At 36.9% G+C, this 72089-nt stretch overlaps 2 protein-coding genes, 1 long non-coding RNA gene and 2 pseudogenes across 4 annotated transcripts; all 5 read right to left on the minus strand.

Annotated features, from left to right (window-relative positions):
* LOC130222953 (sialic acid-binding Ig-like lectin 7) overlaps window positions 1–3032 on the minus strand; it is an 8165-nt pseudogene extending 5133 nt beyond the window's left edge.
* LOC130222955 (uncharacterized) lies at window positions 338–1231 on the minus strand. 2 transcript variants are annotated; one of them, XR_008836554.1, is made up of 4 exons: window positions 1172–1231; window positions 846–874; window positions 552–634; window positions 338–418 (listed from the first exon to the last, which is right to left on the minus strand). It is a non-coding gene; the product is annotated as an uncharacterized LOC130222955 (long non-coding RNA). The 2 variants fall into 2 exon arrangements; XR_008836553.1 differs by having other exon boundaries at window positions 345–415.
* Window positions 3033–11024: 7992 nt separating the features above from the next.
* On the minus strand, window positions 11025–38762 carry LOC130222954 (sialic acid-binding Ig-like lectin 13; annotated as a pseudogene).
* Window positions 38763–50169: 11407 nt separating this feature from the next.
* On the minus strand, window positions 50170–55284 carry LOC130222470 (Schwann cell myelin protein-like). Its single transcript, XM_056455034.1, has 7 exons — window positions 55239–55284; window positions 54046–54414; window positions 53520–53840; window positions 53136–53426; window positions 51381–51456; window positions 50618–50690; window positions 50170–50379 (listed from the first exon to the last, which is right to left on the minus strand). The coding sequence occupies exons 1-7, from the start codon at window positions 55282–55284 to the stop codon at window positions 50170–50172; spliced, it is 1386 nt and encodes a 461-aa protein (XP_056311009.1).
* A 7005-nt stretch (window positions 55285–62289) lies between these two features.
* LOC130222471 (Schwann cell myelin protein-like) lies at window positions 62290–67396 on the minus strand. The gene is made up of 8 exons (XM_056455035.1): window positions 67326–67396; window positions 67104–67173; window positions 65817–66185; window positions 65287–65607; window positions 64909–65199; window positions 63429–63510; window positions 62522–62540; window positions 62290–62431 (listed from the first exon to the last, which is right to left on the minus strand). The coding sequence occupies exons 2-8, from the start codon at window positions 67147–67149 to the stop codon at window positions 62330–62332; spliced, it is 1230 nt and encodes a 409-aa protein (XP_056311010.1). The 5' UTR covers window positions 67150–67173; window positions 67326–67396; the 3' UTR covers window positions 62290–62329.
* Between the last annotated feature and the right edge of the window lie 4693 nt (window positions 67397–72089).

Raw genomic sequence — 72089 nt, forward strand, 5'->3', positions numbered from 1 at the left:
ATCTTTTCTCTTCTGTGGATCTCCGCAATTGTGATTAGTGGAGCAGTCTTTAAGCAAGTCTCTCGACATCCTGTCAAATACACAAAAAAGTGCAGAGTGATTAAAATACTGTACAGCGAGCTGCAATGTTATCATTGTTATCTCTTGCTTTATGATATAATAGACTGTATTGATGTTAAGACCTGTGCTCTATTGCATAAAGTGATTCAAGTTTTTAAAAGTTAGCCAAAACTTACAATTTTGGGGGATAAAAATACTAATATGTCTTTAACACTTAAAGAACCTTACATATTTACATACATGAAAAGTAATTAATATATTTTTTATGTACCTAGTAGTCCTCATTGAGCTCCTGAGATGATTCTCCCAGGTCGGAAAGCAGGCAGCGGATCACAGCATCTAACTTGTCTTCAATCTGCTGATTAAAACAAAAGTTAATTTCTGTACTCATTAACCAGTAACAGTGTAAATCTCCATCTACATACAGTATAACTGCTTATCTAATAAGTTAGGAAACAGCTAGAAATTGGGGGTGCAATATACACATTAACCTGGTGGAGTGAAAGTAGTCCAGTTTGTGCAGAAAGGTTGGCTACAGGGGGGTTGTGGTTATGTTTCTGTTCTCATCATTGATCTAAGATAAATGAAGTAAAATGTAACACATTTGCAATTTAGTTGTCAAATCAACACTTTTTTTGCCACACACACACACACGCACGCACACACACGCACGCACACACACACACGCGCGCGCGCACGCACGCACGCACACACACACACACGCACACACACACACACACGTTGAATACATTAGTATATTTATATAAATGTGTAATCCAACTTACCTTACATGAGCTTGAATGGTGAGAGCAATCTGTTGAACATATTACAAATGTTATTACTGATTTAAAATTTGATCAGTTAAATTATTTTGAACTCTTCAATTATCAGTAATAAATGTTCTCTTCTCTGTAGATTATTTTTAGAATGCAACACAGTTGTTTTAGACACAGATGTCATTTGCTAATATGCTTATGCTAATCGGATCTTTAGCAAACTCACGCAAATAACACTTCATGCATTCTCTTTAACCAACAACATTTCATACAGGAGCTTTATACCTTTCTGCAAATGAAACCAAATTGATCAATAAACAAATAATGTGACTTACCTTGTATATATCACATCAGTCTGTGTGAGGAAATCTTCGGTTGCTCTTATCTGCTCCCCCCGCCAGGTTTTAAGCATGCGCATAAACTTTCTGACTTTGTGGAGTAATTTTTTCTCACGTATGTCTTTTTTTGCATTAGCTCAATATATTACGAAACACTAAGTAAATATTACTTCGGTATATTCATTTGAATTTACTATTGTAATTTAAGCACAATAAATAAATAAAAAATATTAAGTACCTTATTGATTAAAACATAACATTTTGAAGTAAAAAGACAAAATATGATTTTAAAATATACTTTTTATGCTACGGATTATGCTATCTTTATTTACAAGCCCCAAAAATAATTTTTTACAGTTTCACAAGATACATTCAAGTTTAGACAAAAATAAATAAAGTACCAAAAAAAATAAATAAATAAATAAATAAAAATCTATGTCATATGAGCACAATTGACACAATATGACAATGTTCTCTACATGCAAATTAATAAACACACAAAGAGTTGAATTAGCAACAATTTAAGTTTGAAGGGACAGTTTGTAAAGATATTCCTTAATATCAATAAAGTTTTAAACAACTGTTTCCCAAAAACTAGAATATGAAAATAATTCTTATTGAAGGATTCTCACTGTTCACTGTTCACGTCAGTAGTTTGGTTTACTCTGCTGTCACATAATTCTTACATCAAGATACATTTATTTGGCCAGCCAATTTTGATGACCTAAAACCTCTCGATTAAACATTTGATTAAATTATTCAAAATGAAATGAGCTGACAAATCAGATTTTCTTTCGTGTTCAATGTTAAAATGATTTAAACAAATGACAAATCCTCTCACTCTTGCACACTCTTCTCTCCTCTTCTTCCTACTCCTCCAATAATTATAACATCCGATGACTTTGCTACATTTTGAGGCTGCATTTAAAGGAGCCTTAGTTTTGAAATGAGACAGCCTATGTCGCGCCGTGATAAAACAGCACCTTTCGAATGCATCCTTCGGAGGATGAAGCCTCTGAAATGAGACACAGCTAATGGCTGCACTTTTCAAAATATCTTCTTTAGTGTTCAACAGAAAAAAGAATCTCAAATAGGTTTTGAACATGTTAAAGGGTGATTAAATGAAGGCAGAGTTTTGGTTTTTGAGTGAAATATATACTTTTAAAGATTATTTAATGTTATAATTCCAAGTCTTATGAGCCTTATACCTAAAATCAGGGGTGTTGCTAGATATAAAGCTCTACTGGGGCACGCCACCCTTTCTCAAAAAAAAAAAAAAAGGAAAAAATTAATAAATAATAATAATAAAAAAGTATATATATATATATATATATATATATATATATATATATATATATATATATATATATATATATATTTGTTTTTTTAATACAAAAAATATTATAAATAAATAAAAGTATTATTGGTTTTATACAATTATTATTCTAAATAAATAACAGAAATTAATCCTAAATGTAACTGGAAAACAACGTAAAGATACAACTGGAGTGATGCTAAGACCAGGTAAGAAATCTTTTACATGAATATTAATTTCAGTTGAATAAAATTCTTTAGACAATTCTATAGAATACAAAAAAATATATTTTATAGAATCATCTGTTATCTTAGACTTGACACATGGCAGTGAATTAGGTTTTAATAATTACGTTTTACTGTACCTCCCTGACTCATCATCCCTCCTTTTTACTCGATACAAAAAATCTATCAGTTTAACATTGAAAGTAGTTAACTGAAACAAAATCGCACTGAATGGGCTACATTTCACTAGCAGAATCAGGAAGAAAAACATACCTTGCAAGAGAAAACACAGGATAATGATTTTCTCAGTAGTGCCCATCTCTTCATTAACAGACATTCAATCCTGTGGAGAAAATCACACTTGTGATTTCACATGTATAGGTATAACAACACAGTTGTTTAAGATAATGTTAATGCATTAGTTAACATGATATAACGATGAAAAACCAATTTGTTAAGCATTATTTAATTTTTGTGAATATTAACTAAACATGTTAATGTATGTGCTACTGCATTAGTTAACATGAATTAATAGTGAACAATGACTTCATTGTACATACAGTAATCTTTGTTAATGATCGATTACTTATCATAACCTAACAATGAACTAAACTTTTATTCAAATTAAATATTTGTTAATGTAAACTTGCAAATATCAGCACCACAGTCTTTGTTCATTTTAACTTACTCACATACTAATGCATACTAATTGGTAAAGCTTAGGAGACATTTACAGTATATACATTTAAGATTTCTGATCAAAGTTGCGACAAAGAAGTTTTAAATGAACACTGTTTTGGAATGTTAAAGTAGAAACTTCAGATTCAACTTGCATGTTATTTCAGTTTTCTGGACTCTTTACTAACATGATTTATCATTAACATAGCATTTGTGAAGGGAATTATAAACCTTACTATTTCAACATTATCCAATGTCTTACTAAGACTACTTGTAGACACTTTACAAAAATAACTTACCACAATTGCAATATTAACTGTTGTATTACCAGCATCTATGGGTTCATTACAAAGCAGCGCTTACAAAAATACACATAGCTTAAACTTTTGGAATATTTATTATGTTACATAACAATGCTAAATTCACCAGTCTTTACCATCTTGAAATGTAAAAAAAAGAAACCAAAAGATAAAAAGAAAAGATAAAAACAAGCTCTATTAGTGATCATGTTAGTAAAGAGTTTAAAACAATAGATAATGTTGGAGTAGTGTACACTTGGTTCCTAATTCCGTTAATAAAAATTGTTTCAGGTTAGTAAAGAGTGCACAAAGAATAATAAGATGCATTTTATTCTGTATGAATCTGCAGTTGTTTATTGTTTGTTTGTGTTAAGTAACACATTTATTACCAGATTACTCTATTAGTAAGTTTAAATTAACATAGATTTAGTAGGCGGTAAAGTGGCTCAGTGGATAGCACTGCCATCTCACAGCAAGAAAGTCATTGGTTTGAGTCTCGGCTGGGCTAGTTGGCATTTCTGTGTGGAGTTTGCATGTTTTCCTCGTATTCGTGTGGGTTTTCTCCAGGTGCTCCAGTTTTCCCCAGTCCAAAAACATGCAGTAAATTGGGTAAATAAAAATTGGCCTCAGTGTATGAGTACGTGTGTGATTGTATGGGTACTTCCCAGTACTGGGTTGTGGCTGGAAGGGCATCTGATAAGTAAAACATGTGCTGGAATAGTTAACGATCATTCCACTGTGGTGCCCATTGATAAATAAGAAATTAAGCTGAAGGAAAATGAATGAATGACAGATTTAGTATTCCTGAATAAATGTGTTGTTCATTCATTCAGTCATGTTCATCCATTAGCATATACTGTACATTAGTGTATGTGTAGGTAAACATTAACTAATTAAGCTGTTCAGAGATGCATTAGAACATAAGTTAGCATTAACAAAGATTAAGTAATGCTTAACAGATAGTGTTCATCGTTAATTCATGTTAAATAACACACACTAAAGTTTCACCCATGCACTGTCCCAACACAAATTAAGTTAACTTTTTACAAATTTAAAGTGATTAACAAAACAATTATGTTATCCCCCCAAAACTCTCAAGAATTGTGTTGATTTTGCTCATTATAAAAAAAATGTTTTAAACCAGCAGCAAAAATATTTTTGAGTGTGTATAAACTACATGAGAATCATATATTGAGTTTAATATGCCAAATTTATGAGTTCATTAAAAATAGCCAACATACTGAATATTCTTACTTACCAGAAATGATAAAACAGTCAAACCAGGTTAGTTGCCAAGATCTTTTCAGAAATAACAAGAAAAATGTGCATGTTTTAAAGCAATAATTGTGAATGATAAGAACTGCCCTGCTGCTGATGTGAGGCTGAGCAGGAGTGTGATGTGAAGAGTCACAAATACTAAAAACTGACTGAACTTCCTGTGTCGACATCAACAATGTTTAGAAAGCAAAATGCAAAAATGTGTGTCCAATAATTTATACATTACATTCAGAAAATATAATATATATTATATATATATATATATATATATATATATAATATAGGAAACAAAAAGTTTAATTTCATATCTCCCCTTTATTCTCCCATTAAATAATCTAAAGAAGTGATATTGTTTATGAATCAGCTTGAAGTGGTTTTGGAATTTGGATAGAAAAGAAATTGTAATTTTGTTTCTGTCAGCACTACTGCTATCGAAGACTGACAAAAAGCACACAGTGTAGACTGATGATAACATATGCCTCTGTTCTGGGCAAGAACTCTTTGAAGGGATTAATTAAGGGAATTAAAGGAAAGAAATGCTGACTGTGAACTAGAGTATGAGAATGGAAGAAACTGTGGGAAGGCTGTGAATGGTATTGTTTTCTTGATGTGGATCAGATGAGCTTGACTAACATGACCTGCCAGAACTGATGCTAAAAACATTATTTACATACAAAATGACAAACCTGCAAACAAAAGATAAGAGTTTTTCTCAGCACTGACTTCTCTGTTCTGTGGATTAGTTTTTTGCGAAACTTGTGTAGGTTAAAGTGGTTACAATTGTGTAAAGATTGGTAAAGTTAGTTCCCCCCTTATTCACACACACACACGTGCACACGCACGCACGCACGCATGCATGCACGCACGCACACATACACACACACACACACACACACACACGCACGCACACACGCCTTTTTAGCACTTGAAAAGCATGATGACAATATAGTTTTTGTCAATATACAGTTGAAGTCATAAGTCAGAATTATTAGCCCCCTCTTTTTTAAATATTTCCCAAATAATGTTTAACAGAGCAAGGAAATTTTCACAGTATGTCTGATATAATTTTTTCTTCTGGAGAGAGTCTTATTTGTTTTATTTCGGCTAGAATAAAAGTAGTTCTGTAATTTTTTAAAACCCATTTTAAGGTCAAAATTATTAGCCCCTTCAAGCTGTATTTTTTTCGATAGTCTACAGAACAAACCATCGTTATACAATAACTTGCCTAACAACCAAAACCTGCCTAGTTAACCCTAATTAACCTAATTAAGACTTTAAATGTCACTTTACGCTGTATAGAAGTGTCTTAATATCTAGTCAAATATTATTTACTGTCATCATAAAATAAATCAGTTATTAGAAATGAGTTATTAAAACTATTATGTTTAGAAATGTGTTAAAAAATTCTTCTCTCCATTAAACAGAAATTGAAAATAATTTGAAAAAAAATAAATTGAAAATAAATTGAAAAAAAATAATAAACAGGGGGGCTAATAATTAAGAGGGGCTAATAATTCTTCAATTGTAGTTTATTTTGAATAATATATTTGTTGTTGCTTTTTCTATTATTACTTTGTCATTGCTTGAACAAACAAAAAAAAAAAAAAAAAAAAAAAAAAGTAATGCAAATGCTTCCGAGCTTCCAAAAACGGTTTTAAAATTCATGGGGTCGCCACAGTGGAATGAACCACCAATTTATCCAGCATATGTTTTACGAAGCAGATGCCCTTCCAGCCACAACCCAACACTGGAAAACTCCCATACACTCTTGTAATTACACATACACTATACGGCCAATTTAGCTTGTTCAATTCACCTATAGCGCATGCCTTTGGACTGTGGGGGAAGCCACACGAACTTGCAAACTCCACACAGAAATGGCAACTGATCCAGCCAGGGCTTGAACCAGTGACCTTCTTGCTGTGAGGTGATCGTGCTACCCACTGTGCCACTGTGACGCCATTTATAAAATTATAGTTATTAAGTGGGAAGTGTTTTGTGTGGGAATTACTCATCAGTAATAGACATCATATAAACAGATCTGTTTTAGTGATAAAAGTAGACGAGAAAGAAAAACTCACCGTGAAGAGGAAACAGAGGATTATTTTCTATACCGTTGCCCTTTCTTTATCCACATCAGCTCAGTCCTGCGTGAAAACACACATGTATTTACATCCATAAATTGCTACAGTATTTACTGATTTTAATCAAGTGCAAGTTTAACCATCAACAAACAGAACAGTCACTCTAAAGAAATGAGAACAGGAAAATAAAAAGATTGTAAGACTTACCAGAAGTGAAAAGGGTAAAAAAATGTGGCCAATAAACTTCCCAATGAAGATTGCTCAATTTTTGTTGTCAAAAATTGAATGTATCTGTCAGCAATGAGCATATACAGTGTGCTTAAACTAAATGTTCAATGGCTAAAGGTTTTTCTAGCCACTCATGTTCACTGTCAGAAAACAAAATGTGCAATTAAGATGTGGATTTTCGACATACAAGTCTAAGTTGTACTGTACAATGTACAAGTGAAATTTAAACATTGAGACTTTAGACATTTACATTTATAAAACTTTATTCTCAGCTTTATGTGCAAAGGCCTTAGACAGCAGGTCATATTTATGATTATACCATTATCTATATTTCCATCCACCTGTTTTACGCACATTTCGGTTATCCACATTAAAAAAATGCATTATTGAAATGCCAAGAAGCACAAACGTTTTTAAAATTCACATAAAAATGTGCACAACTGAGTAGGATAAACTTTTTATTAGACAAGAGACTATGAAAACTACGATCAAAACTCATTTACCGAATAATTTCAATTATGCACATCAAACAGATCATGTGATACCAAAATTGAGCACAACGTGAAAGCATTGATGGACAAACCAGCTTACAGACCACATTGTAAAATATTTGAAATGTTATTTTGGTCATTCTAAAATGAGCCTTGAGCAGCTGCGCTCACAAAGAGCGTCTCATGCCTCCAAAAGCCACTGCGATTTGTAAAAGTCATTTATTATATAAGAAAAAAAGGCCCACGGTGTATTCTACAACTGCAGAAAATTACGTTTTTTTATTTTTATTTTGATATTTGGCACCAGTTTATCAGGAAGTGACAATTTTGTTCTCTTTAATGGAATCGTGTCTTTATTCGCAAATGTTTTATTTGATATTCTAGTTTGGCATATAAATGTAATTTGCATCTTTGGATTGAAACATATAGTTATTGTTTTAGTCCTGTGTAACAAGTATAACATCAGTTATCAAGTTGTCATCAGTGTAATTACTGTAAATTATTTATATTCATTATGATTTGTTGTGCTATACTGATTATAGGAGGCATAAAACAGGTTTTTATAATTTTTTTACAGTCTTAAGTACCTAATATTATTAAACCTGCAAATATGAGCAATCTTGATTATTACATTTTGCTCATGTTCTCAGTCTAAAAAGATTTAGTTCCAAATAAAGGAAAAACAGACTGTATAGCTTGCAGTGAGGTGTAACAAAGTAAAATGACATTTTTGTTCCAGGGTTATTTTTGGGCAAGTGTGGTTTTCTTTTTGGAAATGGCATAATTATTCATCTGATTATTGTGTTGAGAAAATAGTTAACTGTGTCTAATAATTACTCTACTGTTAGCTACTGAAAGGTGATCTTTCATGTATGTGCTTTTCATGAAAATTAATTCACTTTCCTTTGGCTTAGTCCCTCATTTATCAGGGGTCATCACAATGGAATGAACCATCAACTATTTTAGCATATGTTATGCAACAGATGCCCTTCCAGCCACAACCCAGTACTGGAAAACACCCATAGACTCTGGCATTCACACACACACTCATGCAGCCAATTTAGATCAACGCATGTCTTTGGACTGTGGGGGAAACCGGAGCACCCGGAAGAAACCTAAATATTGTCCTGACATGTCTTTCTTCATGCTTGAAAAAAAAAAAAACTAGTTCCTTTGCAGAATGATAAACTTCAGATGCAGTTGACCCTGATGAGAGCAACGTTTTGATAAATATGTAAATGTGGTGCAAATTTTCCTCACAATCACAAACTTTAAACTAAAATAGCACCGAGATCACTGCAGTTGAGAAAGAATTTGATCATATTGAACTGAAAATGTTTGCAAAAGCTACACAATACATTAGCATAATGCAATGAAAAAATTGATATAACAAAAAGTCATGACAACAAATGTTTTATGTTATTTTAATAAGTTAATCGGGTTTCAACTAAATCTTTAAGCTATTCATAGTCTATGTTAGACTAAAGATTAAAATAATGCATTTCTTTGCATGACATGTTGACTTTACAGTGCAGAATATCTCTTCCATACATGTAAACACTACATCCTTTTCATTTATTATAAAATTATGAGATCTTTTCATAAAAATCAGTTGAAATGCTTTACAATGACAAACTAAGTTGGGGTTAGTCAGTCGCTTCTGCAATAAAAAGAGCAAATAATGCATAAAATGTATATACAGGTCCTTCTCAAAAAATTTGCATATTGTGATAAAGTTCATTATTTTCTGTAATGTACTGATAAACATTAGACTTTCATATATTTTAGATTCATTACACACAACTAAAGTAGTTTCAAGCCTTTTATTGTATTAATATTGATGATTTTGGCATACAGCTCATAAAAACCCAAAATTCCTATCTCAAAAAATTTGCATATCATGAAAAGGTTTTTTAAACCAGCTATTAACCTAATTATCTGAATCAACTAATTAACTCTAAACACCTGCAAAACATTCCTGAGGCTTTTAAAAACTTTTAAAAACTTACATGGGTAAGACTGCCGACCTGACTGCTGTCCAGAAGACCATCATTGACACCCTCAAGCAAGAGGGTAAGACACAGAATAAAATTTCTGAACGAATAAGCTGTTCCCAGAGTGCTGTATCAAGGCACCTCAGTGGGAAGTCTGTGGGAAGGAAAAAGTGTGGCAGAAAACGCTGCACAACGAGAAGAGGTGACCGAACCCTAAGGAAGATTGTGGAGAGGGACCGATTCCAGACCTCAGGGGACTTGCGGAAGCAGTGGAATGAGTAGAAACATCCAGAGCCTCCGTGTACAGGCGTGTGCTGGAAATGGGCTACAGGTGCCGCATTTAAGCCACTTTTGAACCAGAAACAGCAGCAGAAGTGCCTAACTTGGGCTACAGATAAGCAGCACTGGACTGTAGCTCAGAGGTCTAAAGTTTTTTTTTCGGACGAAAGCAAATTTTGCATGTCATTCGGAAATCACGGCGCCAGAGTCTGGAGGAAGACTGGGGAGAGGGAAATGCCAAAATGCCTGAAGTCCAGTGTCAAGTACAAACAGTCAGTGATGGTCTGGGATGCCATGTCAGCTGCTGGTGTTGGTCCACTTTGTTTTATCAAGGGTAGGGTCAATGCAGATAGCTATCAGGAGATTTTGAAGCACTTCATGCTTCCATCTGCTGAAAAGCTTTATAGAGATGAAGATTTCCTTTTTCAGCACAACCTGGCACCTGCTCACAGTGCCAAAACTACTGGTAAATGGTTTACTGACCATGGTATTACTGTGCTCGATTGGCCTGTCAACTCTCCTGACCTGAACCCTATAGAGAATCTGTGGGATATTGGGAAGAGAAAGTTGAGTGACGCAAGACCTAACACTCTGCATAAGGCCGCTATCAAAGCATCCTGGGCCTCCATAATACCTCAGCAGTGCCACAGGCTGATTGTCTCCATGCCACGCCACATAGAAGCAGTCATTTCTGCAAAAGGATTCCCGACCAAGTATTGAGTTCATAACTGAACATAATTATTTGAAGGTTGACTTTTTTTTTGTATAAAAACACTTTTCTTTTATTGGTCGGATGAAATATGCAAATTTTTTGAGATAGGAATTTTGGGTTTTCATGAGCTGTATGCCAAAATCATCAATATTAAAACAATAAAAGGCTTGAAACTACTTCAGTTGTGTGTAATGAATCTAAAATATATGAAAGTCTAATGTTTATCAGTACATTACAGAAAATAGTGAACTTTATCGCAATATGCTAATTTTTTTAGAAGGACCTGTATAATACCAAGAATAAATTCATTGTGTCATATATAAAGATCCCTGAAGGAAGAAAAATAGCCTGAATTTTTTTTTATATTCAAGGTCGACACTCTAAAGCACTTAATCCAATATCATTGTTTTCCTGCTCAAACACAGTCATGCTGATGTTCTCTATGGACTATGATGTTTAATCTTTGCATAAAGCTGAGAGTCTTCTTCAAACAGCTCTTCCTCTGATTGCTTTGACTCTGTTTGTTTAGTAAGCTCATCTGCTCTCACAATCACCTGTGCTTCTGTTGATCTTGAAGACTCTCTCACTAAACTCTCTGCATCTGCTACTCCAGAAACGCGCTGGACCACTGCATAGTCAGCATGAAGACAAGAGATGCTCTCCACCTCCTGTGACCTTAATTTAGAATTTGAGAGGTCAATGGAGGAATAAATGATAGACTCTTGATTTGCTGTAGTGGCTCCAGCAGATGACATCATGACGTTATTTGATTAAACAGAGTCGTCTTGATTCTCCTATGGAAGAGCAGAAGGGATTGACAGGGTTGAATCAATGCTTCAAAGCTTTAGTGTGTCTATTAAAAATTGTTCAGTAATCATGTAGCATTTACAGCTAGTCTGGTTGGTAACCAACCTTCTTTGGCTCTCGGCGAAGGCGGTCGCACTTTTTCCCTCTCCGTCCCATATCTCTCCTCGCTAGCTCCTCTTGTCTTTGTCTTATTCTATCTCTGAGACTCTCCGTGCCCTGCTATCCAAACAAATAAGGAATTATGGATTTGATCAACTGGTCTCTGAATGCGATTGACACCATCTTCTCGACGAGAAGTTTGGGCTCGGGAGAGCCCACATGTCCTGCGGGGACGTTTGCAGCTGGATACGTGATGGACGGGTGGGAGAAGTGGCGCGTCCTGTGCCTGGCTGCTCTGTCTCTGGAGGATATTGAAGACATTTACCTATTCGGAACTTTGATAACAGGGTTTCTGCTGATGGGCTTATGCGGGGCCCTGGCGTATCGACGAATGATGAAAGCGGTCAGTGCTGCTCAAAACCCCACCAGGCTGGCCGGCTTGATTGAAGCGCTGATGGGCAGGCTTGCTAATAATCAGACTGCAATATTAGATCGCAAACTGGAAAACATCGGGGTGAAGTTAGCAGCTTTGCAACAAAATTTGGCCAGATCTGGAGACATGTGATGGACATTAAATATCTGTGAAATTGGCAGGTATTGACCTAAAGTTGAAGTATCTTTCCACTCTTTCGGCTTCCCTGTGTTTTCTTTTCTCCTGCCAGACGGCCTCGGCTGGAGGAAAACAACTTCTCCCGGATAGCAAGATAAGGAGACGCTCTGAAATTCCTGCTCCCCGTCAAGGACACCTGTTGGACTATACAGGCTTACGCACACACACACACAGATACATAGCACGACACTTCCTGGCCCCAATCCAACGCCTTCGTATGCTTTCACCCACTGGAGGGGGTGAGCAGGTCTGCGACCAGCGCCTCCATGGCTGCAGGACCTGATGGCTGCCCGCCCTTACCGGACTATTTCCACACCCCCTGTTCCCATCCCCTGTGGCAATGTTATGTCTTGTCGGTGTGTTTTTGTGCTAGATTGCTGGGGCTTTTTCTTATCCCTGATCTCACGGTGCTCTAACTTAAGAGCAAGGTGAGAGGGACTTTTTTTTTGCCTCTTTTTCCTGACTATTTTATTTCCTGTTCCACCTCCCGTGACCTGTCTTCCCTGGAGTTGTGATGTCTGTGCACGGTCGGGGGGTTCCATTTACCTGCATTTCGTTGCCTTGTACTTGTACATGTGTGATGACAATAAATTGAATCTAATCTAATCTAATCTAAAAAAGTGTATTTATGTTTATTTGCAACGATAAATTTCACGATTTTTAAAATTAGTTGTGTTTATGTATTTGTTATTATGTTTGTGTGTTTTTGGTTTTTATGTGTCTGTTGTAACTCACTTCATCTGTATTTTCACCACTTTCCTTAGCACCTTCGTCTTGGACAGTTGGCTGAAGTTTCCCATTGTTTTTTCTGATGACAAAATACATACACGATAAAATATTTCACATTTTATTTGAGTAAAACCAATGAGGCAAAAACGTCACTCATAAAAATACACGACCAATTGATGTCTTTGTATCTGATGGATATTACAAAACAACTGGCAACTGCTTTTCATGCACAAGGTTTTCTCAGACTTGTAAATGAGATTTCAAAATGTTTTTTAGTGTTAAAAAGTGTGAGGTCTTTTCCCTTCAAGGTCACACTCTAAAACAGCTACATGTCAGCTATGTCATATATATCTGTTAGAAATATCTATTAGCAGTGACAGTTGCTGGGGGATTTTTTGAAGAAGTACATTAGAGGTATGAAGTGAAATACATCATCAGCTATAAAAATCTAAGCAGGAATCGAAGGAATAAGTTTACAGTTTTAATTGATTATTAAAATATCCATTCTCGTCGAACAATTTACTAACAAGTGGATCGATTACGATGTGTAATAATATAGTCATAATTATCCTACTTACGAGATTTTCAATGTAATGTAAATAGATGCAGCAGGTTTTCCACTTTAATAATTGTAAGAGAAATATAAAACAGCTGCAGTTTACTTTCATTCTTGCTCATTTTACATTAAGTTATGAATACACCAATTTGATGACCAATGCGTGATTGTTCGCATAAGCAAAGACATTGTGTATAATATTCCTATTGACATTAATGCACTTACTGGACACATGTATATGTAACAGCACAACACATCACAATCGCCAAAGCCCCAGCAGCAGCTCCAATCAGAATAAAGACTGGATTCAAGACTAGAACAAAGAAAAAATAGTGTTAGCAAAACTGCTGATAATTCACTGATTCATTTACTCAAGTGCTGAACAGTCATAAAGACAAACATAGTTTACCAAAATATTAATATTCTATCATCATTTACACACTGAAAAAAACTGAAACTGAAAAAAGAGTTTTAATCTTATATAAAGCCAAAAAACTACTTACATACTTACATACTACTTACATACTTACAACTCCAAATACATAATTAGATACTTACATTTTTAATTTTTTTACAGAAACATAATTTAAGAGCAGTCTTGAATTTTTATTTTAGTTCTTTCACACTTATTCTTATTTCAGCTGAAGTAACTTGTTTAAAGTTTGCTCATTTAAAATGCTCAATCACACTTATACTTGTTCTTTAGTGACAAAATACATCCTTTTAAGTTTTGCTGCAGTAATCTTCAGTATATTTTAAAAAGCAGCATGCAATCATTTTGCATTGTAACTACTGTTGTGTCTTAATTTAAATAAAATAATTGTGGACAATATGCTGGTATGTGTGATGTAAGGGATAATCAACGGTTGACGTGGAGGTGAAGGACCACACGGCATGCCAGCGGAGTGTGGTCGCCTCTGCAATGTTCATTAAAATCCTTTAACGCATAGCAAACCGTTGATTATCCTGCTTATTCTATGCTGATTCAGAGCCCCCCTCTGAGAAAATCTAGAAAATCTAACATGTCAAAACTGACAAAAATTCTGACAAATACTGTGCTGCAAAGAGCAAAACTAGTTTGTCCTTGTTATATGGGCCTACCTTAGCAAATGACCATGAAATAAGCGGGATAATCAACGGCTTGCCGTGCGTTAAAGGATTTTAATGCACTTTAATGCAACACATGACAAACCGTTGATTATCCCTTACTTAATGCGTACAATAATCTTGTTTTAAGTTGAAATGTTTGAGCTCATTTTAATACAGAATATATAATTACAATTGTTAAACTAACTCTCCTGTTTAGTAACTCTAAATTTAAGAAATTTCCTCACAAAATAAGGAAATCATACAGTTTAAAAAACTAGTAACTTATTATTATAATGTTTTTACTAAAGCTTATACATTTTCTTACTTCAAGAAATCCTTGCAAGTATAATTCTCTCACTGCACTGGCAGATAATTTCATTTCTTTCTAGTCTGTATCTGTTATATCATTCATTTGTTTCTCATATTTATTTATTTTGCAGTGCAGCCTGATCATTTTTAGGTTTGTACAGGTTTCTTTCCTCTGTTAAATAAAAAAACATAACCATTTTGAGAGATGTTGGAAAACAGACAGTAGCCATTGACTCAAAAAAACAAAAAACTCCACCACCAACATTCTGATTACCAACATTACTATTTTTGTGTTTGTAATTTAAGAAAGAAACTCAGGAAGGCTTTTAAAAAGTGGAGGGTGAGTAGATGATGACAATTGTCATTTTGTGTGATCTAACATTTTAACAACTAAATAATCATGACTGAAAAGTGGAAAAATATTAATATTAGCATTAGCATTGCAACTTAAGTCAAAGATGCATGCTTTATAATATTTCCAGATTTTTTCATTTCCTTCTTATAATAATAGATTATTGACAGATTTTATAGAATGAATCTCAGATCAGAAAATCATGTGCAAAGCAGTTGAAGCTGTTGACTTGTCATATAATAACCATATTCATCAACTGAATCTATTTTATCTAAACAGAAAAATGAAGAAAACTAAAAACTGAAACTTACATTCTTTTTGAGTAACGAAGACCAGATGAAACAGTTGAGTTGCATTGCCACCAGTGTTTTTACTGACACACAGCAGAGTGTTTGTGTGTGAGAGAGACTGATGTAGAGAGATGAAGCTCCTCAAGCTTGTGTTGCTCAATCGCTCTTCACTGATGAAGGTGTTTGAAGAGTTTGAGACAGGACGTCCAGACAGATGCCACTCCACTACAGGAGAGGGATTCCCATCAACCTCACAGAAACACACAGTTACATTAGTACTGGAACAGCTGGAGTTTGAGATCTGAGGAACATCTGAAAAAAGAGAGAGAATTCTGTACTCAATTCTGTAAATTTCAGATAATGAGACAATTTACACCAATATTAACCAGTCATGATGTCACTCACCGATCACATCCACTGAAACACTGTTTTTTGTAAAGGTCCATTTCAATCCACCTTCTCCCTCAATCCTGAAAAAATACTGACCACTGTGTTTTGATCTGACATTATAAAAGACAGTGGTACAGTCCTTGTCTTTTATTTGTCCAGTTAGATTCCCTTTAATAAAAGAGTTCTGCATTGATGCACTGGAGTTAAACACTGGGCTGCTGCTCTTATCATGCTTGTCTTTATACCAGAATCCAGCAGCTCTCTCAGTGAGGTCTTTATTATGTTCTTCTTTAATGTCAAATCTGCACTTTATAATCACACAGGATCCACTGAGAGCTTGAATCTTCTCTGGCAAACTGATGTTGAAATCTCTACAGCAAACACCTACAACACACATGATGAAAGGATTTCAAATACAAGCAGAAATAAACACTGAAGCCTTAAGATACACAACCACATTTCCGATGGTTAAAACAAGTTAATAAAGTAATTAATTACATAACCTGATGGACATTTTAACATATGAGCAGAAAATCTACAACAGTGAAATCTTGCCCAAGTACAACTTTAACACATTTTGTGTATAAATCACTTTACGAGAAATTAGTTAATAGTCCCTACATTTGTATGGACTAAACAGTTTACCATTTAACTATGCCCCTCACTGCTGGAATCAGCTTCCAGAAATGATCAGATGTGCTCCAACATTAGGCACATTCAAATAAAGACTGAAAACACATCTGTTTAGCTGTGCCTTTACTGAATGAGCACTGTGCTACTGTAACGAGGAGACTGACACGGAGGGATCCATTATGCAGTATTTATTAGTCACAGTCAAACACAAACATCCAATACGCACTAAAGTGTGAACACACATCAACAGTAATCAATAATGGCCTTGGGGCTGGCGGCTGAGTTTAGATGGATGATGTAATGCTTAAAAGTCCGGGGATGGGGACCTCTGCTGGCCAGTGAGGGGAATGACTGGGACCGAGTCGGTAACAGCTACGTCCGACAGATCGCACTATTATGTTTTTCTCTTCTTTTTCATTTTTTTTATAACACATTTTATCTGTTTTTATGCTTATTTATTTTATTTTTTAACCATTTTTATTATTTGTTTTTATTTTTCTTATACTTGTTTCTTTTAGTTTGTGTAAAGCACTTTGAATTGCCACTGTGTATGAAATGTGCTATATAAATAAACTTGCCTTGCCTTAAACTAGTTAATTTACTAGTTATTTCACAGAATTTCTGAAGGTAAATGTACATTATGACTTTTATCTGACTGTATCTAAAGAGAAAAGAAATAAATAGCTTTGTACTTTCTTACCACAATATAAATATCTAATGTAGTATAAAAAACAGTGAAGCAAGTTGAAGATTACCAAGAACAATTATCTGCCAATGATCTAAGAGAAATTAATTCAAATGTAAAAGTATTTTCAAACAGCACTGACAGAGCTTCGTTTCTTATAAAAAAAAATAAATAAAATCACTTTCTAAATCTGTAAGTCTATCAATATTTAGCATTTAAGTTCATCTTTCTTGACTTAAAGACATTTAAAAATTTGTATTGGAGATTTTTTTTTTTTTTTTTGTACTTCGTGGAACATTTAACTTTATGACTTTATGCTGTGATTTGAGCCTTAAAGTGTGTTAGAAAGAATTAGAAACTTTGAAGGCTCAAAGAAACCCTAAATGAGCACTTAAACTAGCTGATTTACACTCAACACACTTATACGAGAAAGGAAAAGAAGGAAAATCAAACCTTGCAGGAGAAAACAAACAAAAATGATTTTCTCAGCAGTGTTCATCTTGTCATTAACAGACACCCAGTCCTGTGGAAAAATTAGAAAATAACTCAATGAAATAATATACAGTATTACGCCTCACATATTAAAGCAAACTGAAATTCTGAAATCTTTGAAATGCAAAACTAGAGTTGTCAGCATTGATATGAACCGACTTACCAGAAATGAGAAAACAGTCCAACCAGTGCAGCTGCAAAGGTTTCTTAAAAACAATACAAATTAAAAGAAAAGGGATAAAGGATTGTTACAGTGTCAAATATCTGAATGATAAGAACTGCACTGCTGCTGATGTGAGGCTGAGCAGGAGTGTGACGTGAAGAGAGTCGCACACACTAAATACTTACTGAACTTCCTGTGTCAACAACCACTTGTAACCTGTTTTAGCTTAAAAAGCAAGAGAGGTTATCCAGTCATTTACATATTCATGAGCTTTAAGCTGTTTTGTAGATTGTAGTTTATTTAGAGAATAATTTCTTTAATTTCTTAACTCTCCTTCATTCTCTTGCATGATCTACAATACTTACAGGATTTAGTCCTGTCAAACATCAGGATGGAAAACATGAGTCTCTGTTTCAACTGTTTTTGTAAGTGTTGGTTGGTAAAAATTATAAATTTTCACATTCCTGTCAGAAACACTGCCATTAAACACTCTCAAACAGCATACAGTCTTTATTGGTGGTAATGTATTTTTCCGTTCAGAGCAAAAAACCTCTGCACACAGCTTTGCATAAATAAAAGAAGGTAAATGGCAGAAAACTTCAAATGAGACAGGACTAATGTACTTAAATTTATTACTTTTCAACACTTTTGTCATACTTGTCTTAGAGTCAAAACAGCATCTGTGAACAAATCATACAAGAGCTTTTCAGAGAACTGATGCTGTTCTGTGGTTTTTTTTTTTCTAGTCTAATCTATATTAAAGTAGCTTGTAGTGGACGTGTGAAGTCAGTTTCCTGCTAGTTAACAAAAGAAATAAAAATCCAAACAGCACATCTCATTAGCACTTGACAAACACAAAGTGTGAAATAAATATCTGGAGCACACTTTTTTAAAGGTATGTTTTGCTATAAAATAACTAAGACTTTTTCCTTTAGATCAATGAGGCCTAATTTTCTGTTCGTATTAATTATTAGGGTAGTATATAGGTTTAGGTAATAGCTAAGGATGTAGAATAAGATCGTGCAAAATATACACTTCATAAGTTATATAGGCTAAATACCATACCAAATTTATACACCACACTATGGGGTTAGCTAGGGCACCCTGTGTAACCAGGGTCCTTGAAATCTCAACTCACACACTATATATATATATAAATCAGCTATTAGAGATGAGTTATTAAAACTATCATGTTTAGAAATGTGTTGAAAAAAATCTTCTCTCCGGTAAACAAAAATTGGGGAAAAAAATAAACAAACAGGGGGTCTAATAATTGATGGGGGCTAATAATTCTATATATATATATATAAATAAATATATATATATATATATATATATATATATATATATATATATATATATATATATATATATATATATATATATATATATATAGTTGAAGTCAGAATTATTAGCCCCCCTCAATTAATAGACCCCCTGTTTGTTAATTTTTTTCCCAATTTTTGTTTACCGGAGAGAAGATTTTTTCAACACATTTCTAAACATTATATATATATATATATATATATATATATATATATATATATATATATATATATATATATACACACACATACAGTTGAGGTCAGAATTATTAGCCCTCCGTTTAATTTATAAAATAAATTTTAAATAAATCAGTTATTACAGATGAGTTATTAAAATTATTATGTTTAGAAATGTGTTGAAAAAATCTTCTCTCCGGGAGGGGCTAATAATTCAGGGGGTTAATAATTCTGACTTCAACTGTATGTATATATATATATATATATATATATATATATATATATATATATATATATATATATATATATATATATATATATATATATATATATATATATATATATATATATATATATATATAATTGAAGTCAGAATTACTAGCCCCCCTTAGATTTTTAAAAAAATAATTTACAAATTATGCTTAACAGAGCGATATATTTTTTTGATAGTCATACATATATATATATATATATATATATATATATATATATATATATATATATATATATATATATATATATATATATATATATATATATATATTCTAGCAATTTTTTAGATAAAAAACAAAATTTCTTAAAAACATTTATTGCATTTATTGTGATCATCTTTATTTTAGAAAGCCGATGAATACACACTGGAGAAAAACAAGCAGTATAAGTACATATATGCATTTAAAATGTATCATTCGCTGGACATAATGATATTAGAATACAAAAAATATATTAATTTAAATAATTAATAGACAGCATGCACATAACATTAACATTTGTTTATTTACTTTTTTAGCACAAGTCAGCTGTAAACGAGTCTGAATGTGAAAATACGTGTTTATTAAAACAACTAAATAATCATTTGAATCTAATCAAATGTGTACAAAAGGCACATTTCATGTTTTTATGTGTCAGATATTAAATCATGTGAAATTAATTATGTGAAGTAATTCTTTGCTTCTGAAAACATGTTTTTTTTTTTATCCAGAAGGAACAGCCGGGTGAAGAAATCAAAGTGAACATTGTTTTTTTATTTTGCATCTCTTCTTTTCTTAATGTTCAGAGTTTCATATTCAGAGTTTTGAGCAGACAGCTGAAGAGAAGCATACGTGTCTGCTGTCTCTGTCTGAGCCTGAGAAGAAAACACTCTCAGTCTCTCATCATCATTCAATAATCAGGCTTTACTAGATCAAGACCACATCAAGAAAAAAAAAAACACTCACCTTCAGCTTGGTGGACAATCTGAGGGACAAAAGTATATTAGGTTAGGAATGTTTAATCTGTTATAATATCTCTGTATGCACTGTTTATGGTATGCATCTCGTCAGATTTCAGACACCTAGGATTTTGGGTCATGATGTTATATCCCAGTTGTGCATAATTAATTTATGCAAATGAATATTCTGATATTCTTTCCCAAACATGTTATCAATGGCATTCCAATCTATATCTGCCCTATATGAGTGTTTCTTGTTCAATAGTTCCTGATGTTTGCAATATCTATAATGCATCCTTACTTTGGACATCTAATAATATCTGATATCTGAATAAGATCTGACAACGATATCTTTATATTTTTCTGAGATTTGTAAAATTAAACCTTGATAAGCTCAATAAGTATGTACATCTGAATACAAGCCATTTTCCAGTCTCAGCCCTCATTATTAATTACACAACACTTATACAACAATGAATAATTATGTACCAAAATAACAGCACATACTAAGACAGATATATTTCAGAATTGGTCAAATGTGCTTGGAATTAAAGCAAGCACACATTTAAGGGGTGACAGTCCTTAAAAGAAACATGAACACACTCACTCAAAGAAAAAGAAAAAGATAATCCAATAAGCAAAGATCAGTAAAAGGAAAAGAAACAAAAGAGTGACTTAAATACACATCACAGTGTATATTTAATGGAAATTACATGACCATAGCAATTGACTTTCATAATCCTCTGTGTACTGTAGGGTAATTTTACGTTATGCATGGGGCCATCCAGGTAAAAATCCTGAATTAATATAGATATTTCTAATGAGCCAAGCAAAACTTCAATTGAACTGAACTGGCTTGTCCAGCATTTTCTTGTATGAAAACAACAGAACTTTCATAATAAACCCAAAGCTCAAACTAAAAAATACTTATTAGTTATTTATAATAAAACATTACTATGTGCAAAGTAATAATACCTCTAGATACAGTAATTTACTTTCAAATTAAAAACTAAAATCTAAGGCACACATTACTCGGTTTACTGTGGATAGTCAATAATATTGAAAACATATACAATACTGACTCAATCTGTTATTTCTGACTCAATCTGTTTAATCACCAACTTTGACAATCATCATTTGGACACAAAGTCCATACAGCACTTCATTCCAATGTCTGGAAGCATATTTTGTGGACCAGAGGCTGTTCTCTGCAGACAATTTCATAAAAGCTGACATTTAAATGAATAGATAACACATATTAATAAATGCTAGAACTCTTCACGTGTATTATGTTAACATATAAACATTTTGTACAATTTTTACACTAATTCCTAACAGACCACATGAATGCAAAGACTATTTGGTTCATCATGAGTCACAAATGCATGACTTATTTTAAAACAAGTCAGAAACAATCATGATTCAACTGTGGGATGTGACTTGGTTTGAAACAGCATTACATCTTAGCACTTACTGTTTAATTCTGTAGATTCCAAGTCCAACAGTCAGAGCATAAAGAACCAGAACCAGAGTTAATATGATCAGCAGTGAAACCTGTTGACATTCTACAAATACATTGATATGGAAAGAAAACATAAGCATATATCAGACAGAGAGAAAGGGAAGAGTCCTGTCACAGTAGTTAAAAATTTCTTCACAAAAAATAAAAGCTAATATTTTTGCATCTGCAGCATCCTGTTGTACATGGTACAGTAAATATGTTGAAAAAGGCGTTACCTGCATACTGACGAGAAGGTTCCATATGAAACAGTTGAGTTGCATTGCCACCAGTGTTTTTACTGACACACAGCAGAGTGTTTGTGTGTGTGAGAGACTGAGAGTTCGAGACGAGACGTCCAGACAGATGCCACTCCACTTCAGGAGAGGGATTCCCATCAACCTCACAGAAACACACTGTTACATTCCCAATGTTACAGCTGGAGGAATCGGAGATTCGAGGAGCATCTGAAAAAGAGAGAAAACGATATTAAACCTCTAGATTTATAAGTGTCTTATAGAGAGAAGAGAACAGACGGCAGTAAAAGTCCTACACTGCACATGTAATGTGATGCTGCTGTGAGCTGTTCTTATATAAAGCGAAAAAACTACTTACAGTAAAGCTTTACCAAATACATAATTAGATACTTACATTTTTTATTTTTTTTTACAGAAACATAATTTAAGAGCAGTCTTGTATTTTTATTTTAGTTCTTTCACATTTAGTCTTATTTGAGCTGAAGTAACTTGTTTAAAGTTTGCTCATTTAAAATGCTCAATCACACTTATTCTTGTTCTTTAGTGACAAAATACATCCTGTTCAGTTTTGCTGCAGTAATCTTCAGTATATTTTAAAAAGCAGCTTGCAATCATTTTGCATTGTAACTACTGTTGTGTCCCAATTTAAATAAAATAATTGTGGATAATATGCTGGTATGTGTGATGTAAGGGATAATCAAAGGTTGATGTGGAGGTGAAGGACCACACGGCAGGCCAGCGGAGTGTGGTTGCCTCTGCAATGTGCATTAAAATCCTTTAACGCATAGCAAACCGTTGATTATCCTGCTTATTCTATGCTGATTCAGAGCCCCCCTCTGAGAAAATCTAGAAAATCTAACATGTCAAAACTGACAAACATTCTGACAAATACTGTGCTGCAAAGAGCAAAACTAGTTTGTCCTTGTTATATGGGCCTACCTTAGCAAATGACCATGAAATAAGCGGGATAATCAACGGCTTGCCGTGCGTTAAAGGATTTTAATGCACTTTAATGCAACACATGACAAACTGTTGATTATCCCTTACTTAATGCATACAATAATCTTGTTTTAAGTTGAAATGTTTTAGCTCATTTTAATACAGAATATATAATTACAATTCTTAAACTAATTCTCCTGTTTAGTAACTCTAAATTTAAGATATTTCCTCACAAAATAAGGAAATCATACAGTTTAAAAAACTAGTAACTTATTATTATAATGTTTTTACTAAAGCTTATACATTTTCTTACTTCAAGAAATCCTTGCAAGTATAATTCTCTCACTGCACTGGCAGATAATTTCATTTCTTTCTAGCCTGTATCTGTTATATCATTCATTTGTTTCTCATATTTATTTATTTATTGTTATTTTGCAGTGCAGCCTGATCATTTTTAGGTTTGTACAGGTTTCTTTCCTCTGTTAAATAAAAAAACATAACCATTTTGACAGATGTTGGAAAACAGACAGTAGCCATTGACTCAAAAAAAAAAAAAAAACTCCACCACCAACATTCTGATTACCAACATTACTATTTTTGTGTGTGTAATTTAAGAAAGAAACTCAGGAAGGCTTTTAAAAAGTGGAGGGTGAGTAGGTGATGACAATTGTCATTTCAAGAGTTCACACTTAGCTGATGATTAATTATAAGCTTGTTTGGCATGCTGTCCCAGGAGAGAGCCCTGAGCTCATAAGATCCTCGAGCCCGGGGCTCCCTCCCGTTGCAAGGCGAGAAGGGAGTTTGAGCTCAGGTAGATCTCGAGAACTCCCCCGCTGTAATAACCAATGAACAGCCAGTGATTGCTCTTGAGAGATAACCATTTACTAGGAGCATGTCTATAGTGCCGGTTTGGATTAGTCAATTAACTTATGTTGCATGTTTTTTGGACGGTGGGAGGAAACCGGGAAACCCGGGGGAAACCCACGTGAGCACGGGGAGAAAATGCAAACTCCGCACAGAAATGTCTGCTGGTTTGGTAAAGCCTAGAACCAGAGACATTCTTGCTGTGAGGCAACAGTGCTAAGCACTGGGCCACCGTGTCACCCATCTAGGAAGGAGGAGGAGTAGGGGTGGATGGGGGGATTCTTCAAAACGAAGATAGCGGTGGTACATAACCCAGGGTATTTGTAGTAGCTTAGGAGTCGTCTGATTGGTGCATTGAGAATTGGATAATGCGGATCCAGCCGCTAGCAATCATAAGCACGTGATCCTCTCGAAACTTGTTTATAACTAAACTTCACTTCAAGAGTTCACACTTAGCTGATGATTAATTATAAGCTTGTTTGGCATGCTGTCCCGGGAGAGAGCCCTGAGCTCATAAGATCCTCGAGCCCGGGGCTCCCTCCCGTTGCAAGGCGAGAAGGGAGTTTGAGCTCAGGTAGATCTCGAGAACTCCCCAAAATGCCATATATAGCTCGGGACAGCAGCCGCGTATTTAAGAACCCCCCAAAATGCAGATGTAACAATGCCATATCCGGCTGCTGGATATATTGATATTTTAGGAAGAGAGGCTCCTGCGGGAGCAGAGGAAAGTAGACTCCTGCGTGAGTCCAAGCGGAGGCGTGGGAAGGGCTGGATTGACTCCTGAGGGAGTCAAGCTTGGATACACTCCTGCGGGAGTGAGAGCTGGGGTGGGCAGGCTCCTGCGGGAGTGGGGAAAGGTATTGGGCGGTGAAGACTCCTGCATGAGATGGTGTGTGGTGGGCCAGGGGGGGCATGAACTCCTGCGGGAGTTGAAGCTCGTTTTAGTCACTCCTGCGGGAGTTAGAGCTGGGGATTGAGGACCTAAGCGGAAGTAAAAAGTAGCGGAATCAATGCTGAAAGAAAACAGTTAGCGGAGAAAATTTGCCGCAGGAAGGAGGAAATTATTGGGGGAATTGACAGATAAGGAGATAAGGGAGGAGATAAAAGAAGCGGTAGAAAGGTAGCAAAAGCACTCAACGCTGTAAGGAAGTAGAGAAAGGGCAAATAATTGCCAGGCAGAGGATCTCGACGCCGGAAAGAAGAAAAGGAGAGTATAAATGTAAAATATATATACATATATAAAAATCGATAAGTAAGGGCCAGGGAGGGGCAGTGAATGACTCCTGCGGGAGTCGAAGCTCGGGGCGACCCCTGCGGGGGTCAGAGCTGATGTGGGCATTTCTCCTGCTGTAGTCTAGGGAGGGAGGGGGCGGTGGAGACTACTGTAGGAGGTGGCCGGGGCGAGACTCCTGCGGGAGTCGAAGCTCGTTTTAGTGACTCCTGCGGGAGTTAGAGCTGAGGATTGAGGGCCTAAGGGAAGAGAAAGAGTAGCGAAGTAATTCGCTGAAAAGAGATGGATAAAAAGAGGGTGGCGGAGGATCTCGACGCCGGAAGGAAGCAAAGGAGAAGGGATGTACCTGCATGCGTGCACATGCACGCACACACATGCAAATGCACACACATATACCTGCTCGTACGTGTGTGCATACCATTCCTAAAGGCTGGGGGGCGGTGATGACTCCTGCGGGAGTCGAAGCTCGGAGCAACCCCTGCGGGGGTTAGAGCCATGGGGGGGTGGGGTTTCAGTAAGAGTGGGGAGAAAGGAGGGGGCAGGGATGCTCCTACTGGAGGTGTGACTGTGAAGGGGTGGCCAGGGATGGGCTTGAAATGACTCCTGCGGGAGTCGAAGCTCGGGTTAGACCCCTGCGGGGGTCAGAGCTGTTGGGTGGGATGGCAAAGCATAGCAAAGCTTGGAAACAGAAAGGTAGGTATGTACATACAGGTACATATGCACATGCACATCACATGCATGCGTGCACACACGACACACACAAATGCACATGCGTGCATACCGTGCATACATGACACACACATGCACATACACAAGTACGCGCATGAATACACGCATACATAACACATACATACACATACGCAAACCCATACATGTATACATAAGCACACACACACACGTACACATATACATGTACGCATATATGCATGCATATACATATATACACACGCGTACATACACATATACACCCACACGCACATACACATAGATCCATGTACACACATACGCACGCATACAGAGGGTCATGCTCGAGCCCTTGTTCTGGAGTATTGTGTTAGCTGGTTAGGGCCAGCTGGGTTTCCTTGAGGTGTGAGCTCAGGCAGAGCGTCACTGCTGCGGCAGTGGAGCAGAGGGAAAAAGAAGCTCAGCGGAGCTTCTCTGCTGTTGCAGAGGTGCAGTGGAAGTCGGTATTGGAAGGCAAGTACTCTTCCGTGGAGGCAATTTAACTGCTGTGGCAGTGCTGGGGAGTGTGTCAGTAGTGGTATGTTAGATGCAGGTGTATGTGAGCTCAGGCAGAGCGTCACTGCTGCGGCAGTGGTGAGGAGGGGAAAGTAACCTCTGCGGAGCTTCTCTGCTGTTGCAAATGTGTCGTGGAAGTCAAAATTGGAAGGCAAGTGCACTTCCGCAGAGGCGTTTTAACTGATGTTGTAGCGCTGGGGAGTGTATTGGTAGTGAATGGCTAAATGGAGATGTGTGTGAGCTCAGGTGGAGCGTCACTGCTGCAACAGTGGTGGAGAGGGAGAATAAGGCTCGGCAGAGCGTCTCCTCTGTTGCGGGGGTGCAGTGGTATTCAATATTGAAGTGTTATGAGTGCTCCTGCAGGAATGTTAAATGCTGTCAATAGTGATGTGTACAGATGAGAGTAAATGGGGCTCAGCTAGAGCGTCACCGCAGTTGCTGGTTGCTATGGGTGAGTGTAGCTCAGCGGGGTGCCTCTGCGGTTGCAGAGGTGCAGTGGTGGCCAGTATTGGAGTTATGAGTGTTCCTACTGGAATGTAAATACTGTCCGTAGTGATATGTAGAGATGAAGGAAAATAAGGGCTTAGCTAGAGCTTCACTACAGTTGCGGTGGTGCTATGGGTAAGTGCAGCTCGGCAGAGCATCTATGCTACTGAAGAGGTGCAGTGGGTCAATATGGAGGTAATGTGCGCACCCGTAGAAGCATTGCTGCTGTATGAGTATGTGGGAGTGTCACGATAGTGGTATTGGAAATTAAGGTGTATGTGAGCTTGTTTAGAGCGTCTCTGCTGCAGCAATTGAAACTCTGGGTGCTCCCAAAATGGGTGTGAGCTGTGGTGAATGGGAGTGAATAGAAGTATGGAATAGCTAAAGTTTGGAGGGAAAGTTAAAGGAAGTAAAAAGTGGGAAGGGCAGTGAAGGAGCGCCTATGTTAGTAGGAGGGAATAGGGGGAAAAGGCATAGTCGTGCTTATACCTAGAAATGCGTGTGGGTGGAATTCGGCTGGAGAGGATCAGCTGGGCTTCCCTGAGGGTGTATTGCTCTACTGTTGTGTAAGAATGCTTGGAGGGTTTGGAATGGGTGTGTGGGGGAGGGGATATCGAGGAAGTATCCAGAATGTCCTTTATGAAATTGAGCTATTTGCTTTGCTTAATAAAGAAACATGGAGTTTCTTCATCCAGCAAAGTTAGATCAGATGTGGTGAGGTGGATTTTGGGATTGACGTTTGATGTTAGTTCAGAACATCTTAAAACTAAAAGGGGCAAGTGGGAATATGGCATCGTGGTGTGGGCTGGGTTAGTGAAAATGTATCCTTTGCATGGAATGTGAATGTATTTGGAATGAATGTGGATTGTAATAGGTTGGATGAGGGTCAGCTTCTAGGGCCGGCAGTCATGATCTCTGAAACGAGAAACCAAAGACAATCAGAAATGAAATCTTTACAACATGATACATATACGCCAGACATAATAATTTGTTTTAGCTGATATCCATGCGAGGCATCTTAATAAGGGCATGGGTAACTGTGAATTCAAGCGCCTTTGTTAATGCATGGTATGATAGCCTCGTTGACATGAAGTGCAAGGATGGTAGGGGTGGTCATTCGTCCCCCCACGGGATGGCAGATGGATTGAGAGCTGAGGATATGGGGTGTGGCTTGTCTGGTGGTTCTGGAAGTACTTTTTGAAGACAGATACCTCTTGAAGATCTACTGTCAGAAATATCCTCCTCCTACTTATTAAGCATGGAGTTGTTCCTTTGCCATTTCAGATTCAACTGAATTGTTATTATGACCTTGCATGTCACTTTGTGTATGGACCATAGACTGTAAAATATATGGACGTAGCATCCGTGACGTCACCCATAGGTTTCTGAAGAGCGCAAAAGAAGCTACAAGTGGGTGCGGCCAACCGTCGCCATTTGTTTGTACGTCATCGCACCCACGGCGGGATACCAAACAAGGGCAAAGAGGCGGAGAGTGAGCGGAGCTACAGACACTTGCTGGCACTTTGCTTAGACCTGGCAGACAGACTTTACTTTGGGAGAAACACTTAATACTTTATTACCTGCAACTCGTTGTGTTCTGACCGCATGTGCTTGGCTGTACACTATATCAGTAAAGAGTTTAGACATTTAAAAACACTGTTGTAATACATTGAGCCACGAAGCATTGTTCTTATGACGTTTTCTACAGGAGGAAAACGCGAATTACTTCCAAACACTTCAGATATAGTGTGTGTTAGTAAATGCCAGACTATTGATGAACTCCAGCATAACACTGTATGATAACGCTTCAGATGACTGATCTAGAGCCTACAGCTAATCCATCTGTCACATTCTGGAGTGCTTTACAGGTCTAAAGAACATTATAAATGATAAATGAACTTAAATAAAACACACACATTTATAGAGATGGTGTATAAGTATGTAACTTTACTCACATGGGAAACGGAGGCCACATTAATGGTTTGTGAGCACAATTAAGTGCACACAGCATCCCATATCTGATAATTGTAAGAATAAGTCCAAAAGGCAGCTGACTGTGTAAAGCCACATAAAACAAAACAAAAATACGATGAATATGCCGAGATCAGTGGCTAATCTGCCGAATTCAGCTGAGGTGAAGTGACAGCGACCAGCGAGACCTAGCTGTCACTCAAGTGGCCATGCCCTTAATTATGCAAACTTAATATAAAGGAAATGGATGAGTTATAAAAGATTCACCCCCCTCGCAGTTGTCATGGAGGGTAATAAAAGCCAAATCGTTCTTTGTACCAGGGTGTAAACAATTTTTTTTTTTTTTTTAAAGTTGGCCATTCTAACAGTGGGCTCAACTGCAATTTGCTCTATTATGGATCCGGGACTAGCGGAATTGATGAATTGCAGTTTTAGTTACTTCCGTATTGGCTTCCCAAGGGAGAGCGGGAGGTTGCCGCTTGGTATGGACATATGAATCACATTACGATTTAACTTCTGTGCTAGATGTGTTGAATTTAAATGATTGGGTAAAAATTTATTTATTAATTAAATTTTTTTTTTTATTTATTTATTTTTTTTTATATAAATATAATCAACTGCCAACATCAGACTCTGAACTATAAAGTCACCACTTAGAAGAACTGTGAATGGAATGTTGTTATAGGCTTTACTTTAATCCATTAACATTAAGTTTGGAATCTCAATGCTATTAAATCACGAGCCTATAATTCACAAGGTTTTTTTTTTTTATATATATAATTCACAAGGTGTTGTAGCCGAGTTCATTCATAAATTGTCAGAGAGGGCGGGACCATCTCGAGTTGGGAGCTCATTGGATGGTGACAAGTCTTCTTTTAGCTATTGGCTCAATGAGGTGTCAATCAAAAGATCGGCGGCCATTTTGTTGACCAGAATACTAGAGTTAATGTGTAGGAGACGCAGCTGCGCTCCATGACTAGATTGGATGATGACAGCGCATTCTGTCATGTTTCTCTACGCACGAACATGCCGCGGACCAAAGCTTAGGGACTAGATTGTCTGGATCTTTGCAGTCGAATTACTTGGAATGTTATGGATCAGTGGACGGGCAGGAGGCTGGAAAGGTGAGTTATTGGTTGAAATTTCTCTAGTCATGCGAGTCTTGTCTTTCAAAAGCTTTATAGATGTTTAGTCTTTGTTGGGAAGTAGTTATTTTTTCTGCGAGGCTTCCCCTTAAAGCATGCGATATACGTTACTGCAGGTGCACCGCTAGGAGTGGAAGGTTTTGATGTTGTTGGAGTATAGTTGGAGATGTAGTCGCTTTGAAGTAGTTGTTGTAGCAGTAGCAGTAGCAGTAGCAGTAGCAGTAGCAGTAGCAGTAGCAGTAGCAGTTGCAGTTGCAGTTGATTCGGAGCAGAGCTGTCTTCAAAACGAAGATAGCGGTGGTACATAACCCAGGGTATTTGTAGTAGCTTAGGAGTCGTCTGATTGGTGCATTGAGAATTGGATAATGCGGATCCAGCCGCTAGCAATCATAAGCACGTGATCCTCTCGAAACTTGTTTATAACTAAACTTCACTTTGTGTGATCTAACATTTTAACAACTAAATAATCATGACTGAAAAGTGCAAAGAAACACAGGCGAAAAATATTAATATTAGCATTAGCATTGCAACTTAAGTCAAAGATGCATGCTTTATAATATTTCCAGATTTTTTCATTTCCCTCTTATAATAATAGATTATTGACAGATTTTATAGAATGAATCTCAGATCAGAAAATCATGTGCAAAGCTGTTGAAGCTGTTGACTTGTCATATAATGACCATATTTATCAACTGAATCTATTTCATCTAAACAGAAAAATGAAGAAAACTAAAAACTGAAACTTACATTCTTTTTGAGTAACGAAGACCAGATGAAACCGTTGAGTTGCATTGCCACCAGTGTTTTTACTGACACACAGCAGAGTGTTTGTGTGTGAGAGAGACTGATGTAGAGAGATGAAGCTCCTCAAGCTTGTGTTGCTCAATCGCTCTTCACTGATGAAGGTGTTTGAAGAGTTTGAGACGAGACGTCCAGACAGATGCCACTCCACTACAGGAGAGGGATTCCCATCAACCTCACAGAAACACACAGTTACATCAGTACTGGAACAGCTGGAGTTTGAGATCTGTGGAGCATCTGAAAAAAAGAGAGAGAATTCTGTACTCAATTCTGTAAATTTCAGATAATGAGACAATTTACACCAATATTAACCAGTCATGATGTCACTCACCGATCACATCCACTGAAACACTGTTTTTTGTAAAGGTCCATTTCAATCCACCTTCTCCCTCAATCCTGAAGAAATACTGACCACTGTGTTTTGATCTGACATTATAAAAGACAGTGGTACAGTCCTTGTCTTTTATTTGTCCAGTTAGATTCCCTTTAATAAAAGAGTTCTGGGTTGATGCACTGGAGTTAAACACTGGGCTGCTGCTCTTTTCATGTTTGTCTTTATACCAGACTCCAGCAGCTCTCTCAGTGAGGTCTTTATCATATGTTTCATTAATCTCAAATCTGCACTTTATAATCACACAGGATCCACTGAGAGCTTGAATCTTCTCTGGCAAACTGATGTTGAAATCTCTACAGCAAACACCTACAACACACATGATGAAAAGATTTCAAATACGAGCAGAAACAAACACTGAAGCCTTAAGATACACAACCACATTTCCGATGGTTAAAACAAGTTAATAAAGTAATTAATTACATAACCTGATGGACATTTTAACAAATGAGCAGAAAATCTACAACAGTGAAATCTTGCCCAAGTACAACTTTAACACATTTTGTGTATAAATCACTTTACGACAAATGAGTTAATAGTCTCTACATTTGTATGGACTAAACAGTTTACCATTTAAACTAGTTAATTTACTAGTTATTCCATAGAATTTCTGAAGGTAAATATACAGTATGACTTTTTAAAACTGTATCTAAAGAGAAAAGAAATAAATAGCTTTGTACTTTCTTACCACAATATAAATATCTAATGTAGTATGAAAAACAGTGAAGCAAGTTGAAGATTACCAAGAACAAGTATCTGCCAATGATCTAAAAGAAATTAATTCAAATGTAAAAGTATTTTCAAATAGCACTGACAGAGCTTCGTTTCTTATAAAAAAAATAAAAATCACTTACTTTCTAAATCTGTAAGTCTATCAATATTTAGCATTTAAGTTCATCTTTCTTGACTTAAAGACATTTAAAAATTTGTATTGGAGATTTTTTTTTTTTTTTTTTTGTACTTCGTGGAACATTTAACTTTATGACTTTATGCTGTGATTTGAGCCTTAAAGTGTGTTAGAAAGAATTAGAAACTTTGAAGGCTCAAGGAAAACCCTAAATGAGCACTTAAACTAGCTGATTTACACTCAACACACTTATACGAGAAAGGAAAAGAAGGAAAATCAAACCTTGCAGGAGAAAACAAACAAAAATGATTTTCTCAGCAGTGTTCATCTTGTCATTAACAGACACTCAGTCCTGTGGAAAAATTAGAAAATAACTCAATGAAATAATATACAGTATTACGCCTCACATATTAAAGCAAACTGAAATTCTGAAATCTCTGAAATGCAAAACTAGAGTTGTCAGCATTGATATGAACCGACTTACCAGAAATGAGAAAACAGTCAAACCAGTGCAGCTGCAAAGGTTTCTTAAAAACAATACAAATTAAAAGAAAAGGGATAAAGGATTGTTACAGTGTCAAATATCTGAATGATAAGAACTGCACTGCTGCTGATGTGAGGCTGAGCAGGAGTGTGACGTGAAGGGAGTCGCACACACTAAATACTTACTGAACTTCCTGTGTCAACAACAACTTGTAACCTGTTTTAGCTTAAAAAGCAAGAGAGGTTATCCAGTCATTTACATATTCATGAGCTTTAAGCTGTTTTGTAGATTGTAGTTTATTTAGAGATTAATTTCTTTAATTTCTTAACTCTCCTTCATTCTCTTGCATGATCTAAAATACTGACAGGATTTAGTCCTGTCAAACATCAGGATGGAAAACATGAGTCTCTGTTTCAACTGTTTTTGTAAGTGTTGGTTGGTAAAAAGTCTGAATTTTCACATTCCTGTCAGAAACACTGCCATTAAACACTATCAAACAGCATACAGTCTTTATTGGTGGTAATGTATGTTTCCGTTCAGAGCAATAGACCTCTGCCTCTGCACACAGCTTTGCATGAATAAAAGAAGGAAAATGGCAGAAAACTTCAGATCAGACAGGACTAATGTACTTAAATTTATTACTTTTTAACACTTTTGTCATACTTGTCTTACAGTCAAAAACAGCATCTGTGAACAAATCATACAAGAGCTTTTCAGAGAACTGATGCTGTTCTGTGGTTTATTTTTTTCTAGTCTAATCTATATTAAAGTAGCTTGTAGTGGACGTGTGAAGTCAGTTTTCTGCTAGTTAGTTTTTTTAAAGGTATGTTTTGCTATAAAACTAACTAAGACTTTTTCCTTTAGCTCAATAAGGCCTAATTTTCTGTTCGTATTAATTAATTATTAGGGTAGTATATAGGTTTAGGTAATAGCTAAGGATGTAGAATAAGATCATGCAAAACATACACTATATAGGCTAAATACCATACCAAATTTATACACCACACTATGGGGTTAGCTAGTTTGTAACCAGGGTCCTTAAAATCTCAACTCACACACTACATACAGTATATAAATATATACATATATATATATATAAAATAAAATTATATCAATAAAATTGAAAACAAATACAATACTGACTCATTCTGTTATTTCTGACTCAATCTGTTTAATCACCAACTTTGACAATCATCATTTGGACACAAATTACATATACAAATATACATATATACATATATACACATACAGTTGAGGTCAGAATTATTAGCCCCCCGTTTAATTTATAAAATAAATTTTAAAATAAATCAGTTATTACAGATGAGTTATTAAAATTATTATGTTTGGAAATGTGTTGAAAAAATCTTCTCTCCGGGAGGGGCTAATAATTCAGGCTAATATATATATATAATTATGTATATGTGTATATATGTATATATGTATATATGTATATATATATATATATATATATATATATATATATATATATATATATATATATATATATATATATATATATATATATATATATATATATTATTGAAGTCAGAATTATTATTACACCCCTTAGATTTTTTTAAAATAATTCACAAATTATGTTTAACAGAGCGATTTATTTTTTATACTTTAAGCGATATATATTTTTGATAGTCATACATACATACATACATACATACATACATACATACATACATACATACATACATACATACATACATACATACATACATATATATATATATATATATATATATATATATATATATATATATATATATATATATATATATATTCTAGTAATTTTTCAGATAAAAAACAAAATTTCTTAAAATCATTTATTGCATTTATTGTGATCATCTTTATTTTAGAAAGCCGATGAATACACACTGGAGAAAAACAAGCAGTATAAGTACATATATGCATTTAAAATGTATCATTCGCTGGACATAATCATATTAGAATACAAAAAATATATTAATTTAAACAATTAATAGACAGCATGCACATAACATTAACATTTGTTTATTTACTTTTTTAGCACAAGTCAGCTGTAAACGAGTCTGAATGTGAAAATACGTGTTTATTAAAACAACTAAATAATCATTTGAATCTAATCAAATGTGTACAAAAAACACATGTTTTTTTTATGTGTCAGATATTAAATCATGTGAAATTAATTATGTGAAGTAATTCTTTGCTTCTGGAAACATGTTTTTTTTTTTTATCCAGAAGGAACAGCCGGGTGAAGAAATCAAAGTGAACATTGTTTTTTTATTTTGCATCTCTTCTTTTCTTAATATTCAGAGTTTCATATTCAGAGTTTTGAGCAGACAGCTGAAGAGAAGCATACGTGTCTGCTGTCTCTGTCTGAGCCTGAGAAGAAAACACTCTCAGTCTCTCATCATCATTCAATAATCAGGCTTTACTAGATCAAGACCACATCAAGAAAAAAAAAAACACTCACCTTCAGCTTGGTGGACAATCTGAGGGACAAAAGTATATTAGGTTAGGAATGTTTAATCTGTTATAATATCTCTGTATGCACTGTTTATGGTATGCATCTCGTCAGATTTCAGACACCTAGGATTTTGGGTCATGATGTTATATCCCAGTTGTGCATAATTAATTTATGCAAATGAATATTCTGATATTCTTTCCCAAACATGTTACCAATGGCATTCCAATCTATATCTGCCCTATATGAGTGTTTCTTGTTCAATAGTTCCTGATGTTTGCATTATCTATAATGCATCCTTATTGTGGACATCTAATAATAGTATCTGACCTTCTGGTGAGAGATATTTTTCTGAGATTTGTAAAATTAAACCTTAATAAGCTCAATAAGTATCTGAATACAAGCCATTTTCCAGTCTCAGCTCTCATTAATAATTACACAACACTTATACAACAATGAATAATTATGTACCAAAATAACAGCACATACTAAGACAGATATATTTCAGAATTGGTCAAATGTGCTTGGAATTAAAGCAAGCACACATTTAAGGGGTGACAGTCCTTAAAAGAAACATGAACACACTCACTCAAAGAAAAAGAAAAAGATAATCCAATAAGCAAAGATCAGTAAAAGGAAAAGAACCAATAGAGTGACTTAAATACACATCACAGTGTATATTTAATGGAAATTACATGACCATAGCAATTGACTTTCATAATCCTCTGTGTACTGTAGGGTAATTTTACGTTATGCATGGGGCCATCCAGGTAAAAATCCTGAATTAATATAGATATTTCTAATGAGCCAAGCAAAACTTCAATTGAACTGAACTGGCTTGTCCAGCATTTTCTTGAATGAAAACAGCACAACTTTCATAATAAACCCAAAGCTCAAACAAAAAAATACTTATTAGTTATTTATAATAAAAATGTTACTATGTGCAAAGTAATAATACCTTTAGATAGTAGATAGTAATTTACTTCTTACTTTCAAATTAAAAACTAAAATCTAAGACACACATTATTCGGTTTACTGTAGATAGTCAATAATATTGAAAACAAATACAATACTGACTCAATCTGTTATTTCTGACTCAATCTGTTTAATCACCAACTTTGACAATCATCATTTGGACACAAAGTCCATACAGCACTTCATTCCAATGTCTGGAAGCATATTTTGTGGACCAGAGGCTGTTCTCTGCAGACAATTTCATAAAAGCTGACATTTAAATGAATAGATAACACATATTAATAAATGCTAGAACTCTTCACGTGTATTATGTTAACATATAAACATTTTGTACAATTTTTACACTAATTCCTAACAGACCACATGAATGCAAAGACTGTTTGGTTCATCATGAGTCACAAATGCATGACTTATTTTAAAACAAGTCAGAAACAATCATTATTCTGCTGTGGGCTGTGACTTTGTTTGAAACAGCATTACATCTTAGCACTTACTGTTTAATTCTGTAGATTCCAAGTCCAACAGTCAGAGCATAAAGAACCAGAACCAGAGTTAATATGATCAGCAGTGAAACCTGTTGACATTCTACAAATACATTGATATGGAAAGAAAACATAAGCATATATCAGACAGAGAGAAAGGGAAGAGTCCTGTCACAGTAGTTAAAAATTTCTTTACAAAAAATAAAAGCTAATATTTTTGCATCTGCAGCATCCTGTTGTACATGGTACAGTAAATATGTTGAAAAAGGCGTTACCTGCATACTGACGAGAAGGTTCCATGTGAAACAGTTGAGTTGCATTGCCACCAGTGTTTTTACTGACACACAGCAGAGTGTTTGTGTGTGTGAGAGACTGATGTAGAGAGATGAAGCTCCTCAAGCTTGTGTTGCTCAATCGCTCTTCACTGATGAACGTGTTTGAAGAGTTTGAGACAGGACGTCCAGACAGATGCCACTCTATTTCAGGAGAGGGATTCCCATCAACCTCACAGAAACACACTGTTGTATTCCCAATGTTACAGCTGGAGAAACTGGAGATCTGAGGAGCATCTGAAAAAGAGAGAAAACGATATTAAACCTCTAGATTTACGAGTGTCTTATAGAGAGAAGAGAACAGATGAGAGTAAAAGTCCTACACTGCACATGTAATGTGATGCTGCTGTGAGCTGTTCTGTTGTTGTCCTGCAGCTGGTAGCTTATAGAGCAGGTGAAAGTGACTCTGTGGTGCCGCTGAGCAGCAGTGAAGTTCAGGTCAGAGATGATGCGCTCCTGTAGTTTGCTGCTCTCACTGAGGGGGATTCTGGCAGTGGAGCTCCATGTGAGAGTTGCTGGAGAAGAAGAGCAGAGAGTCTCAGCAGAGCAGCGCAGACTCACAGATCTGCCCTCCAACACCTCCTGCTGATCCTGCAGCTCCTGCTCATCCACATACAGCACAACACGAGGATTCATCGGAGACTCTGAAACACACACAGATTGGTCTTTAATAGACATTAAATACTGCATGATCAATGGTCAACAGTGCCAAACACAATTAGCAACTGTTCTTTCAGCAATAAAATGCTACATTTATCAGAGAAATGACTACTTACAGTTTAAAGTGCCTAGGTTTCATTCTATACATTTTAGAGGAGACAATATACATTAATAGTAACTAGTCATGAAGTCACTCACCGATCACATCTACTAAAACACTGGTTTTTGAAAAACTCATTTTCAGTCCACCTTCTCCCTCAATCCTGAAGAAATACTGACCACTGTGTTTTGATCTGACATTATAAAAGACAGTGGTACAGTTCTTGTCTTTTAATTGTCCAATTATATTCCCTTTAATAAAAGAGTTCTGCATTGATGCACTGGAGTTAAACACTGGGCTGCTGCTCTTATCATGTTTGTCTTTATACCAGACTCCAGCAGCTCTCTCAGTGAGGTCTTTATCATATGTTTCATTAATGTCAAATCTGCACTTTATAATCACACAGGATCCACTGAGAGCTTGAATCTTCTCTGGCAAAATGATGTTGAAATCTCTACAGCAAACACCTACAACACACATGATGAAAAGATTTCAAATAAAAGCAGAAACAAATACTGAAGCTTTCAGACACACAAACACATTTTGTTTGGTTATACAAAAAGCTAACTTGAAAACCATTTCATGATGCAAATTTTTCAGAGTTATTAACATAAAACAGAAGAACATTAAAAGTGAAATCTACATTAAGCACAATGTTACTAACATGTTTTATGGATCACTTTTCGAGAAGTAGCCAATAAAAACTTTAATGTATGACAACATACAGTTTAGAATGACACCATTCAGTTTGTAGTCGGATTAACGCTTCAATCGCCAAATATTTTTTGACTTACAAAACCCTGATTTAACAAAAAATATAGCTAATTTACACTTATTCAGACTGAACAAGTTACATTTTACTAGCACAATCAGCAAGAGAAACATACCTTGCAAGAGAAAACAGAAGATAATGATTTTCTGAGTAGTGTTCATCTTCTCATTAACAGTCACTCAATCCTGTGAAGAAACACACTTGTGATTTCACATGTATAGGTAACACTTTACGGTAAGATTGTATTAGATAAACACGTGTTAGTCAACATTATTTAACGATAACCCACACATCTGTTAAGCATTACTTGACTTTTGCCAATCTTATTTAAACACATAATATATTAATGTGTGAGATAATGCATTAGCTATCATGAACTATTGGTGAACAATGACTTTGTTGTACATCATCTTTGTTAACAATTGATTAAATAACAACAAACAACACATTTCTTGAAATTAAATCTTTGTTAATATAAACTTGCATATACAATTGAAGTCAGAATTATTAGCCAAAAAATTATTTTCTCTTTTTTAAATATTTCCCAAATGATGTTTAACAGAGAAAGGAAATTTTCACAGTCTGTATGATAATATTTCTTCTTCAGGAGAAAGTCTTATTTGTTTTATTTCGGCTAGAATAAAGGCAGTTATTAATTTATTAAACACCATTTTAAGGTCAAAATTATTAGCCCCTTTAAGCTTATTTTTTTCCGACTGTCTTCAGAACAAGACATCGTTATCCAATAACTTGCCTAATTACCCTAACCTGCCTAGTTAACCTAATTAATGTAGTTAGGCCTTTAAATGTCTTTAGGCTGTATAGAAGTGTCTTGAAAAATATCTAGTCAAATATTATTTACTGTCATCATGGCAAAGATAAAAGAAATTAGTTATTAGAAATGAGTTATTAAAACTATTATGTTTAGAAATGTGTTGAAAAAAATCTTCTCTCCGTAAAACAGAAATTGGTTCCTGATTAAAGTCGAGACAAAGAAGTTCTAAATGAACACTTTTTTGGAGTGTTAAAGTGGAAACTTCAGATTCTACTTGTATGTTATTCAAGTTTGTGGACTCTTTACTAACATGATATATCATTAACAAAGCATTTGTGACGGGAATTATGAACCTTATTGTAAAGTGTACACTACTCCAATGTTATCTAATGTGATCAGAGATGTATAAAGTACTAGAGACCCAGACTTGAGTAAAAATACAAGTGCTCTATCAAAAAGTGACTTGAGTAGAAGTTGAAGTGCTCTTTAAGCACCATAATTAAGTGGAAGTACTATAGTATTCAACATTTTTTGTACTTAAGGGGCACCTAGGTTACCCCTTTTTTCAGATTTAATATAAGTGTTTTGTGTCTTTAGAATGTGTCTGTAAAGTTTCAGCTCAAAACACGCATCAGATTTTTTATTATACCTTTTATAATATTCTATCTTATACTGTTTTGCATCAGGAAGCAGTTTTGTTGTACTGCGCCTTTAAGGCTAGTCCTCCCCGCCCACTGTTTCTACGTGCCTTTTTGCATGCCTTAATCTCCTCCCTCGGCTGCGTCAGACAACAGACAGACTTAAAGAAAGATCTCACGTAGCGTTTGTGAGAAATACTATAGTAAGAACTTTACCAATGATTATTTGTTGTAGAGTTGTTATGATGAGTCACATACAATGTTGTTACAAAGTTCACGCACACACACAAATATACACACACACACACACATACACAGCGCAGACACACACACACATACACACACACACAGACAGACAGACAGACAGCACGCACGTTTAGCTTTGCACTCTTTTTGCACGCAAATGTGACAGGATACAGGTTAATATCCACTGCTGTATGGATATCTGTTATGTTAATGTACAATATAAACCTGATTTAACGTCCACAAACTGGGATTGAAGCGTCTACATTCATAATTGTTCTGACACACGGCTGTGCTGATGAAGTAAAGCTAAGCTAAATCGCTGTAATTCCTTACATACATTCACTGTTTTAAAACATTTTAAACTTGTAAATCTCACTCTTGATCACATTTGATGATGATTGATGATCCAAGCAAACTGAACAGAGCTTTTATTCCCGGTTGCTTTGTGCACGTCTGGTCTTGTTTGTATGATTATACACATGACAACCAGGACAATGTCAATACGCAGCTGTGAATCAATTCACCCCAATATGACGGTCTATACACTATACCTACACACATGTCTGTCCAAACAGCTTGAAAAGTAGATTTTTCACCATAGGTGCCCTTTAAGTATTGCAAGTAGTTTATTTCAAAATTTACTACTCAAGTACTGAAAGTAAAATTACAAGTATTGTGTAATGTAGTGATTAAAAAAAGACATCATATTGTTTTGTTTATTTTAAATATTTTTTGGGGGGCACGTGATTAAGTAGAACGAAAAGAAACATGGCTTACGATACTGTTTTTCTCCCGCGCTTGAACCACAGATCTGACAGATTATAACAGCTTTAACAAACACCTTTCAAAGTTGTGTGTCACAAAAACACTGCATAATTCTCAAAACGCATTTAAAACCCATTTTCGGATTGCAAATTACTGGTTGTAAACGCTGTAAACGGAAGTTCTAAACATTCTACCAGAAGACACTGGTCACTGTGGCGCCCTCCATGCAGTAGCCAAGAAAAAGTCTATAATTGTAAGGAGTAGGGGTGTGAACATACACTGGTCTCATGGTTTGGTTCGGTTAAGATTATCATGCTATCGATTCGGTTTCAATTCGATAACTCAGTGCATCTCGGTGCATTGACGATGCTTTCCATACATAATTAGATTTTTTATTCAGAACACAAGATTTTTTTTATTAAAATTAATAAATATATTTATATTTAGATATTATTTGTAATACAATTTTGTTCTTTAATACAGCAGTAAGATATAAACTGTACCCTTAATTTGACCTGCTCAAAGAAAGCACTTTCTGAATGTTTAAAACAAAACTGCAATACATGCACAGAAGACAGCATGAGCATTTATAGCAAATAAACTTATGTAAATATATCCCGCTTGCTTTTTAAACGCTGACAGGCAAGGTCTTACACTCCTATGGTTGGTTATTGTCTTCACCTGCTCAACAGAAAGGGCTGTGATCGGCTTTAGAAATGAAAGCGCTGTTCACCGATGGCGGGAAGAACAACCACGGTTACAGTCTATATGTGCATAATACGCGGTTATCACATGTAATCCACAATAGACACAGTGGAGAAAACTTGCACCTCAGGCATGCTCGTGTCTGGATCCACAAGTATCGCTTTAAAGCAGACTTTGGGACACTATATAGAAAGCGCCACAGCAGCTAAGCCCGTCTCACTCCAGATGTGTAGTTTGCCAAGCCAAAGCATGAGCGCACTGACATCACCAAGAGCGCAACCTTCCAACATCCCCTAGGCCCAACATATTACCATTACAAGGGGAATAAAAGTTTGGGGGTCGTAAGTGAAAATACGACAGTACGTTTGGAAAGCGTACCAGTCCCTGAAGGGGGAGGACGCAGCGGAGACCACCTGTTACCCTAGAAGGGGAGACCTGATGGTAAAGAGACATATGGACTATCCCTAATGAGGGGGAGTGCTACATTTGATAAGCTGGTTAGCGGTTTAGAGGAGACACGGGACCGCCTAATAAGGGGGAACACACCGTGGTAATAATGCATATGGCATCACCAAATGGGGATGCACATAGCTGGCACCGATCCTCAACATGCATGTAGACCAAATTGGCATACCAACAGCACACTGAGCCATGCACTCAACTCCTATGCTGAGTCAATGTTAGGGGCCTAGGAGGAATTCTTTAGGGTTCGCCTGGGAAGGGGTTCAGCTGGACCGAATCGGGGTGGAGTCTTCACTCTCCTCGGAACACTAGCTGTGGTGAGAACGCAACGGCTGCACGGTTGAGCTCGCCCAGAATGTGATTGGCGCGCAACGATTTTAGCCACGTATGACTCCAAAGGAGCAGACGGCGAGCGAGCTGAGACATGCGGCGAGAGCGTATTACCCCCATATGGTTGATATAAGCCATCGTCGCCATCCTGTCCGTCCTGACCAGCACGTGTTTCTGCTCCAGCACCGGAAAAAAGCAGCGGAGAGCCAGATACACTGTCAACAGCTCGAGGCAGTTGATATGCCAATGGAGGTGGGGTCTGGACCACGAACTCGCGGCTGCATGCCCGTTGCACATGGCCCCCCAGCCCGTGCTGAAGGCATTTGTCATCACGACAAGATGCCTGGATACTAGCCTTAGGGGCACTCCGGCCCGTAGAAAAGCCAGATCCGTCCAGGGGCTTAGGATGCGGAGACACAGCAGAGTGATGTGCACCCGTTGCGTACCCGCGCGCCATACCCGTCTGGGGACTCGATCGTAAAGCCAAATCTGAAGTGGTCTCATATGAAGCAAACCAAGCGGCGTGACCGTGGCTGCGGATGCCATATGCCCCAGGAGCCTCTGAAAACATTTCAGTGGGACCACTATCTTCCTGTGGAGCTCGTTTACACAGGAAAGCATTAGCCTGGCGCGCTCCTCGGAGAGGCACGCAACCATAGCAATCGAATCCAGCTCTAGCCCGAGGTAAGCGATCCTCTGCACAGGGCAAAGTTTGCTCTTCTCTCGGTTGACCTGAAACCCCAACTGGTCAAGGTGCTGAAGCACTTTGACTCTGTGCATAATCAACTGATCGTGAGAGGAGGCTCGTCCTTCGAATGCAAACCGGAGAAAGGGGCGGTGGCGTGGAAGAATAGAGACATGAAAATACGCGTCCTTCAGGTCTATGGCTGCAGACCAATCCTGTGGATGGACGGACGCTCTGAAGCAAGCGTTCCTACGCAAGCATTCTGAAAGGCATTTTGTGTAAACGACAGTTCAGTCTGCGCAGATCTAGGATTGTTCTTAACCCCCCACTCTTTTTGGGCACGATGAAATACGGGCTGTAAAACCCAGACTCCATCTCGGCTAGAGGGACCTGCTTCCTTCACCAGGGAGGACAGCAATCTCCTCTCGCAAGACAGGGGCGCTCTCGGGGATAACCCTCGTGAAAAGGACACCCGTGAACTTGGGAGGGCGAATAGCGAACTGAATCGCATAGCCGAGTCTGACTATCCGTATGAGCCACCGCCACACGCTGGGCAGCGCTAACCAGGCCGGCAGAGCGAGCGCTAATGGCACCATCGGAACGATCGCTGACGTGCCAGCTGAGGGACAGCTCGGGATGGGAGTGCTGCGTCCCGAGGAAGAGCTGAAAATAAGAGAATTTCTCTAACCTTCCTCCCTGGATCCCATGGTGAGGCCGGAGTGAGAGAAAGGAGTCCGTTCTACTGCACTCTGAGGGCCTGAGGGGAAGGGTCCAGGTGCTGCGAGCTGGAAGACGGAGCGTCCCAGACTGGCAGTACTAGCGTTTGCGCATTCGGAGAGAGAGAAAACTGCTCTTTTGGAAATTTGGTTGCGGCCAGCCCGGGGGCCGGCAGCGATGACTTTAGAGTCGTTGTGGACTGATGTAATAATCCTCGGCTCCCCACCGAGGAAAGAGCAGGTCCCCTCTTCTCCGAATGGCCGGACTCTTCGCGGCCCGTTTACCAGACATCTCCAACATCTCTCATATCGCACAAACTCAGCCAGAGGTGGCGTTCCTGGACCACTAATGTGGCCATCGGCTTCCCCAGGGCACAAGCAGCCGATTTGGTAGTCATGAGAGCATAATCGGTTGCCGTGCAGAGCTCATGCAGCAAGCCCAAGGGAGAACCACCCTCCTGCATCTCAGCCAGCTTCTCAGCTTGGTAGCGTTGATAGGTGGCCATAGCGTGCAGAGCGGAGGCGGCCTGGCCCGTAGCAGTGTAGGCTCTGGCTGTGAAAGACTAAGATAACCTGCACGCTTTGGAAGGGAGTTTGGGCGAATATCTCCGAGTGGAGCGGCTCTGCGGACAGAGATTGTCCGTGATAGCACGCTTCACCTGGGGAATCATATCACCTGGCCGCTCTGTCATAGAGGGAGGTAAGAGCGGGAGTGCACGAGGACTGGGCAGAAAAAGGTGCCCTCCATGCCAGTGTGAGCTCTCTGTGTACCTCCTGGAAGAACGGGACGGGGGGTCTAGAAGGCTTCGCCTTCTTCTTCACCCCCACGTAGCACACGTCTAAGCGGTGCAGCCAAGGTTCTGGGGGACAAGCCATCTCCAGTCCCACGGCTGAAGCAGCCTGGGATAACACGGCTAACATGTCCGATTCTCTTAGGGAATTCTGCTCTTCGTAGAAACTGCTCTTTTAGATCACCAGCAAAACGCCAAGGGGACGGGAAACCCAGCTCGGATGCCGCTAAAACGTCTTCCCCCGCACTGGTGAAGGGAATCCTTCCTTCAGCGTTGGAAGTCAGCTCAGCAGAAGGGTTCTTCAGTCTCAGATCGGGTCTGAAGCAACAATTCTGATGAGCTGGCTCCAGCAGCCGACTGATATAGCCCTAAATGGCTCATCAGTTTCAGCTGTGGAGCTAAGCTCCGCCAATTCAGTTTGGCATTTCATTGGCCTGTTTTCATATCTTCAGAAGTGATTGGTTGTCTAAAGCACTCCCAAAGTCTGTTTATACAGACACATGTAGAAGTTCCCTTATGAAGGGGAACAAAATGACATGATATCATAGGCGATTGTCTTCTGAGTGAACCAGACATGAATGACACTCCTCATAGCGCTTGAGAAGCATTCAGTACTGTATAACCCCTAGTAACAAGTAACGATGCAGCACATAAAAAATCTATCGGAGTAAAAGTATTAAACTCATTGAAAATATGTACTTAAGTAAAAGTGGAAGTAGGGGAAAAAAACAACACTCCAGTAGAGTACAGATACAGTCTTTTAGTACTTAAGTACAGTAGTGAAGTAGTTCTAGTTCGTTACTATACATCTCTGTATGCGATAGTAACATTAGTAAACACTACTATGTTAAGCATGACTTGAACCAATACTAATATTACTGGCGTAGCGGACATTTTAAAAGTGGGGGGATGGCTGTATGAGATCATACATTCATATATTCTTTTTAATCACCTGTTTCTAAATGGTCTGTCTCTAAAAGTGAGGGGGATGTATCCTCCCCGTCCCCCTCGGTTGCTTCGCCTCTGATATTAACTGATGTGTTACCAACATCTATGAGTTTATTACAATGTAGTGATTATAAAAGACACATCACTTAAACTTTTAGAACCTTTATAACATTACACAACAGTGATAAATCTGCTAGTCTTTACCATGTTAAAACATTCATTCATTCATTTATTCATTCATTCATTTTCTTTTCGGCTTAGTCCCTTTATTAATCTGGGTTCGCCACATCGGAATGAACCGCCAAATTATCCAGCATATGTTTTATGCAGAGGATACCCTTCCAGCTGCAACCCATCTCTGGGAAACCCCCATACACACTCATTCCCACAAATACACTACGGCTAATGGTGTTGACCTAATTCACCTAAAGGGCATGCCTTTGGATTGTGGGGGAAACCGGAGCCATGTTAAAACATAAAATTGATAGATAATAAAAAATAAAAATAAAAAATAAAAATAATGAACAAGCACTACTAGTGGCAAATCAGGTTAGTAGAGTTAAGAAATGTTATTATACACATAATAGATAATGTTGGAGTAGTGCACCTTAATTCCAACTATAAAAATGTGTTTCATGTTAGTAAAGAGTACACATAATAACATGCATTTTATTGTGTATGAACCTGCAGTCATTCATTGTTTGATCATGTTAAGTTACATTAATTTCCACATTACTGTTTTAGTAACTTTAAATGAACAAATATTTAGTATTCCTGAATAAATGTGTTGTTCATTCATTCAGTCATGTTATCTAATTCATTACCATATAATGTACATTAGTGTATGTGTAAGTAAACTTTAATTAATTAAGCTGTTCAGAGATGCATTAGAACATGAGTAAGTTAACATTAACAAAGATTAAGTAATGCTTAACAGATGGTGTTCATCGTTTATTTGTGTTCAATAACACACTTACTGTAAAGTTTTACCCATGCACTGTAAAATATGCAGGGTTCCACACAATTCCTTCAAGTTGTCCCAACACAAATCGATTAAGTTAACTTTTTACAGATTTAAGTTGACTGAACAGAAAACAATTATGAATTATTAACAATTGTGTTGATTAAGCTCATTATAAATAAACAGTTTGAACCAGCAGCAAAAATATTTTTGAGTGTGTATAAACTACACGAGAATCATATATTGAGTTTAATTTGTAAAATATGCCAAATTTATGAGTTCATTAAAAATGTCCAACATACTGAATATTCTTACTTACCAAAATTGATACAACAGTCAAACCAGGTTAGTTGCCAAGATCTTTTCAGAAATGATTGAAAAAAATGGTCATACTTTAAAGCACTATTTGTAACAGACAAGAACTGCCCTGCTGCTGTTGTGAGGGTGAGCAAGCTTGTGATGTGAACAGAGTCACATACACTAAATACTGCCTGAACGTCCTGTGTCAACATCAACAATGTTTAGAAAGCAAAATGCAAAAATGTGTGTCCAATAACTTATGCATTACATTCAGAACATTTATTTAGTTATTTATTTATTAAATACATTTAATTTCTCCCCTTTATTCTCCCGTTGAATTAACTAAAAAGTTGACATTGTTTAAGAATCTACTTGAAGTGGTTTTGTAATTTGGATAATAAAGAAATTGTAATTTTGTTTCTGTCAGCACTATCAAAGACTGACAAAAAGCACACAGCCTGGACTGATGGTACCGTATGCTTCTGTTCTGGGCAAAAACACTTTTAAAGGGTTAATTAGGGTAATTAAGAGAAAGAAAATTGCAGTATAACCTCTCATGAACAAAATCAAATCAACATTAATGATATCTGAAAAACATCAGTGTTCTTCATTACAGTGACATTAATATAAATGCTGACTGTGAACTAGAAGATAAAACTTTGGGATTATGCGAAAGCTGTGAATGGTATTGTTTTCTTGATGTGGATCAGATGAGTTTGACTAACATAATCTTCAACTGACGCTAAACTACATTTAAAGCATTAATTAGATATAAAATAACAAACCTGCAAACAAAAGATAAAAGAGTTTTTTCTCAGAACTGACTTCTCTATTCTGTGGATTAGTTTTTTGCAAAACTAGAGTACGTTAAAGTGGTTATAAATGTGTAAAGGTTGGTAAAGTCAGTTCCTCTCTAAAAAAAAAAACAACAACACAGCATTATGAACAACCCTCTTTTGGCACTTGAAACCCATGGTGACAATATAGTTCTTGTCAATATAGTTTATTTTGAATAGTAGATTTGATATTTTTTCTATTATTATTTTATTATTGCTTGAAAAAACTAAAGCTAAAAAAACAAAAGGAATGCAAATGCTTCCTGGAGAGCTTCCAAACACATTTATAAAATTCAGTCATTCATTCATTTTCTTTTCGGCTTAGTCCCTTTATTAATGTGCGGTTGCTACAGCGAAATGAACCGCCAACTTATCCAGCATATGTTTTACGCAGCGGATGCCCTTCCAGCCACAACCTAACACTGGGAAACACCCATACACTCTTGCAGTCACACACATACACTACGGCCAATTTAGCTCATTCAATTCACCTACACCACACGTCTTTGGTCTGTGGGGGAAACCGGAGCGCCCGGAGGAAACCTACGCGAACAACAGGAGAACATGCAAACGTCACACAGAAAACCAACTGACCCAGCCAGGCATCGAACCAGTGACCTTCTTGCTGTGAGGCGATCATGCTACCCACTGTGCCATCGTGACGCCATTAATAAAATTAGGTTTATAATAAATGTGACAATGTATTATAAATGTTATAAATGTGTATAAAATTATAAATGTGATATTTTTCAGTATTTGTTTTGCGTGGGAATTACTCATCAGTAATAGACATCATATAAACATGTTCGTTTTATTGAGAAAAGTAAACGAGAAAGAAAACCTCACCGTGAAGAAGAAACAGAGGATGATTTTCTATACAGTTTCCATTTCTTCATCCACATCAGCTCAGTCCTGCATGAAAACACACATGTATTTACATCCATAAATTGCTACAGTATTTTCTGATTTTAATCAAGTGCAAGTTTACCAACAGCAAACTCTAAAGAAATGTCTACATGAGAATTAAAAGATTGTAAGACTTACCAGAAGTGAAAAGTGTAAAAAAAGTTGGCCAATAATCATCCAGATGAAGATGTTAGTTGTTCTGAATCACAAGTTCAGGCTTTCTGCTACTTGAGATTGAGTAAAAGTGTGCTGCATGAACAGTTACTAAAATTAAACATAGACTGAATGTATCTGTCAGCAATGAGCATATACAGTATGCTTAAACTAAATGTTCAATGGCTAAAGGTTTTCCTTGCCACTCATGTTCACATTAAGATTGAAAATTCAAACATTGAAATTTAAACATTGAGACTTTAGACTTTTAGTTTTTTAAAACTTTATTCTCAGCTTTATGTGCAAAGGCCTCAGTCATATTTATGATTATACCATTATCTATATTTCCATCCACCTGTTTTATGCACATTTCAGTTATCCACATAAAAACACATAATGGAAATGCTAAGAAGCACAAACATTTAAAAAATGCAATTAAAAGTCATACAGTTTGCACACAACAGAGTTGGATAAACTAAATTTTTATTCAATAAGAGACTATAAAACTATGATCAAAACTCAATTACCGGATAAATTTAAGTATGCACATCAAACAGGTCATGTAATAACAAAAATGAGCACAATGTGAAAGCATGGTTAGACAGTGCTAACCACTGAGCCACCGTGCCACCTCTTTATTACTATTTGAGTTTACCAATAGAAAGAAAATACATACTACGACCTGAAAACTAATTATTATCCTGACATAGAGCAAAACTCTTTTTTTATGCTTGGATAAGAAAACCTAGATCCTTTGCAGAATGATAAACTTCAGATGCAGTTGACCCTGATAAGAGCAACATTTTGATAAATATGTAAATGTGGGGCAAATTTTACTTACAATAACAAACTTTAAACTAAAATAGCAGCGAGATCACTGCAGTTGAGAAAGAATGTAATCATATCGAACTGAAAATCAGTTTACTTGCTTTACAAAGACAAAAATTTACTAAGACCTTAAATTGGGGTCAGTAAGTCGCTGCTGTTAAGTTTCATTGCATGGTGCGCACATTTGCAATAAAAAACAGCAAACAGTGCATAAAATGCATATATATATATATATATATATAATAAATTCATTGTGACATATGACAATTAATGAAAAAGAAAAAAGGCCTGAACATTGTGGAATATTCAAGGTCGACACTCTAAAGCACTTGATACAATATCACTGTTTTCCTGCTCAAACACAGTCATGCTGATGTTCTCTATGGACTATGGTGTTTATCCTTTGCATAAAGCTGAGAGTCTTCTTCAAACAGTTCTTCCTTTGATTGCTTTGACTCTGTTTGTTTAGTAAGCTCATCTGCTCTCACAATCACCTGTGCTTCTGTTGATCTTGAAGACTCTCTCACTGAACTCTCTCGTCTGCTGCTCCAGAACCGCGCTGGACCACTGCATAGTCAACATGAAGACAAGAGATGCTCTCCACCTCCTGTGACCTTAATTTAGAATTTGAGAAGTCAATGGAGGAATAAATGATGGACTCTTGATTTGCTGTAGTGGCTCCAGCAGATGACATCATGACGTTATTTGAATAAACAGAGTCGTCTTGATTCTCCTATTAAAAAGCAGAAGGGATTGACAGGGTTGAATCAATGCTTCAACCCTTTAGTGTGTCTATTAAAAATTGTTCAGCAATCATGTAGAATTTACAGCTAGTCTGGTTGGTAAAACGTGTATTTATGTTTATTTGCAACGATAAATTTCACAATTTTTAAAATTAGTTGTGTTTATGTATTTGTTATTATGCATTATGTTTGTGTGTTTTTGGTTTTTATGTGTCTGTTGTAACTCACTTCATCTGTATTTTTAACACTTTCCTTAGCACCTTCATCTTGGACAGTTGGCTGAAGTTTCCTATTGTTTTTTCTGATGACAAAATACATACATGTTAAAATATTTCACATTTTATTTGAGTAAAACCAATGAAGCAAAAAAGTCACTCATAAAAATACACAAACAATTGATGTCTTTGTATCTGATGGATATTACAAAACAACTGGTAACTGCTTTTCATGCACAAGGTTTTCTCAGACTTGTAAATGGGATTTCAAAATGTTTTTTAGTGTTAAAAAGTGTGAGGTCTTTTCCCTTCAAGGTCACACTCTAAAACAGCAACATGTCAGCTATGTCATATATATCTGTTAGAAATATCTATTCGCAGTGACAGTTGTTGGGGGAATTTTTGACGAAGTAGAGGTATGAACTGAAATACATCATTAGCTATAAAAATCCGAGCTGAAATAATAAGTTTACAATATTAATCAATTATTTGAATATCCATTCTAATAGAACAACTTACAAATAAAGGGGTCTATTATGGTTTGTGATAATATAAAGTCATAATTAACTTAATTACGAAATATTCACAAATCACAGTAATGTAAATAGATGCAACAGGTTTTCCCTTTAATAATAGTAAGAGGAATATAAAACAGCTGCAGTTTACTTTCATTCTTGCTCGCTCTACATTAAGTTATGAATACACTAATGATATTAGAATGTTCGCATAAGCATAAGCATTGTGTACAATATTCTTATTGACATTAATGCACTCACCGGACACATGTATATGTAACAGCACACAACATCACTATCACCAAAGCCCCAGCAGCAACTCCAATCAGAATAAAGACTAGATTCAAGACTAGAACAAAGAAAAAAATAGTGTTAGCAAAACTGCTGATAATTCACTGAATCAATTACTCAAGTGCTGGACAGTCATAAAGACATAGTTTACCAAATTATTAATTGTCTATCATCATTTACTCACAGTGAAAAACTCCTTTAGTTCTAGTCAAGAGATACAATCTTCAAGCCAAAAAACTACTTACAGTAAAGCTTAAAGTTATGTATTTTACATTTTTTTTTCTTAATTACAATAAGAAACATAAATTAAAAGCAGTTTTGTATTTTTATTTTAGTTCTTTCACACTTATTCTTATTTCAGCTGAAGTAACTTGTTTAAAGTTTGCTCATTACAAATGCTCAATCACACTTATACTTGTTCTTTAGTGACAAAATACATCCTGTTAAGTTTTGTTGCAGTAATCTTCAGTATATTTTCAATATATTAACATGTAATAATTTGCCATGCGTTAAAGGATTTTAATGCATGACGTGGAGATGAAGGACCACACGACATGCCATGCTGATTCGCTGGAGGGACTAGAAAATCTAACATGTCAAAACTGACAAAAATTCGGAAAATATTGCACTGCAAAGAGCAAAACTAGTTTGAACTTGTATATGGGCCTACCTTAGCAAATGACCATGGAATAAGTGGAATAATCAACGGCTTGCCATGCATTAAAGTATTTTAATGCACTTCACAGAGGTGACCACACTCTACTGGCACACCATGTGGTTCTTCGCCTCCATGTTATGCAGGGCACGTTGAACCGTTGATTATGTTTTAAGTTTAATTGATTTAACTAATTTTAAGATAGAAAATATAATGACAATCCTTAAATTAAGATGAATTCTCCTGTTTAAACTCTAGATTTAAGACCTTTTCACACAAAATAAGGAAATCTTACAGTTTAAAAAGTTATTATAATAAATATTTCAGTACATTGTTTTTATTAAAAGCCTATACATTTTCTTACTTCGAGAAATATTACCATTAAATTACCTTCGAAATATTACCTTCGATTAAATATTATCTCATTGCACGGGCAGACATTTTGATTTCAATCTAGTCAGTATCTTTTAAAATCAATAATTTATTTATCTTATTTAGATTTTTTTGCAATGCAGTTTGATATCATTCTAAGTTTGCACAGGTTTATTTCTTCAGTTAAATAAAAAAAACATAACCATTTTGACAAATGTTGGAAAACAGACAGTTATAGCAGCCACTGAATCAAAGAAAAAAGAAAAACACTCTTTGCCACTCAGTGGCGACTGTCAACTGTCTGATTACCAAAATTACTATTTTTGTGTGTGTAACTGAAGAAAGAAACTCAAGAAGGCTTTTAAAAAGAGGAGGGTGAGTAGGTGATGACAATTTTCATTTTGAATGATCTAACATTTAAACAATTAAATAATCATGACTGAAAAGTGCAAAGAAACAATGTTGAAAAATATTAATATTAGCAACAGCATTGCAACTTAAGTCAAAGATGCATGATTTATGACATTTACAGATTATTTACTCTCCTACTTAATAGATTATTGATAGATTGACAGATTTTACTGAATTAATCTCAGAACAGAAATGCGTGTGCAAAGCAGTTGAAGTTGATCATATTTATCAACTGAATCTATTTTATCTAAACAGAAAAATGAAGAAAACTAAAAACTGAGACTCACTTTCTTTTTGAGTGACAAAGACCAGATGAAACAGTTGAGTTGCATTGCCACCAGTGTTTTTACTGACACACAGCAGAGTGTTTGTGTGTGTGAGAGACTGATCTAGACAGATGAAGCTCCTCAGGCTTGTGTTGCTCAATCGCTCTTCACTGATGAACGTGTTTGAAGAGTTCGAGACGGGCCGTCCAGACAGATGCCACTCCACTACAGGAGAGGGATTCCCATCAACCTCACAGAAACACACAGTTACATCAGTACTGGAACAGCTGAAGTTTGAGATCTGAGGAGCATCTGAAACGGAAAGAGAATTATATTAAACCTCTAGATTTATGAGTGTCTTATGGAGGAGAAGAGGAGTACGGCAGACAGCAGTAAAAGTCCTACACTGCACATGTAATGTGATGCTGCTGTGAGCTGTTCTGTTGTTGTCCTGCAGCTGGTAGTTTATAGAGCAGGTGAAAGTGACTCTGTGGTGCCGCTGAGCAGCAGTGAAGTTCAGATCCGAGATGATGAGCTCCTGTAGTTTGCTGCTCTCACTGAGGGGGATTCTGGCAGTGGAGCTCCATGTGAGAGTTGCTGGAGGAGAAGAGCAGAGAGTCTCAGCGGAGCAGCGCAGACTCACAGATCTGCCCTCCAACACCTCCTGCTGATCCTGCAGCTCCTGCTCATCCACATACAGCACAACTCGAGGATTCACCGGAGACTCTGAAACACACAGATTGGTCTTTAATAGAAAGAAAATAGCATATGTTTAAAGGTCTACAGTGTCAAAAACAATATCTCTATTTTTTCAGCAATAAAATGCAATATTTATCAGCGAAATTACTTATTATAAATTTCCTAGTTTTCATTCTATACACTTTAGATGAGACAATTTAGACTAATGTTAACTAGTCATGAAGTCACTCACCGATCACATCTACTGAAACACTTGGCTTTTTGTAGGTCCATTTCAGTCCACCTTCTCCCTCAATCCTGAAGAAATACTGACCACTGTGATTTGATGTGACATTATAAAAGACAGTGGTACAGTCCTTGTCTTTTAATTGTCCAGTTATATTCCCTTTAATAAAAGAGTTGGGGGTTGATGCACTGGAGTTAAACACTGGGCTGCTGCTCTTATCATGTTTGTCTTTATACCAGACTCCAGCAGCTCTCTCAGTGAGGTCTTTATCATATGTTTCATTAATCTCAAATCTGCACTTTATAATCACACAGGATCCACTGAGAGCTTGAATCTTCTCTGGCAAACTGATGTTGAAATCTCTACAGCAAACACCTACAACACACATGATGAAAAGCTTTTAAATACAAGCAGAAACGAACACTGAAGCTTTAAGATACACATTTCTGATGGTTTATACAAAGTTAATAAAGCATTTACCTAACCTGATGGACATTTTAACATATAAGCAGAAAATCAGCAACAGTGAAATCTTCCCCAAGTACAACTTTAACACGTTTTATGTATACATCACTGTAGAAGAAAAAGGGTTAAAAAAATCTCTAAATTTGTACTAAAAAGTTTACCATTCAAACTAGCTAATTTACTAGTTATTTCACAACATTTCTGAAGGCAAATATACAGTAAGACTTTTTAATTTTATTTTATTTTATCTAACAAAGGAAATTAATAGATTTGTATTTCCAGTCACAATACAAATATCTAATGCAGTATATTTTGTCAAAATGAAGCAAACTGAAGATTATCAAGAATAATAATCTGCCAATGATCTAAGAAATTAATTCAAATACAAAAATAATAAAAATTGAACAGCACTGACAGAGCTTTGTTTACAAAATCACAAAATGTTCTCAATTTTTGTTTACATAACAATCTGTAAGTCTTTTAGTATTTATCATTTAGATTAATCTTTCTTGACTTAAAGACATTTACAATTTTGCATTAGAGATATTTTTTTGTACTCTGTGCAACATTTAACTCCATGACTTTATGCTTGATTTAAGCCTTAAAGTGTGAAAGAAAGAATTAAGCGCGTGTAAGACGCACAGAATCCGTCTGATCCATATGAGCACTTAAACTAGTTAAACTAGCTGATTTACACTCAACACGCTTAGATGAGAAGGAAATAAAAGTCAAACCTTGCAGGAGAAAACAAACAGAAACGATTTTCTCAGCAGTGTTCATCTCTTCATTAACAGACACTCAGTCCTGTGGAGAAAATTAGAAAAATAACTCTAATTATAATTATAGAATTCATTAATTATTACTTTAATTATAATTATAACTAATTACAATAACCTGATCATTAGAAAAATTATATATTAAACCTCACAAATGAATGCAAACTGATTTCTTTAAAATACAAAACTACAATTGTCAGCATTTATCAACTGACTAACCAGAAATAAGAAAACAGTCAAACCAGTGCAGCTGCCAAGGTGTTCCTAAAAATAAAAACAATACAAATTAAAAGCAAAGGGAAAAAAGATTGTTACAGTGCCAAATATGTGAATAATAAGAACTGCACTGCTGCTGATGTGAGGCTGAGCAGGAGTGCGACAGGAACAGAGTCACACACACAGTAAATACTGACTGAACTTCCTGTGTCGACAACTACAGTGTCAAATATGTGAATAATAAGAATTGCACTGCTGCTGATGTGAGGCTGAGCAAGAGTGTGACAGAAACAAAGTCACACACAAAATACTGACTGAACGTCCTGTGTTGAGAACAACCTGCAACCTGTTTTACCTTAAAAAGCAAGAGAGGTTATCCAGTCACTTACAGTACATATTCATGAGCTTTAATCTTTGAGCTGTTTTGTAGCTTGTAGTTTATTTAGAAAGATTAATTTCTTAACTCGCCTTCATTCTCTTGCATGATCTAAAATACCAACAGGATTGAGTCTGTGCTGGAAAACATCAGTCACAACTGTTTCAACTGTTCAGCAACAGAAGTGTTGGTTGGTGAAAAAGTCTAAATGTTTACATTCCTGTTAGAAACACTGCCATTAAAGACTACCAAACAGCACACAATCTGGATCGGTGGTAATGTATGTTTCTGTTCAGAGCAATACATCTATGACTCTCCACAGAGCTTTGCATGCATAAAAAAAGGAAAATGGCAGAAAACTTCAGATCAGACAGGACTAATGTACTTAAATTAATTTAAAACTCTTCAACACTTCTGTCATACTTGCCTTAGAGTTAAAACAGCATCTGTGAACAAATCATACAAGAGCTTTTCAGAGAACTGATGCTGTTCTGTGGTTTATTTTTTTCTAATCAAATTTATATTCAAGTAGCTTTTAGTGGACGTGTGAAGTCAGTTTCCTGCTAGTTAACAAAAAAAAAAAAAAATCCAAACAGCACATCTCATTAGCACTTGACAAACACAAAGTGTTATTAATCATATTTAGAATACTGAACAGGTCCTAATTCAAATATCTAATCCATAGGTTGTGGATTAAAACTTTCATGTGCAAAGTGGCTATATACCAAATTCATACACCACAGCATGGGGTTTGCTGGGACCCCTGACTATGTGTGTGTGTGTGTGTGTATAGACATATATATTATTTATAATTTTTCCACAAAATTCAGTATCTCAGAAAATGTTAATATTACTTTAAAAAAAATACAAAGAAAGGATTTTTTTTTTTTTAATTCTTGGCCAACTGAAAAGTATGAGCATAAAAAGTATGAGCTCCTTCTGCATGTATTACAGCAACATTGTGTTGTGGCATGGAGTCGATCAGCCCGTGGCACTGCTCGGGTGTTATGAGACCCTATGTTGCTCTAAAAGTGGCCTTCAGCTCTTCTGCATTGCTGGCTCTAGAGAGCTTTGTTTACCTTGGACTTTTGAAAACACAGTGGAGCAACACCAGCAGATGACATGGCACCCCAAACCATCACTGACTGTGTAAACTTTACACTGGACCTCAAACAATATGGATTGTGTGCCTCTTCTCTCTTCCTCCAGACTCTGGGACCCTGATTTCCAAAGCAAATGCTAAATTGACTTTCTTCAGAGAATATAACTTTGGAGCACTAAGTAGCAGTCCAGTCTTTAGCCCAGGCGAAACGCTTCTGACGCTGTCTATTGTTCAAGTGTAGCTTGACACAAGGAATATGACAACTGAAACCCATGAATTACATCTGTGTGTAGTGGTTTTGAAGCACTGAATCCAGCTGCAGTCCACTCTTTGTGAATCTCCTCCACATTTTTGAAATGGGTTTTGCTTCACAGTTCTCTCCAGGGTGGGGTTATATTGCTTGTACACTTTTTTCTAACACATCTTTTCCTTCCCTTTGCCTCTCCATTAATGTGCTTGGACACAGAGCTCTGTGAAGACCCAGCCTCTTTTGCAATTAACTTTTGTTTCTTGCCCTCCTTGTGCAAGCTGTCAATGGTCATTTTTCGACAACTCTCAAATCATCCATCTTCCATCTACATCATAGTGTAGCCTACAGAACTCGACTAAGAGACCATTTATAGGCCATTTATAGGCCATTTATAGACCATTTATAGCCTTTCCATTTAAGAGACCATTTATAGGCCTTCAATACTGAACCTTTTCACAATATTCTAATTTTCTGAGAGATTGAATTTGGGGTTTTCAATAGTTGCCATCACAATAAATAAAAAAAATCAAAAGAAATAAGCACTTGAAATATATCAGTCTGTGTGGAATAAATGTATGCATTATACAAGTTTCACTTCTTGAATGGAATTACAGAAATAAAGCACCTTTTTGAAGAAATTCTAATTATATGACCAACACATGTATAGTCGAAGGCAACATTTTTATCCCTCCTGTGAATTTTATTTTATTTTTTCAAATGTTTAGGAAATGATGTTTAACAGAGCACGGAATTTTTCACAGTTTTACCTTTTTAAAAAATCATCTGGAGACTGTCTTATGTTATTTAGTTTGACTAGAATAGAAGCAGTTTTAAATGTTTTAAAAATCATTTTAAGGTCAAAATTATTAGCCCCCTTAAACTGTTTTTTTTTATTTTTATTTTGATTAGTTACAGAACAATCATTGTTTTACAATGACTTGCCTAATTAACCTAACTTGCCTAATTACCATAGCTAAGCCTTTAAATTGCACTTTAAGTTGAATACTAGTATCTAATACTAATACTATAATACTAATATCTAGTAAACCTTTACTGTTATCATGGCAAAGATAAAAGAAATCAGTTATTAGAAATTAGTTATAAAAACTATTACGTTTAGAAATGTGTTGAAAACACAAACAGAAATTTGAGGTAAAAAATATACAGGACGGCTAATAATTCAGAAAGTGAAGAGCAGGGTGGGTGTGCGTGTGAGGAGGGGGATTGGTAAAACGAGGTGACGTATACAGATCCGGCTTGCTTCTGCACAAATTAAGCCCTGTATTTATACAGTTAAAGTCAGAATTATTAGCCCCCCTGTTTATTTTTTCCCCAATTTCTGTTTAACAGAGATAAGATTTTTTTCAACACATTTGTAAACATAATAGTGTTAATAACTCATCTCTAATAACTGATTTATTTAATCTTTGCCATGATGACAGTAAATAATATTTTACTAGATATTTTTCACTTCGATACAACGTAAAGTGACACTTAGAGGATTAACTAGGTTAATTAGGTTAACTAGGCAGGTGTCATGATTACCAGCGATCTAACCACCAGAGGTCGCTGGTAAACATTCACATTCACATGGACTACATCTTATGAACTACAAATTCATTCATGCCACACACACACACCTGCTCCAAGTCTCCACTGATTGGACTCCCACAGCTGATGCTGCTTCTGGACTAATCACACACACTACTTTAGCAGCACACACACTCACTTCCTTGCCGAGTCTTGTTTACCTGTAAAGTGACAATTCAACACGTTTTCCTTAGTCTTGTTTCTCCGTGTTTTGACCCTTGCCAAGTTTGTCTGTTTGTCCATGTTCAGTGCCTGCCTTCCGACCTCTCGCCTGTTATAGTGACTACGATTCTGGATTTGCCTTTATTCATCTGTTTGCACCTGTGTTGACCCTTGATTGCCTGACTAACGAATAAACCTGCACTTGGATCCTAACATTGTCTGTCATCCACGTGTTACAGAAGACTCGGCCTATGGATTCATGGATTCAGCAGGACGTCTAGTCAGATTAAGGCAAGGTACGAATTCCCTCGAGGACCATATTAATTCTTTTCTGGACATAGCCAATGACACCAGCCTCCTGGACTGTATACTCATAGATTTCTTTTATCGTGGACTAAATGAACCACTAAAATCCACCCTCATCCGTTATGGTCCTCTGGGATCTTTCCAACAAGCCCTGGATGTGGCTTTACAAGTCATTGGTTTCCCCTTCACCGTAGACGAGATGGAAGAGACCCCTAAATGTTTTTTTGGGGGGGGCAATAGAGAGCAAGACCCGCTGGCAACGGGGCTTGCTGCCCAACACATTAGCACCAATATGCTTGCATCATCCATACTCCTGTCTCCAGCTCACAAGATGGCTGCCTCCAGTCCTCCAGCTCACAAGATGGCCGCTTTCAGTTCTCCAGCTCACAATATGGTAAGTGCCAGTCTGTCACTTGCTCAGAAGATGGTTTCTTGTTCCAAGTCTGTTCCTGCCATAGTTCCTGTTCCAGTTCCTGAAACACCATCACCTGAGCCACCAGAATGGCCACTGCCACCTGAGTTGCCAGAGCTGCTGCCACCACCAGAGCTGTTACTGCCAGAGCTGCCACCACCACCTCCAGAGCTGCCAGATCCTCCAGAGCTGCCAGATCCTCAGTCACTGCCAGAGCTGACAAAATCCTCCAGAGCTGCCAGATCCTCAATCATTGCCAGAGTTGCCAAATCCTCCAGAGCTGCCAGATCCTCATTCACCTCCAGAGCTGCCAGATCCTCAGTCACCGCCAGAGCTGCCAGAGCCACTGTCGCCACCAGTACTGCCAGAGCCACTGCTGCCAAAGCCACTGCCGCCAGTACTGCCAGAGCCGCTGCCATTGCCGCCAGAGCTGCCAGAGACACTGCCGACAGTACTGCCAGAGCTGCTGCCAGAGCCACTGCCGCCAGTACTGCCAGAGCCACTGCCGCCAGTACTGCCAGAGCCACTGCCATCACTGCAGCCAGAATGGCCGCCGCCGCCTCCTGAGCTTCCTGAATGGCCGCCGCCACCTGAGCTTCCTGAATGGCCGCCGCCACCTGAGCTTCCTCAATGGCCGCCGCCACCTGAGCTTCCTCAATGGCCGCCGCCTGAGCTTCCTGAATGGCTGTCGCCTGAGCTTCCTGAATGGCCGCCACCGCCGCCTGAGCTTCCTGAATGCCCGCCGCCTCCTGAGCTTCCTGAATGGCCACCGCCTGAGCTTCTTGAATGGCCGCCTGAGTTTCCTGAATGGCCGCCACTGCCACCTTAGCTTTCTGAATGGCCGCCTGAGCTTCCTGAATGGTTGCCACCGCCGCCTGAGCTTCCTGAATGGCCGCCGCCGCCTCCTGAGCTTCCTGAATGGCCGCCGCCACCTCCTGAGCTTCCTGAATGGCTGCCACCGCATGAGCTTCCCGAATGGCGGGCGCCAGATCCCCTTGAGTCCCACGAATGGCCAGAGCAGTCCCCTGAGTTCCACGAAAGGCCTGAGCCGCCACCTGAGTGCCATGAAAGGCCCGAACTGCTACCTGAGTCCCACGAAAGGTCAGAGCCACAGTCTGAGTTCCACGAATGGCTGCCAAGGCCGCAGGACTTCACAGAGCTGACAAAGCTGTGTGATCCATCAGGTCCATATGACCTGCCGATGCCTGCTGAACCTAAGCCCCCAGACATACTGCAGCTCCACGCCCCAGGCTCTCCGCAGTTCCACGCCCCAGGCCCTCCGCAGTTCCACGCCCCAGGCCCTCCGCAGTTCCATGCTCCAGGCCCACCGCAGCTCCACACTCCAGGCCCTCCACAACTCTATGCCCCAGGTACACCTCCACTGCATGGTCCTGGCCCTCCATCCCTCCCCCTGTTCCACCTCTGCTCCACCTCCCGCCTGATCAGTATTAGGAGTGTCTGGAAGCCACTCCTTAGAGGGGGGGCTCTGTCATGATTACCAGCGATCTAACCAACAGAGGTCGCTGGTAAACACTCACATTCACATGGACTACATCTTATGAACTACAAATTCAGTCATGACACACACACACACCTGCTCCAAGTCTCCACTGATTGGACTCCCACAGCTGATGCTGCTTCTAGACTAATCACACACACTACTTTAGCAGCAAACACACTCACTTCCTTGCCGAGTCTTGTTTACCTGTAAAGTGATAATTCAACGCGTTTTCCTTAGTCTTGTTTCTCCGTGTTTTGACCCTTGCCAAGTTTGTCTGTTTGTCCATGTTCAGTGCCTGCCTTCCGACCTCTCGCCTGTTATAGTGACTACGATTCTGGATTTGCCTTTATTCATCTGTTTGCACCTGTGTTGACCCTTGAACGTTGTCTGTCATCCACGTGTTACAGCAGGTTAGGGTAATTAGGCAAGTTATTGTATAATGATGGTTTGTTCTGTAGACTATCGAAAAAATTGTTCTTAAAAAAATTAAAACTGCTTTTATTCTTGCCGAAATAAAACAAATAAGACTTTCTCCAGAAGAAAAAATATTATCAAACATACAGTGAAAATTTCCTTGCTCTGTTAAACATCATTTGTGAAAAATATAAAAAAGAAAAAAAAAATTCAAAGGGGGGCTGATAATTCTGACTTTAATTGTATATACACTTTGCATTTTTTTTTTTATAAAAAACAACACTTTTAAAAGTATATTTATGGTGATCATCTTTAATTTCAGAAAGCAGATGGATACAGACTAGACAAAAACAAGCAATATAAGTACATATATGCAATTAATATATATATATTATTATTAAAAAACATTTGTTTCAAACAATTAATAGACTGCATGCGCATAACGTTAACATTTGTTCACTTCAATTTCTTAGCTCAACTCAGCTGTAAACGAGTCTGAATGTGAAAATAAGTGTTTATTAAAATAACTAAATATTAATTTGAACCTAATCAAATGTGTACAAAAAGCACATTTCATGTTTTTGTTTTACGTGTCAGATATTAAATCATATGAAATGAATCATGTAAAGTAATTCTTTGCTCCTGGATTTTTTAATCCAGATAAAACAACTGAGTGAAGAAATCAAAGTGAACATTGTTTTTACATTTTTGTACATTTTCTTATTTTGTATCTCCTCTTTTCTTAATGTTCAGAGTTTCATATTCAGAGTTTTGAGCAGAGGGCTGAAGAGAAGCATACGTGTCTACTGTCTCAGTCTGAGGCTGAAAACAAAAACACTCTCAGTCTCTCATCATCATTCAACATCAGCCTTTACTAGATCTAGACCACATATTGAAAAAAAAAGCACTCACCTTCAGCTTGGTGGACAATCTGAGGGACAACAGTATATTAGGTTAGGAAATTCTGATCTGTTAAAATATCTCTGTATGCACTGTTTATGTTTGAATCTTGTGAGATGCAAGGACTGTGAGTCATGATGGTCTATACAGTGTGTGTGTATAATTAGCAAATTATTATTCTGATATTCTTTCCCAAACACATTTTACTAATTCCAATCCCCAAATGTCTCTTGTTTTTTTCTTGTTCAATAGTTCCTTATTTTTGTAATACCTAAAGTGCATCCTTATTGTGGACATCCAATAATACAATATCCGACCTTCTGGCGAGAGAAATTTTGGGAGACATTTTACATTTAAATTAAACCTTGGAAAAAAGTTATTAATTATCTACATCTGAATATGAGGATATATAATATTCTAGATCCTTTACACAACACTGAATGATTATGTACCAAATTAATAGCACTAAGACAAATGTTCAGAACTGGTCAAATGTGAAATGTGGAAATAAAATGATCCGATTATACGCATACGTGTAGGTGCCATTTAAAGACAGTTTGACAGTCTTTAATAGAAACCCACACAGTAAACAAACACAAACTTTGACTCACACAGACAAAAAGAACCAAATGAGTGACTTAAAGTCACAGCATAGGCAGTGCGGTTTATCACTGTGGCCTCACAAAAGAAGGTCACCGATTTGAATCTGGGCAGGGCCAAGAGGTATTTCTGTATTAAGTTTACATGTCCCCCCCATGTTCATGTGGGTTTACTCTGGGTGCTCCAGTTTCCCCCACAGTCCATGTGGTATAGATGAATTGCATACACTAAATTGGCCATATACAGTTTTTAAAATTAAAATTGTTTGCATAAGCAAGGACACTGTGCATATCACTCTTGACAACATTAATGCACTTACCGGACACATGTATATGTAACGGCACACACAACCACCAAAGCCCCAGCAGCAGCTCCAATCAGAATAAAAAGTAGAGTTGTACCTGACAAAAAAAATGAATGTTAGCAAAACTGTTGATAATTCACTCAAGTTCTGGAAAGTCATAAACACAAATATAGTTTTCCGAAATATTAATAGTCTATTATCATTTGCTCACTCCTTATCTATTCAAGAGATACAATCTTACACTGATCTTGATTTAAGAATACAATGCAACATTATATTGTGTAAGATTAGTGTGATTGTTTTAAGATTTGTCTCCTTAGCCTATTACAAACAGAAACACAATTGAAGATCGGCCTTTTATATTTAGTTGTAATAACTTGTTTTAAGTGTGTCTATTAAAAAGGTTCAATAATCAGACTTATTCTTATTTTAGCTGCAGTAACCTATTTTAAGTGTGCCCATCAGAAAAATGCTCAATCACTCTTATACTTGTTCTTTAGTGACAAAATACACTTTATGTTTTGTTGAGGTAATCTTCAGTATATTTTGAGAAGCAACAAGTAATAATTGTATTATCAGAATACAAATACTGTGGACAATATGTGTTATCTTGATTTAATTTAAATAACAATCTTGTTTCAGTTTAAATACCTTGGCTCAGTTTAAGACAGAATATATACAGAAATTACAATTCTTAATAAATGAGCAACTCTAGATTTAAGACCTTTTCACATAAAATAGAAAAATCATAGTTTAAAAAGCTATTAACAAACTAGCTTTAAGAAAACAAAACTAAATGCACTTATTTGGAAAAAGTGTTATAATACTCACAACTCAAGACAATGTGTTCTTTGCTAAAGGCTAGGTAAGCTGTCTTGTTTCAAGAAATCTTCAATTATAATTATCTCACTGCACTTGACTTGTATCTAGTGTCTTTAAATTATTCATTTATTTCTCGTATTTAGATTTAGTTAGTTTATTTTATTTATTTTTTATTTTTTGCAGTGCAGCCTAATGTCATTCATTACTGTTTTGACAGTTGTTGGTAAACAGACACTGGATAGTAGCCATGAAATGACATTCAAAGAAAAAGAAACCTCTATGTATTTCAGTGGCTACTATTAACTGTCTGATTCTCAAAATTCCACTTTTTTTGTGTGTTCAATTGAATAAAGGAACTCAAGAAGGCTTGGAGGGTAAGTGATGACAATTTACATGTCTGTGTATGATCTAACCTTTAAACAACTAAATAATCATGACTGAAATGGCAGAGAAACACTGTGGAAAAATTAGCATTAGCATTGCAACTTAAGTCAAAGATGCATGATTTCTGACATTTACAGATTATTAACAGATGCTTCTTTTGTCTTCTATTGAATGAATTACATGTGCAAAGCAGCTGAAGCTGTTGACTTGTCATATAATGACCATTTTTATCAACTAAAACTATTTTATCAAAGCAGATAAATGTAGAAAACTGAAAACTGAGACTCACTTTCTTTTTGAGTAACAAAGACCAGATGAAAGAGTTGAGTTGCATTGCCACGAGTGTTTTTACTGACACACAGCAGAGTGTTTGTGTGTGAGAGAGACTGATGTAGAGAGATGAAGCTCCTCAAGCTTGTATTGCTCAATCGCTCTTCACTGATGAACGGGTTTGAAGAGTTTGAGACGAGACGTCCAGACAGATGCCACTCCACTACAGGAGAGGGATTCCCATCAACCTCACAGAAACACACAGTTATATTCCCAATGTTACAGCTGGTGTTTGAGATCTGAGGAGCATCTGAAAAGGAAATAGAATTATATTAAACATCTAGATTTATGAGTGTCTTACGGAGAAGAAGAGAACAGACGGCAGTAAAAGTCTTACACTGCACATGTAATGTGATGCTGCTGTGAGCTGTTCTGTTGTTGTCCTGCAGCTGGTAGCTTATAGAGCAGGTGAAAGTGACTCTGTGGTGCCGCTGAGCAGCAGTGAAGTTCAGATCAGAGATGATGAGCTCCTGTAGTTTGCTGCTCTCACTGAGGGGGATTCTGACAGTGGAGCTCCATGTGAGAGTTGCTGGAGGAGAAGAGCAGAGAGTCTCAGCAGAGCAGCGCAGACTCACAGATCTGCCCTCCAACACCTCCTGCTGATCCTGCAGCTCCTGCTCATCCACATACAGCACAACTCGAGGATTCACAGGAGACTCTGAAACATACACAGATTGGTCTTAAATAGATATGAAATACGGCATGACTAGGTCTACAGTGTCAAAGACAAAAAAACAACAACTGTTCTTTCAGCAATAAAATGCTATATTTATCAGAGACATTTCGAATTGTAAAGCCCCTAGTTTTCATACTATACACTTTAGATGATAATGACATAATTTACACAGATATTAACCAGTCACTCACCGATCACATCTACTGAAACACTGTTTTTTGCAAAGGTCCATCTCAGTACACCTTCTCCCTCAATCTTGAAGAAATACTGACCAATGTGATTTGATCTGACATCATAAAAGACAGTGGTACAGTCCTTGTCTTTTAATTGTCCAGTTACATTCCCTTTAATAAAAGAGTTCTGGGTAGATGCATTAGATTTAAACACTGGGCTGCTGCTCTTATCATGTTTGTCTTTATACCAGACTCCAGCAGCTCTCTCAGTAAGGTCTTTATCATATGTTTCATTAATGTCAAATCTGCACTTTATAATCACACAGGATCCACTGAGAGCTTGAATCTTCTCTGGCAAACTGATGCTGAAATCTCTACAGCAAACACCTACAACACACACGATGAAAAGATTTAAAATAAAAGCAGAAACAAACAATGAAGTATTCAGACACATCAAAACATTTCGTTTAGGTTGGACAAAAACTTAAAGCAATTTTTGTTGCTTTGTCAGTTTACATTTTTGCAGAACAACAGCAACTGTTAAATTTAACCCTAAATTCCATTAACGTTTTATGAATCAATTATAAAAAATTATAAAATTTATCTAAATGAGTTCAGGCAAAGGGTTTAGCATGTAAACTAATTTATTTAACAGCATTTCTTGAAGGACACCTATGTTGAAAATCATCTTTTGTAAGCTGTTTGGACAGAACTGTGTGTAGGTATTGTGTGTCCACAGTCATATTGGAGTGATAGAAACACAATAAGTCTCTTTTTTTAAATTTCCTGACATTAAAATAGGATCCAAATCCCTCTCATTTTGACGCCGACCAGAACGTGACGTAGGAGTGCGGTTTCCTCACCACTGAATTGATTGACAGATGCGTACTAATATGTCTCCGTAGTAAGGTGTATAATCATATCCACAAGACAGGACGTGTGCAAAGCAACTGGGATTAAAAGATCTGTTCAGCTCACTGTGATCATCAATCATCATCAAATGTGAATAGGTTTAACAAGTTTAAAACGTTTTTAAAACAGCGCAGGTTTGTAAAGAATTACAGCAATTTTACGGTCTTTATCACCACAGCCGCATGTCAGTACAGCTATAAAAGAAGACCCGGTTCAATCCCATTTTGTGGATGTTAAATTAGGTTTATTTTGTACATTAACATAACTGATGTTATACAGCATAGGTGATTAATGTGTATCCTGTCACATTTGCCATGCAAAAACAGTGCAAAGTTAAAATATGTGCCCTTTATGGTACATTTACAGTAATTAAGAAAAAAATAATGGCCAAACCTTGCAGGAGAAAACAAACAGAAATGATTTTCTCAGCAGTGTTCATCTCTTCATTAACAGCCACTCAGTCCTGTGGAGAAACACAAATGCATTAACAGATGGGAAAAAAAGGATACCAAAATAAGAACTTGAATGAAATTTCTATACTGATCCCCACAAATAATGCAAAATGGTTTTTTGAAACACAAAACTACAATTGTCAGCATTTATCAACTGACTTACCAGAAAAAAGAAAACAGTCAAACCACTGCAGCTGCCAAGGTGTTTCTAAAATAAAAACAATTGTTATAGTGTCAAATGCGTGAATGATAAGAACTGCACTGCTGCTGATGTGAGGCTAAGCAGAAGTGTAACGTAAGCAGGAAGTTCAGTCAGTATTTAGTTTTTGTGACTCTGTGTCAACAACAACTTTACCTTAAAAATCAAGAGAGGGTTTTAAGTCACTCACATTTTCACAAGCTTTAAGCTTTTATCTGTTCTGTAGATTTATGTATTTATTGTTTTTGTTTCTTTTATTTCTTTAGCATGTTCTCTCCTTCATTAACTTGGAGAATGCTTTAAAAGACCTACAGGTTTGAGTTAGTACTGAAAAACTCCAGTCTCTGTTTTAACTGTTCAGCAGTTTATGTTCATTTTAGTTGGTAGAAACTCTACATTTTCACATTTCTGTCAGGACCACTGCTATCAAAGATTGACATAAAGCACACAGTCTTCTAACACAGTTTTATAAACCAGTTTCAGGAAAAGCACGAGGCTAATTCATGTTTGACAATTATACTATTAGCCACTAAGCACAAGAACAAATCCCTATAAGGATCAATAGGCACTACCGTTGGGTGGGTGGAGTTTTCTGAGTCCGGGCTAGACACTGTGTTTGGACCTCTTTCTCTTTTCTGGTTTATGTATATGGAGTGGTGTGAGGTGTGGTGAAGAACAGCATAAGTAATTTCCTTTTTTTCTTAACGTTGTCTGTGGTTTTCCTGTTCCCGTCCTCACTGCTGATTTATCATTAGGGCTGTGTGTGCTAGCTGTTGTTGGTAGCATGTCGGACCAGTGGGTTGAGGTTTTGTTGATAAGAGGAACAAGTTGGTGGAGTGGGAAATTGTAATTGTTGGACAGGTTGTTTCAGTTCTCCACTTTCCTTAATTGCAAAACAAGTTACTTTATCAAACGTACCAGCATTTGTGAGCGGTGACATTTTAAAAGGCTTTGTCACGCTATGGTAAATTAGTCTCGCCAATAAAGAAGTTTCTGATCAGAAGCAATTCACCTTGGTTGAAACATATAGTTTCTTTTAGGTGATTCGTCTACATGATTATCCTGGATAATGCCGATCTACACCTGACACGTCATTTTAGGTCTGGGAATTTATGTTTTTCAGTATTTTTGCAGTTATACTGTATATTTCAGATGTTTCTGTTATAACTGGGAAGATTAAGTATTTCAGATGCTTGCTTAAAGACAGAGCACTTAATCCATCATTGCACAAATAAGAATGCTGAAGGAGAAAAAAAGAGTGAGAATGTGCAAGATAGTGTAGATGATTGTGTTGAAGAGGCTGCTGTATCAGTTGCAAACTGAGGTGTCTCCTAATGATACATCCAGTTACTATCTTTACTGATTCATTGAGTGTGCTTTCAGAGTCAGATAGACAAACATAATGCGCATTTACTGAACAATCTCAAGTGTGATGCTGCTAATGAAACCTGTGAAGAGGTACAGCATTGTCTGATGAAATAAATGCTCAAAAAAAGAAAAATGAAAAACAAGTCTCTAGCTGTTAAAATAATCAAAACTGAGTTACAGGACAATGAGATGCAGGATACTGAAAGTGATTGTGACTCCTCAGAATGCGATGTTAATATCTCACAAGTGAACAAACCGCTCGAAAAACAGTCAAACCTGTGCAGTAACCAAATATATTTTCTGACATAAAGCTTGACTAACATGACAAGTCATAATTTATGCTAAACTACTTTTAAATCTTTAGTGTTTGTGTTGAATTTAATAAATCGAGTATGTAATTTTGTCTGTCAGTTGCAACTCACTTAAAGCTTCTAGTAGTAACTACACTACTCACAAAATAAAGGGACCACTAAAATAAACCATCGTAGATCTGAATGAATGAAATATTCTTATTAAATACTTTGTTCTTTAAATAGTTGAACGTGCTGACAACACAATTACACACAAAAAATATCAATGGAAATCAAATTTATTAACCCATGGAGGTCTGGATTTGGAGTCACACTTAAAACTGAAGTGGGAAAAACATCCTACAGGCTGATCCAGCCAACTCCTGGACAGTCTGTGGTGCAATGTGGCATTGGTGGATGGAGCGAGACATGATGCCCCAGATGTGGCATGTGGTCTCACAAGAGGTCTGAGGATCTCATCTTGGTACCTAATGGTAGTCAGGCTACCTCTGGCAAGCACATGGAGGGCTAAGCGGCCTCCAAAGAAATGCCACCCCACACCATTACTGACCCACTGCCAAACCGGTCATGCTGGAGGATGTTGCAGGCAGCAGAATGTTCTCCACGGCGTCTCTAGACTCTGTCATGTCTGTCACATGTGCGCAGTGTGAACCTGCTTTAATCTATGAAGAGCACAGGGTGCCAGTGGCAAATTTGCTGTTAGTGTTCTCTGGCAAATGCTAAACATCCTGCACAGTGTTGGGCTGTAAGCACATGCCCTTCCAGCTGCAACCCATAACTGGGAAACACCCATACACTCTCATTCACACACATACACTACAGACAATTTAGCTTACCCAATTCACCTGTACTGCAGATCTTTGGACTGTAGGGGAACCGAAAAACCCAGAGGAAACCCACGCCAACACGAGGAGAACATGCAAACTCCACACAGAAATGCCAACTGACCCAGCTGAGGCTCGAACCAACGACCTTCTTGCTGTGACCGTGTCACCCGTTACTAAAACATTAAAGTGATTACTCTTATTTTAGCAGTGAGCAAACATATAAAAGTATTAAATGTGTTTGTTTTAGCAAATGATAGCTAAAATCCAGAAAATAAAAACTATATAATAATTAATAATTAACTAATAATTTGAGTTTTCAATGATCAATTCTTCTGTGAACTATGCCTTAAAATCTATCTATTAGCTGAGGCCCCCTAGTGGTTAGTGGCTTGAGTACAGTTGTTTAATTTCTCACTGGAAAACATAACTTTGACACTATCAGTCTCTTAATTAAGTCATAAACAATTACATAAAATACTGTTAATTAGTATGATTTATTATGTTACATCTGTTTTTAAAAGGTATTTAATAATGCAGGCCATATGAACTTCCTGTCAAGTCCCTTAAACTTCAATGAATACTTAAAGAATGAATAATGAGTCATTGTTCATTATTTGCTCATGCTTACTAATGCATTGACTAAAACATTACTAATATTTATTGTTTACTTTAAAGATTTATTTTTGTAGAATAAACGTATTGATTGTTGTCAAGCCATGTTATCTTAACAAATACATGTGTATACATATGGCAACGCAGTGGTGCAGTATGTAGTCCTGTCGCCTCACAACAAGAAGGTTGCTGGTTCGAGCCTCGGCTGGGTCAGTTGGCGTTTCTGTGTGGAGTTTGCATGCTCTCCCTGCATTTGCGTGGGTCTCCTCCGGGTGCTCCGGTTTCCCTCACAGTCCAAAGACATGTGGTACAGGTGAATTGGGTCGTCCATAGTGTATGTATGTGTGCGAATGAGTGTGTATGGGTTTCCCAGTGATGGGTTGCGGCTGGAAGGGCATCCACTGCGTAAAACATATGCTGGATATGTTCACGGTTCATTCCACTGTGGCGACCCCTGATTAATAAAGGGACTAAGCCGAAAAGAAAATGAATGAATGAATGTGTATACATTAGTTTATGTGTAATGTGGCAAGCTCTCCAGTGTAGCACTGCCATGGTCACAGACTCACCTCAGCTGTAACAAAATCAGTGCTGATCAGCCCCAGCACCCTCCGGGAAAATAGTGTTCAACTTAACACTTGTGTTTTTCCTCTATTTCGCCACAATTGATGTAAAATATAGCATAGGCAGATTAGAATGAAAACACATTGTAAACAGCTTGTAAGAAACACCATTCTAACATCGCCACTCTGTTTCATATGGACATCATTCTTAAGCTGCGGTCACACTAGAGTTTGATAATGCGAAATTCTGTCATACGGCACTGCGAAAAGGGGCGGAATTAAACAAGATGATTAGACATTAAAAAAGCGAGAGATTTGCTCCATGTTTTAAATTTCTGTCCAGAGAGGCCATGTTTTGATCCTCAATTGGTCTCACGCAGTCAAGTGATGCGATTTCGCAGGTCAGAGTTCACCAAGCTTGAACTTTGCACCGCAGCAAACTTGACGCATGACCCTGCATTTCCGGTCAGACGCATTTGTGTACGTATGAATGGAAGTCTATGGGGAGAAAAGCCGAGTGTGACCGCAGCTTTATGTGGCAGCCCAACACATTTCCATTGCAGCCGGCCTTAAAGGTGCAGTGTGTAAAATTTGACACCCAGTGGTTGAACAAGGTATTGCACTCCTGGTTCAAAACACACGCAAGTGCAAGTTGTCAGATTGACGACTTCAACACGAATGTGCCTGACCATCAAACCTAAAGGTTGATTTAAGTCATGTTCTAAATAAAAGCAACGGCACGCGTTAGAAGGAATATTTTCCATGTTAATAGGAGTTTTGTTCTAACCAACAATTTTTATTCATTCGTTTTCTTTTAATTTGGGGTCGCCACAGCGGAATGAACCACCTAACCAACAATTTTATATAACTTATATAATATATTTGTATTTATATTATTTATATTATTCTATTTCTTGCAACTGAATGACAGAAAACAATAACAATGATCACCTCAGATACACCTCATGTGCTTTATTCAGTGTTAAATGCTAATAATTTGAGTTTAAATGCAATTTTACATGGCATTTATTGCCATATAATGAAAGC

The sequence above is a fragment of the Danio aesculapii genome, chromosome 4 (assembly GCF_903798145.1).
Source record: "Danio aesculapii chromosome 4, fDanAes4.1, whole genome shotgun sequence".
NCBI lineage: Eukaryota > Metazoa > Chordata > Actinopteri > Cypriniformes > Danionidae > Danio > Danio aesculapii.

Coding starts and splice junctions, on each gene's coding strand:
- LOC130222470 (XM_056455034.1), bottom strand. CDS start 55,284: ATGAACACTGCTGAGAAAATCGTTTCTGTTTGTTTTCTCCTGCAAG. Junction 53,841..54,045: donor TGTTTCAGTAGATGTGATCG/GTGAGTGACTTC, acceptor TGTGTGTTTCAG/AGTCTCCGGTGAATCCTCGA. Junction 50,691..51,380: donor GTTACATATACATGTGTCCG/GTGAGTGCATTA, acceptor TTTTGTCATCAG/AAAAAACAATAGGAAACTTC.
- LOC130222471 (XM_056455035.1), bottom strand. CDS start 67,149: ATGAACACTGCTGAGAAAATCATTTCTGTTTGTTTTCTCCTGCAAG. Junction 65,200..65,286: donor CATCACATTACATGTGCAGT/GTAAGACTTTTA, acceptor TTTCCTTTTCAG/ATGCTCCTCAGATCTCAAAC. Junction 63,511..64,908: donor CTTTGTTACTCAAAAAGAAA/GTGAGTCTCAGT, acceptor TTTTTTTGTCAG/GTACAACTCTACTTTTTATT.